Source organism: Oncorhynchus mykiss, chromosome 16 (genome assembly GCF_013265735.2).
Source record: "Oncorhynchus mykiss isolate Arlee chromosome 16, USDA_OmykA_1.1, whole genome shotgun sequence".
Lineage (NCBI taxonomy): Eukaryota > Metazoa > Chordata > Actinopteri > Salmoniformes > Salmonidae > Oncorhynchus > Oncorhynchus mykiss.
Genome location: NC_048580.1, coordinates 28388550 through 28447274, shown reverse-complemented (window position 1 = coordinate 28447274; position 58725 = coordinate 28388550). Strand labels below are relative to the sequence as shown.

At 40.7% G+C, this 58725-nt stretch overlaps 1 protein-coding gene across 2 annotated transcripts; it reads left to right on the top strand.

The window, feature by feature from the left end:
* Positions 1–603: 603 nt before the first annotated feature.
* Positions 604–58496, top strand: si:ch211-180a12.2. 2 transcript variants are annotated; one of them, XM_036946698.1, is made up of 13 exons: positions 604–716; positions 8247–8558; positions 8915–9217; positions 19739–20047; positions 20547–20657; positions 40485–40646; positions 42250–42483; positions 44018–44068; positions 44332–44586; positions 49879–50223; positions 50477–50755; positions 51179–51445; positions 58145–58496. In XM_036946698.1, the coding sequence occupies exons 1-13, from the start codon at positions 665–667 to the stop codon at positions 58174–58176; spliced, it is 2712 nt and encodes a 903-aa protein (XP_036802593.1). In that variant the 5' UTR covers positions 604–664; the 3' UTR covers positions 58177–58496. The 2 variants fall into 2 exon arrangements, with proteins under 2 accessions (XP_036802593.1, XP_036802592.1); XM_036946697.1 differs by having other exon boundaries at positions 42148–42483.
* Positions 58497–58725: the final 229 nt, after the last annotated feature.

Genomic DNA, 58725 nt, shown 5'->3' with positions numbered 1-58725 from the left:
TTCGAAACTCTCTGCATCTGGGTCTTCTCCTGAACCTTGACAGTTACAGCTAATAAAGTTAATGAATAATTGGTGAGGGAGGTAGTAAATACTTTATTGTTAAAAATTCAAGCAGTGGGTCTGGCTAATGGTTAACCACAATCAAAATGAAAGATCATTATAGGGGCTGGCCAGATAGCTGGAACAGGGACGGATCAGGAAAGAAAGGTGTGAACTGCTCTCACTGCTCTCTCCCTTTCTCCCCCATCAAATTGGCAATACAGTCCTTTCCCTTCATTCAAATCCAAGGGTAGCCTTCCTTGGGTGTTTGCCTACATAAGCTCAGTGGGGTTACCCACCAGCATTTGGCCATCGCAACGCAGCACCAATGTAAAGTAGCCCAAAAACCTTGGCCGTAGGCCCAAATGAATTTTAAGTGACTGCTATCTCATTTGTGTGTCTTTGCACATTACTCTCACTCTTCCTTTGCTTTTTCTCTCCATCTGTCAGTGTGACGGGGGGGGGCACAAACCCCCTCTTTTCTCTCCTGAGGGGCTTCGGGACAAAATGTCTTATCCCCCTGTGTCTCCTCATGGGTAAAAGCCCGCCCACTGCCCCCCACCCCCCATATAAGAGCCGGTGAGGGAGAGATGATAAGAAGTTAGTCTTGGGACAAGCTCAGACCATGCAGTGTAAAGTCCTTCTCTGCCTCTACTTCCTGACAATCATAAAGCATGGTGAGTGTTGTGCCACTGCCCTCACACTCATGATAACAAACAAGCCACATTGATTTGCATGTTTGCCCTAGTTTCACATTAAATCCAGGTGACAATCTGCGAGTGTGGCGTTGTGTGCGTTCAACTATCTCAGATAGCTGAATGATTGCTGTAATGTCGTTTTCTGATAGTGTCAATAGCAGTAGTAATAGTTAAATGAGGATTGGGTAAGTGTTAGACCATTATTCTGGTAAGCATTGGATTTACATGATGTTAGCATGCAGGTAAAACTAAAATGTTGGTAATTTTGTTCATGGAGAATTCTAAGGTTTATATGTCAGACATTGGATTGTTTTTTCAGCAACACCTAATTTTGACAGTTGTCGGACTAGGATTCAGTATAGGCCTACAGTACGGTGGTGACTGAATATGCGTAGTTGCACATTATAGGGAATACATAAATTATTGCTTTTACTATGTGAATATATAATTGATGTTTGTTGGTAACCATTTTCTTTTTCTTTAAATGTGATACATGTCCATGTAAAGAGTTGTTTTAAAACGAATTAAAGGGCACAATCTAACGTTTTTCAGCCAAAAGGCAGTCCTGCCACTTGGTTTGCTACAAAGCTAATGGATGGGGTTGGAGAAATGTAACCACTTTCTGATTAGAGCTATGATGCAAGTACTGACCACTGTCCATGAGATCAACATGTTTAAGCTAGACATTGTCAGTGGTGTGTATTCATGGTAAAAACGTAATACATTTTATTTAGTCTCTTTGTCCTCCATAATTTTCCTTCAATTTACAAGAGACTGAATATATCTCACTGAAGAAAACATCAGAGCGAACAAAATAGTGCCTCTCTGTCTCTTTATGTGTAGCCCATCTATTTGATGCTATCCGGTCAAAAAGAGTATGATATTGTTGCTCTCCATAGCATTGAATACAAAGGAAGCCAGCATTTGGCCTCCCTTGTTAAACATTTTTTATAAGAATAATAGCCCATCAGCGTTGAGCTGAACTGAGTGAGCTCAACTGTAAATGGTTCTGGCTTTGGATTCACACCAATCACATCACACCAAAAGCCAAACGGAATTTAGAGAAAAAACTTGAATTGTTGCATCTTGTTATGTTGTTGTCCTCCAGTGGCTATAGCTAGCTAGCTTAGCTAAAATGGACCCTTTCCACAATTTATCCAGGGATGGAGATAGGGATTTGAACTTATGGTTTTACTGAATTCTCCGTATTCTGATCCAACCTTAAATACGTACATTGTTCCCCTTGCCTGAGAGGATGGAAGTTTAATATGTAACTAGATTAGATTAGATTAATTAGCTGGTTCATCGTTGCACATGAAAGGAAGTTAGGCAAACAAGCATTTTAGCCAGGTAGCCTAGAACAATAAACTAAAATCATGTACTGTATGATAGTTATAGACCGTTTTGGCAACATGAAAGAGAGGAGGATGGCATTTGCACTTTTCTACAAGTAGGGCGAGTCAACATGTTACGGCCCTGGATCGCTATTGATTCACTTTGACTGAATGAGCTGCAGAAGATCCTGAAACAAACTAATTGTGTTTCCATCTATGCTCAAAAGTGCTTAGGGTTAATGACAGACTCTTGAACTTGCCGAGTACAGTGTATTTGTAATGTCTTATCATCTTATCACTTCTTACCATGGTCATTCATCTGCATAGTTTGCTTGAATGCTTCTTGGGCTGTGTATAAGGCCTCTCACTATTGTTTTACGTTGCCAGAATGAGCTGCAAAATATTCTGAAACAAACTTAATTGGATTTCCATCTTGCCTGCGGGCAACCAACATCACACTGTGTTGAATGTACACTGATATTGTTTTGAATTATCAACTGAATAAATTCAATGCACACCCAACTAACAAAACACAACTAAATGTGCATGTTGAAACTCTTGTACTTGCCTGGTATTTGCTTTTTGCAATGCCTGATCATCTTCCATCATCTTATACTTTGTCACGACTTCCGCCGAGGTCGGCTCCTCTCCTTGTTCGGGCGACGTTCGGCGGTCGACGTCACCGGCTTTCTAGCCATCGCCGCTCCATTTTTCATTTATCCATTTGTTTTGTCTTGTTCCCTGCACACCTGGTTTTCATTCCCAATCACACATCATGTATTTATTACTCTGTTCCCCCTCATGTCTTTGTGTGAAATTGTTTGTTTGTTTTTTACTTGTAGCCCGTATTAGTCTGGTTAGCACCGGGTCTGTGTTTGGCCCGTGTGTGTTAGTTATTTTGTACCATTTCGTGTACTTTGGGCGTATATTACTATTTTCATTGGATATGAATAAAGTGTGCCTATTATCACCCATGTCTGCTCTCCTGCACCTGACTTACCTTCAACCAGTAGCCCACACCGTGACACACTTCTTACCGTGATCAAACATTTGCATATCTTGTTTGAATTATTGTACTGTTTTATTGCATTGTTGTGTATTAGGCCAATATAAAGGCCAGGACATTACTGTAAATGAGCGCATTATTTCCTATTTTAAATTAATCAGAGAGCAAACAAAGAGACCAAAGATAACCCTGAAGAAGCTACAAAGCTCCACAGCGTGGATTGAAGTGTCTGTCCATAGGACCACTTTAAGCCATACACTCCACAGAGCTCGGCTTTACGGAAGAGTGGCCAGAAAAAAAGCCGTTGCTTAAAGAAAAAAACACGTTTGGTGTTCGCCAAAAGGCATGTGGGAGACTCCCCAAACATATGGAAGAAGGTACTCTAAAATGTATCTTTTTGGCCATCAAGGAAAATGCTATGTCTGGTGCAAACCCAACACCTTTCATCACCCTGAGAACACCATTCCCACAGTGAAGCATGGTGGTGGCAGCATCATGCTGTAGGGAAGTTTTCATCAGCACGAACTGAAAAACTGGTCAGAATTGAGGGAATGATGGATGGTGCTAAATACAGGGAAATTCTTGAGGGAAACCTTTTTCAGTCTTCCAGAGATTTGAGACTGGGAAGGAGATTCACCTTCCAGCAGGACAATGACCCTAAGCGTACTGTTACAGCAACACTCGAGTGATTTAAGGGGAGACATTTACATTTCTTGGAATGGCCTAGTCAAAGTACAGACCTCAATCCAGTTCAGAATCTGTGGTATGATCTAAGGATCGGTGTCCCATCAACAGGACCGTTGTAAATCATGCAGCGCGTTATGTCAAGACCGCACATTTTTGAGAAACGAAAGATGTCGGTACATATAAGTGTCTTATATCGGCTGAAAGCTTAAATTCTTCTTAACATACCAGCACCGTCCAATTTACAGTAGCTATTACGACAAAATGCCACGCTATTGTTTGAGGAGAGCTCCTAACAACAAAACACTTTTTTCACCACGATAGGTTTGATAAGTTCACCTCTGAAGGTGAAATGTGTACTTACATTCTGAAATCTTGCTCTTATCTCTCCCAGAGATAACATAAAAAGGTCCATGTAGCATGCACGATCAATTTTTTATTTCCACTCATTCAATTTGAAAAGAAAGGAATCTGTGAAAATCTCACCCTAAAAGTTATTTCAACAAGTCAAATCACGTTCGTATATATTCCTCAGAGATCCTAGAAGGTAACAAGACTTCACTATATCATTAGGGGTGTAGTATATCCTATAGGACACCATATTTGGTCAGAAAGCGACGCCTTCATGGCACGCCGATGACGCGGGCGGTCATCACTTGAACGACTGTATCTTTGTCAAACAAGCACCATTCGGGGTCAAACAAAGCTAGCTAGATAGCCAATGAGCTGGGCTATATGGGAGTTTATGACTTTATATGTCATAAAATGTAGCTATTAACCTTGTACGACAGCATGCCTTTTCAATTTGGACAAGAATTATAAGGATATTCAGAGTTATGAAGTTATGAAACTGGTTGTTTTGCAAATGTTGAACTTATAATACTTGCTAATACTTGGAAAGCCAAATCAAAGTCTGAGTATATAGATTTGACTATATTCTTGCAGAGAAATGTTATATGAATGCGAATGTCTCCTTCACGATTTGCCCAAATGTACCTGGGAACTTCACACTAAAAGTATTGCAGTTCACTCATACTTCAAGTTATCCATCTGAAACTTTGCACACACACTTCTGCCATCTTGTGGGCACTGTCGGAATTACAACCAGGGTGATGGCTTTAACTGTGACCTTTCTCTTGCATTTCAAAGATGGTGGTAGAAAAAGATTGGTTGTTTTTTTTCTTTGTATTTTCTTCTACCTGATCTATTGTGTTATATTCTCCTACATTCAATTCACATTTCCACAAACTTAAAAGTGTTTCCTTTCAAATGGTACCAATAATATGTATATCCTTGCTTCAGGGCCTGAGCTACAGGCAGTTAGATGTGGGTATGTCATTTAGGCGAACATTGAAAAAAAGGGGGCTATCGCTGAGAAGTTTTTTAAGGATTGATGTACACCAGTGGAACACATCCAACTTGAGGAGCTGGAGAAGCTTTGCCTTGAAGAATGGGCACAAATCCCAGTGACTAGATGTGCCCAGCTCATAGAGACATACCCCAAGAGACTTGCAACTGTAATTGCTGTAAAAGGTGGCTCTACAAAGTATTGACTTTGGGGGGTGAATAGTTATGCACAGTTTTCTTTTCTTTTTTGTCTTATTTCTTGTTTGTTTCACAATAAAAAATATTTTGCATCTTCAAAGTGGTAAGCATGCTGTGCAAATCAAATGATACAAACCCCCCAAAAATACATTTTCATTCCAGGTTGTAAGGCAACAAAATATGAAAAATGCCAAGGGGTGTGAATACTTTCACAAGCCACTGTACTCCAAAAGCACAACATCAACAGTCATAACACAATGTAATCTTGTTTTGCTCTATCCAACTCCCTAAAAACATTTTCTTAGAGAATAGTATTGTATTAGAATAGTTCAGAATTGTTTTCAGATCTTTCTTTAGTTTTTAGGAACATGCAGCAAATATATTTCACTCATAATTCACATTCAAACCCATGTTTATAGGGATAGTTTATGCATCATGTATTCTGTTTGTTGTCACTCATTACCTATCTTGTCGTCTCTCTTCTTACAGGTCAGACACTGATCTTAGGAGTCTTAGGGTCCACTAATCAGATCTTTCTCTTTATCAAGATTCCTACTATACATATTGCCTTTTAGCAGGCACTTTTATCCAAAGCAATTTACGGTAGTGCACACATACATTTTCGAATGGGTTGCCCCAGTGTGATTCGAATCCACAACCCTACCAACTAAGCAACACAGCTCTATGTTCTTTTTCTCTCTACCTCTCCTCTCCTTCCACTCTCCTGGTCACTCCACCCATCATCCATCCATAATTCTGAAAGTTGTGCTAATATTGGGTTTTTCATGGGTTTTTCATCATGAATCTTGTTCTGGAAGCAGCTCTGCAGAGTGGTCAGTAGCTGGCACAACTACAAAGTCATGAAATATCATTTTAAATCTAACTCTAACCTTAATCCTAACCTTAATTACACTGCTCACCCTAATGCCTAACCCTGAATTTAAAAAAAAAAGTATTATAATCTCGCCAATTTTTACTTTACAGCTGGCCTATCTCAGGGGAAATCACTCAGTTCTGCCGCCAGGACAAGATTCATGACAATAAACGTCAACCTGCTACCATTCTTACGTTGCGGTTTGAATGTCTGACTATGAAAAGCCAACTGACACTGAATCTTGAAGCATTGAAGTGTTGCACCCTCTATAGCCATCATGGATATTATTTGACACTGCTGGTAATCTACTAGGCAGCAAGTAGCCTAGTGGTTAGAGTGTTGGACTAGTAACTGAAAGTTTGCAATATCAAATCCCTGAGCTGACAAGGTTGTTGTTCTGCCCCTGAACAAGGCAGTTAGCCCACTGCTCTTAGGCTGTCATTGAAAACAAGAATTTGTTCTTAACTGACTTGCCTGGTAAAAATGTTTAATCTATGAACATTTGAATGTCTTGAAAAATGATTTGGCCACATGTAGTCTTAACTATACCTGGTACAGCCAGAAAAGGACCGGCCACCCCTTGGAGCCTGATTCTTCTTAGGTTCTTGCCTTTTAGGGAGTTTTCCCTAGCCACTGTGCTCTGCATTGATTGCTCTTTGGGGTTTTAGGCTGTGAATCTGTAAAACACTTTGTGACAACTGCTGATGTAAAAAGGGCTTTATAAAATACATCTGATTGATTTATTGATTGATTGTGGTCTGCTGGGATAAGTAAATCTGCTCTAAACTCACTGAATTAACTCATGTTTCATCAACTGAGCATTCAGTGAGTTGACCAAGATGTATATATAGCTTGATATTGATCTTACAGGTTATGTTGAACTTTACATAACTTCATAATTAAGACGTTGCTGATACTCAGAGATGGCAGTATCTCTATTTCTAGTATTTTTATTATGGTAGTATTTCTATGTATTTGACATATGTATTTCAATTACTTTTGAGTATTTGGTCATTTCTATTTGAAACGTCTAAAAAAACATGTAATTGTAGTAAGATACTTCAGGGAATGGTATTTTGCATTTTCAAATTACTAAAAATACTTTTCTACCATTGTTTATAGCACTTCAAAATGTTGTGGCCCCTGTCATGCCAAATTTGCTGCATTGGTATCAGAAGTCTGATGGCACTATCGTGTGAGGCCATGAGAGGTGTTGATGGATGAGTGGAGGTCCTTGAAATAAAGATGTATGCACAGGGATGCACTTCCAGAGTGAGGATAATGGGGTGAATTTAGACCAAAAGTGGGAAGTGAACTCAACTTTGAAAGCAAACACACACAATGTTATTGCCACACAATCACTACACTCACTCTCATTCGGGTAATGAGTGTCATGCCTCTCATTTCTTTCAAACCACTTTCTACCTGCACCTCTGATATCTCATTTCTGACACCAGTGCAGTGAATTTGGACTTAAAGGGTGCCACAAAGCTCTGAAGATTAACACGCCATGAACTGTGCCAATTAACTGGACTTTTGGTACTGCTCATAGCGTGTTAGCCAAGGGTCGCAAGTTTATTTATAACTAATTTAAAGCTGAAATCCGTCAAGTGGGAAACACCGCCACTGTTCGACCCAGCACCTTTGTTATTGTTTTAGTTTTATTGATGAAACAGAGGAGAGGAGTGTCTAGCAGCATGGTAAAAATAATTGTAGTACATATTCTGGTGTTCTATCGCGTGTGCAATGATGTCCGAGGGGGAAAAAACAGTGTTTGTTGTTTGAAGTAACTTGTTTTTTTTGTTGTAATATCCCAAAAGGGCATTTTCCCCCTTTACAGATTAGAAAATGCAAAATACATTTATTTTAATAGCAGAATTTTTTCGGTACTAGTATTTTGTATTTTACTTTGGTACGTTAGTCTTAAGCGTGTTTTGTAACTAGATACATTTTGATGTAACTTCATCCATCTCTGATCATACTTTTGTTTGTCAATAAGGACAAAACCTTTATGAACATGTGTATAGACCACTGATATTTTCAATTTCTTTCACTCTTTCTTTCAGTCTCCCCAACTGAAGTTTGGGTCCGGCCACATACGTCTGCCCTTCTCCCCTGTTCTATCTCAGTCCCTCCTGTAGGCGACTCTCTCCTGGGGATCAGTTGGACCTTCAACGGATCTCATATAGCCTCCTTCGGGACGACAGACGACAACCATGTCGACAAAGGCTTCAGTTGGGACACCAGTTTATTTGTCAATGGGACCTTCTCTCTGACTTTGCTTAATGCCACTCTTGACCAACAGGGCGTGTATGAGTGTCAAGTCAGATACAACGTCTCCGAGCTACACTCCAGCAATGTTACATTGGACATCAAAGGTAAGTCTTTCGTAGTCCTTTCAGTTTTAAATTAGGTCTAAGGCCCTGCTCAAATACCTCTCTTCCACACTTCCGTGATGTATTGAATGATCTAACATGTTTGGATAGGTAAAAACATGAGGTCCTCTTCACAGCGTTCACCAATCCAATAACATTCACTAAAGGGAGAAAGGAAAGGGTGCCATGAAGTAGTTTCTAATTTGTAGTTGTTCCCTCATATGACATTCATGTATCCAGTTCTCTCAGACAAGTAAGGGCAACAGGAAGTTAAGTAAAAAAAACATTGGACACACCTGGTCATGTGAATCTGAATGCTTCACCATGAAACAAATAAATGAATCTCTCTCATTTCTTAGTTCCACCCACTCTCTCCATTCCCACCACGATGGTGGTACTGGATGTGAAGAGTGAGCTTCACTGTATTGCAGAGGGTTTTAGCCCTCCACTCATCTACTTCTCCTGGACCAGAGCTGGGGAGGTGGTCCAGCTAGAGCAAGCGGTCACAGCAGTCGACCGCACCCCAGAAGGGACCTACTGGGCGGTCAACATCTTGAAATTTATCCCTTTGGTGGACGACCAGAATGTGATCTATGGCTGTGTGGTCACTCACGCAGCCCTGGACAAACTGCTGAGCTTAGAGTTTCAACTCAGCTTCGTCTGTAAGTGTCAACTTTTTCAATTAATTACTATCATTTGATTAATACAATACATGGTTATCAACATGATACATGTCAAGAGACCATTTTCAGATTGTTTTATATGGTATAGAAGTTCATTGAAAAATATAGGATGTTTTTGTGTGCTATTTTAATACATGAGAATTAACCAATGATATCAGGCCACACCCGGCCATGAACACAGACACCTGTGTGTGTCTTTTGACACTATATAAATGAGTTATCCTTCAGTGTTTGTCATTATACCCTGATGAAGACAACTTGTCTGTCGAAAAGTTGGACATAAATATTGTTGCATCTGAGCTCCTAGAGTGTGCGGCTCTCCTTTATTTTTTAAGTGTTCCACTCCGCTAGCCAGCACCTTGCTTGAATACTGTAGGTGTGCGTTTCTTTCGCCTCTAGATTGTAGAAGTTCATTGAACATTAACAATTTGTAATTTAGAATTCTCACTATCCATTTCCATCCGCAGTTTGTGAGTAAAGTCATACCATATATAAAAAATGTATGACAGCTATGATGGGAACAGAACATTTCTGTGCAATTTTATAAATGCCGACAGATCATTTGTTCGTTCGACATGGTGGGATCTTTTTGTGCCAGTAAAGTTAATCATACGAGAAATTTGTGAAAATGCCTTTATGTGCAAATATTGATATAACCATATTGAAGTAAGTCACGAGATGACATGGTTTGTGGTCCACCCACTACAATTTCGGAAACCATGCAATTTAAATTAGGCTACAGATAAAATACGTGATGAATTTCACAGGGTGGTGAAAGTGCATGGTATGAGCTTGATGCTGCTTTCTGATAAATATCAAGGGTCTTATTCTGCTGACAAAATAAATACTTGACTGCAGTTTTGACAAATAAAAACACCATTCCCACTTATTCATAATCCCATTATGTAGACTAGCCTAACCACAGGTGGCCTACAAGCACTGTATCTGAGAGCTGTTGCCTAGAGCGCAAGTGCCAAGACCAGAGTAGGGCCATTTGATATTTAACGCAACAGTTTGACAAAACTAATCGGTAGAGTTGAAAAGGCACTGGAAACACAATGAACATTAGATTTTAGTCGGTACTTGAAAACTTAAGTGAATTGTGTGCACTATCACCACACTGATTTTTATCTGCAACAAGTCAGTTTGATGGAAACACCACTGGTGGGAAAATGTACATATTTTCTTTATGCTTACTTGAATAGTCGCATAAAAATGTTGCCAATTAGATGGAAACCTAGCTACTAACCAGGTTTCCAGCCAACCTTTGTGACTTAAGTAAATATCAGATAAAATGGAAACAGAAAACATTTCGGTAAACTTTCCAAATGTTAAGAAACAAAATACACTACACAAGGTTAGATATTCTTGTGTCTGTAAAATTAATTATGTGAGAAAACATTTAGGTGGAAACACTTATAACCAAATATTGATATAATATTGCTAGTAGAGGGGCAGGCAAAACGACAGGTCAAGGGCAGGCAGAGGTCAGTAATCCAGATAGGGTGCAAAAGGTTCAGAATGGCAGGCAGTCTCAGGGTCAGAGCAGGCAGGGGTGAATAATCCAGTGTGGTGTGGCAAGGTACAGAACGGCAGACAGGCAAACAGAACGGGTCTAAATACACTGGGGGTAATGGGGAAGATTGGCGACACTTGGAGTGTGGAGACAAGCACCAAGACAGGTGAAACAGATCAGGGTGTGACAGTACCTCCTCCCCCAAGGGTGCCACCTGGCCTCCTCCCTGGGCACCTACCTGGTTGAGTGGGCATTGGAAATAAAGTAAGGCTTGGGTCCAGGATGTCCCTAGCGGGGACCCAGCACCTCTCCTCTGGGCCATGACCCTCCCAGTCAACTAGGTACTGGAACCCCCTGCCCTGAGGTCGAATCTTCAGGAGACCTCACCATGTACACCGGTTGGCCATCGATGAGACGGGGGAGAGGGATGGGTCTGGAAACAGGAGACAAAGGGCTGTGAGACATTCTGGAAACATGAAAAGTGAGATGTATATGGAGGGTACGAGGCAACAGAAGATGAACAGCAGAGGGGTTAATGATCTTGGAGATGTGGAAGGGTCGATAAACCGGGGGGGGGGGGGGGGGGGGGGGGTTTGCAGGATTCCACCAGGAGGGGCAGATCCCGAGTGGACAGCCATACCTTCTGCCCCTGACGATACCGGGGCACCGGAGTCAATCCGCTTGTCATCAATATCTGGAGGTGGTTTTGAGAAGGTCCAACCAGGCATTTGTCCAGGTATGACAGCAGAGGACAAACATCTGGCCCGAAGGTATGCTGACATCTTCCTCATGCTCAGGGAAGAGCAGGGGCTGATACCCCAGGGAACACTCAAAGGGCAAAGACCCGTGGCAGAGCAAGGAAGGGTGTTGTGGGCGTTTTCAACACTAGTTGCTGGCTCCAGGTGGTCGTAGAGTCGTCTCCGGGTCTTGGTTGGCTCGGGCCGACTGGCCGTTGGACTGGGAGTGAAACCCGGAAGACAGGCTGGCCGATGACCCAATGAGTGTACAGACCACCTTCCAGAACCGGGACGAGAACTGAGGACCACAGTCAGAGACCATGTCCATGGATCCGGAAGACGTCCTGGCAGAGGAATGCGGGCGGATGATGGAGCACTAGAATTCGCACTTCCCTGCTTTCTCCAGGAGGTGTAGGAGAACCTGTCGGAAGTGGAGCACGTGTTTTTTGGCGAAGCGGGAGAACACAAGGATGTCATCAAGGTAGACAAAGATTAACCGGTTCAACATGTCCCGGATAGCATCATTAACCAGAGCCTGGAACAGAGCAGAGGCGTTGGTAAGGCCAAACTGTATGACCAGATACTCGTAGTGACAGCGTTGAAGGCAGTTTTCCACTCGTCCCCTTCCCGTAGCCGCACCAGGTGGTAGGCGTTCCGTAGGTCCAGCTTGGAGAACACTGGAGCGACTCAAAGTCCGAGGAGATAAGGGTTAGGGGGTAGCGGTTCTTCACCGTTTTGTTGAGACCTTGGTAGTTGATGCATGGGCACAGGGTTTTGTCCTTCTCCACAAAGAAGAACACTGCGTTAGCAGGGGAAGGCAGAAGGACGGAGGAACACTGCAGCTAGGGAGTCCTCAATGTAGATTGTCAGATCCGGAGACCAAGGTTATGGCAGAGTACAGTAGTCCCCAAGGCGGAGTGGTGCCTGGGAGAAGGTCTATCCAGCAGTCATAGGGTCAGTGCGGCATAAGCGAAGTAGCCTGGGCCTTACTGAAGACCTCCCGGCGGTCCTGGTACACTCAGGAATGGCAACTTCCGAGCCCCCAGGAAGACGTCCTGGAGCAGGTTGTGCTGACTTCAGGCAATGGGCCCCAGCCCATGATGGCACCAGAAGACCAGTCAATGTAGGGATTGTGTCGCTGGAGCCAAGAGAATCCCAATACCACGGGAACCTGAGGAAATGTAACTTGTTATGGCTGCAATCCCGTGTTTTCTATCCAATACTAATAATAATATGCATACAGTGCCTTGCGAAAGTATTCGGCCCCCTTGAACTTTGCGACCTTTTGCCACATTTCAGGCTTCAAACATAAAGATATAAAACTGTATTTTTTTGTGAAGAATCAACAACAAGTGGGACACAATCATGAAGTGGAACGACATTTATTGGATATTTAAAACTTTTTTAACAAATCAAAAACTGAAAAATTGGGCGTGCAAAATTATTCAGCCCCTTTACTTTCAGTGCAGCAAACTCTCTCCAGAAGTTCAGTGAGGATCTCTGAATGATCCAATGTTGACCTAAATGACTAAAGATGATAAATACAATCCACCTGTGTGTAATCAAGTCTCCGTATAAATGCACCTGCACTGTGATAGTCTCAGAGGTCCGTTAAAAGCGCAGAGAGCATCATGAAGAACAAGGAACACACCAGGCAGGTCCGAGATACTGTTGTGAAGAAGTTTTGGATACAAAAAGATTTCCTAAGCTTTAAACATCCCAAGGAGCACTGTGCAAGCGATAATATTGAAATGGAAGGAGTATCAGACCACTGCAAATCTACCAAGACCTGGCCGTCCCTCTAAACTTTCAGCTCATACAAGGAGAAGACTGATCAGAGATGCAGCCAAGAGGCCCATGATCACTCTGGATGAACTGCAGAGATCTACAGCTGAGGTGGGAGACTCTGTCCATAGGACAACAATCAGTCGTATATTGCACAAATCTGGCCTTTAAGGAAGAGTGGCAAGAAGAAAGCCATTTCTTAAAGATATCCATAAAAAGTGTTGTTTAAAGTTTGCCACAAGCCACCTGGGAGACACACCAAACATGTGGAAGAAGGTGCTCTGGTCAGATGAAACCAAAATTGAACTTTTTGGCAACAATGCAAAACGTTATGTTTGGCGTAAAATTAAAACAGCTCATCACCCTGAACACACCATCCCCACTGTCAAACATGGTGGTGGCAGCATCATGGTTTGGGCCTGCTTTTCTTCAGCAGGGACAGGGAAGATGGTTAAAATTGATGGGAAGATGGATGGAGCCAAATACAGGACCATTCTGGAAGAAAACCTGATGGAGTCTGCAAAAGACCTGAGACTGGGACGGAGATTTGTCTTCCAACAAGACAAAGATCCAAAACATAAAGCAAAATCTACAATGGAATGGTTCAAAAATAAACATATCCAGGTGTTAGAATGGCCAAGTCAAAGTCCAGACCTGAATCCAATCGAGAATCTGTGGAAAGAACTGAAAACTGCTGTTCACAAATGCTCTCCATCACACCTCACTGAGCGCGAGCTGTTTTGCAAGGAGGAATGGGAAAAAATGTCAGTCTCTCGATGTGCAAAACTGATAGAGACATACCCCAAGCGACTTACAGCTGTAATTGCAGCAAAAGGTGGCGCTACAAAGTATTAACTTAAGGGGGCTGAATAATTTTGCACGCCCAATTTTTCAGTTTTTGATTTGTTAAAAATGTTTGAAATATCCAATAAATGTCGTTCCACTTCATGATTGTGTCCCACTTGTTGTTGATTCTTCACAAAAAAATACAGTTTTATATCTTTATGTTTGAAGCCTGAAATGTGGCAAAAGGTCGCAAAGTTCAAGGGGGCCGAATACTTTCGCAAGGCACTGTATATTAGCAACTGAGACTGAGGAGCTGGCCGTTTACTCTGGGCACCTTTTCATCCAAGCTTCTCAATTACTGCCCCTGCAGCCAAAGAAGTTAATATGCAGGAATTGGATCGTCTCGCTATGGTTCCCTGACACACGTAGGTTGATGGGGGTGGTATTGTGGGTGACCCGGCCTACAGAGCGGCCGTCCAGTGCTCTAACATCCATGGGAATGGAGAGGGGCTGAAGGGATGTCCAGCTTAGAAGCCAAGGTAGCGTCCATAAATCTCTCAGCCACAGAGTTAATGAGTACCTTGAGAGATTGACTGATTCCCTCATAGCAAAATTGCATGAAAAGGGGTGCGAATAAGGGGAGAGGAAAAGTTCTCCGTGTGGCCCACCAGATTTCTCGCTCCTACCAGTGAGCCAAGTGTTTTAGTGGACAGGTGGAGACGAAATGACCGGTAGTCCTGCTGGAGACAGCCTAGCGCTGTCTAGTTAAATAGGCGACTAGGCAGCCTTCGGGGACTCTCGGGGGAACTCAGGTAGCCTCGGGTTCTCTCGGCAACAGAGACTTCCGGGATGCCTTGGAGGCGAGGTGGAATCCGTGGCCGCCCATTGAAACGAATGGTCAAGGCAATGAGCGAGTCGAGAGCCGTCAGTAGTTCCCGGTTTGCAAGCTCGTCCTTTACTTCCTCCGATACTCCGTGCAGGTACATGTCAAACAGCGCTTCCGGGTTCCAGGCACACAGTTGCAAATGTGCAGAAATCCACCGCATAGTCTGCCACATTGCGGGAGTCTTGCTGAAGCTGATGTAACTTCCGGGCAGCCTCTCTCCTGGACAATGGAGCATCAAAAACTTTCACCTCTGCCACGAACTCCTCCAGACTGAATCATACGGCCGACTGTTGTACTGCTGTAGCACAGGCGTGAGCCCTCCTGGACATCCGTGTAATGAGCTATGCTATCTTAGAGCGGCCCAAGGTGAAGGAGGAGGGCTGCAGCACAATGATGAGGGAACACTGAGCGAGAAACGCCCAGCAGGCCCGACTCTCCATCAAAGCATTCTGGGGAGAGGTAAGAGGGTTCTTTGGAAACCGGGGTGACCGGGGAGGCAGTGCTGCTTACAGCCGGGTTATTGAGGGGCTGGGAGGTTACCGTCGTGGTAGATTGCCTAACAGACAACACGCAGAATTGCTCCAGCAATGTGTTCAATGCTTGGTCATGGCATTCGGCCAAGGTCTGGAAGCCATAAATCCATAAATCCATAAGACCCCGAAGCACCTCCTCGTACCTTCCAATGGTGGCTCCTTGGGAGGAGATGCGGTTGTGGAGCTGGTCCGAGTTTGCTGGGTCAGTCTTGGCCAGTTTGTTTTAGGTAAGACCCAGATGCAGACAGTGTTGAAGTAACAAAAGTGTATTACTAGGTCAAGGGCAGGCAGAGGTCGGTAATCCAGATAGGGTGCAAAAGGTCCAGAACTGCAGGCACTCTCATAGTCAGAGCAGGCAGGGGTCAATAATCCAATGTGGTGTGGCAAAGTACAGAACTGCAGGCAGACTCAGGGTAGGCAGACTGGTAAAAACTGGGATAAACTAGAAAACAGGCACTAGAACATACAGGCGGAAGTGGAATACTACTAATAGGTTTCCCGAAACAAAACGAACTGGCAACAAACAAACAGAGAACACAGGTATAAATACACTGGGGATAATGGGGAAGATTGGCGACATCTGGAAGGGGGTGGAGAAAAGCACAAAGACAGGTGAAACAGATCAGGGTGTGACACCACCATATCAATGTAAACTTGGAGTGTGGTTCTCCCATTACAACTTGTAGGGAAAGCATGCAGTTTATTAAAATCTACTAATTCCTTTAATTTGCCATGTTAAATAACACTAATAGGTGAGAACAATATATTTTGTGAACAAATGTTTCATTTTCCCGTTATAATGAGGTTGGTAGCAACATGGAAAATCGTTGTGGAAATCTGTTGCAGGTCAAGTCGACTACAAAATCCACAATGCTCTCTATGGTCTGGCTGGCGAGCTAGGTAGCAACAGTGGTCGAAAAAGTACTCAATTGTCATACTTGAGTAAAAGTAAAGATACCTTAATAGAAAATGACTCAAGTAAAAGTCACCCAGTAAAATATTACTTGAGTAAAAGTCTAAAATTATTTGGTTTTAAATATACTTAAGTATCAAAAGTAAAAGTATAAACCATTTCAAATTCCTTATATTAAGCGAACCAGACAGCATGATTATTTTTTTATTGACGATAGCCAGGGGCACACTCCAACACTCAGACACAATTTACAAATGAAGCATTTGTGTTTAGTTTGTCCTCCAGATCAGAGGCAGTAGCGTAACTAGTTAGCTGTAAAATCGCCTAAACAAACTGCATTAGCAGATTTTGGAGTCTACAATTTGCACGAAGTACAAATTTGCTAATCTTTTCCAGAGATGTGAGATAATGAACTTACTCTCTGTATTATTGTATAGCTCTGGAATCGTGGCGTTACATACATTCGAGGAAAATAAGAACTTTTCTATACATTTCCACTGACTTTGAGAAGGTACTGCGCAATGATTAGCTTAGAAACCGCGTGAAGGGGCATGACAACGTGAACGCGATTGGTCAGCAGTATGTTGGGTGTGGTGTTTTACATTAATTTATTTGATTCCTATCTCGTTTCTATAATAACTCTGTCAACGGCACCAAAAAAATGTAAAATAAAATACCGGCCAGATTGCTGCCTGTTTGAACGCCAATAACTCATGAAACGACCCAGGGAGTGTGCAAAACTGTCATCAAAGGGCAAAGGGTGGCTATTTGAAGAATCTCCAATATAAAATATATTTTTATTTGTTTAACACTTCTTATGGTTACTACGTGATTCCACATGTGTTATTTCATAGTTTTGATGTCTTCACTATTCTACAATGTAGAAAATAGTATAAATAAAGAAAAACCCTTGAATGAGTAGGTGTTCTTAGGCTTTTGACCGGTAGTGTAGATGGATAATTTCAAATATGTTATTGGACTATAAACAGATATGGCTCATTAACCTATACGGTCCAAATAATGATGATCCACGCTTTGAAAATATAATAATTTTTCAACCTTACAAGCAATACAATATATTATTATTTTATGGTGGAAGTTTATAATACGGTTTTCAATACCTCTATGGACCGTAAAGGAAATCACAATACAAACTATCACCCTCATGCACTTAAGGAAATCAGGAATGTCATGGATATGTTGGAACTAGTGGATATATGGAGGCTTAAATTTCCTGATGTCACGTCTACTCCCGCTCGACGTCGCCAGTTTACTAATCACTGGCTCTGACAACCATTACACACACCTGGCACCATCGTTATGCGCACCTGTGACTTATTATCAGACTCTCCTGGACTCCATCACTTTACTGATTACCTCACCTATATCTGTATCTATATCTATACACTTTGGTTCATTCCGCAGACAGTATTAGTTATGTTTCATGTCCAGACGCTGCTCTTGTTTTGTCTCGTTCCATGTCACCCCCTTGCTTCTTGATTCCCAGCATCTCCGTTACACCTGACCTAGGGAGATATGCATGGCGGAAGCTCAATCAAGTTAGTCACCTTGACTACCTTCTATTGTCATTCTCTCTGGCACCAAAAGTTTAAAAAGTGTTGATTGGGGACAGAATGAGGTCAGACCATCAAATAATTGGCATATATATTACTCTGACAGAATTTCCACGTGCGAGAGGATATTGGACATTTTATCAAAGCCTATTGGATGATAAGTTGTTTTTAACTAGGGCAGAAGAATTTCTAACTGACTTTTTCCGACATAATATACGTACACAGATCCCCTTAATGTATGGGACACTTTTAAATGTGCCTTTGGAGGCCATGCAATTCAGTACTCATCTCAAAAGCAAAAGTAATTTAGGTCAAGAGTCCATATTAACAAAGGAAAGGGAAGAACAAACAGTACAGATAGCAATCAAAACTGTACCATAAGAGGCTCAGAATAAGTTAGAGGAAAAGCAAAAAGAAATGGAAGAACTTATTCAAGAAGGATCAAGTGTAATATATTATAAAAATAAAGCAAACTCGATGGAATATGGGGGAAAATGCACCAAATAATTGTTTTATCTTTAACATAGACATGCTTCCAAAAATAATTTTCTGAAAGTTGTTACAAATGACGGAGTCACCCATGATTCACCAAACAATATTTTGAAAGAGGAAGTAAAGTACTTTAAGCATATGTTTACATTTGTCTCCATCTCCACGAACCGAAGCTAATTGTATGGATTTCCTTTCTATTAATAATGTAAAATTGACAGCTGTACAGAAAGACTGATGTGAAGGCCAAATTACAGAGGAAGAACTTCTTGACGCAATTAATGCCTTTAAGTCCGGGAAAACTAGGGCTGGATGGCATACCAGTGGAAGTATACCAAAGTTTTTGATATACTCAGGGGGCCGTTATTAGCATGTTTTAACCGCTCCTATAAAAATGGTACATTATTAGACACATACCAAGAAGGTTTGATTTCATTATTACTGAAACACAATCCAAGTGGTAAATATAAAGATCCAGTCCATTAAAAATCTTCAGCGTTGTGGTGCAAAAATTATAGGAAAATGCATAGAATTAAAAAGCCATTGTCTGATGTTATACAGTGTAGACAATATAAGACAAGTACTGGAAACAATAGAACACTATGAAAAATATGGGAAACCAGGCCAGGTATTCATAGCTGACTTTAAAAAGGCTTTTGATAAAGTATGACTGGAGTGTGTGTATATATATATATATATATGTAAATGCTTGGAATATTTCAATTTTGGAGAATCTCTTATAAAATGGGTTACACCTGGCTACTAGAAATGAAGACTATTACAAGATCTTCAGTTTCTTGGCAATTTCTCACCACGAATAGTCTTCATTTCTCAGAACAAGAATAGACTGACAAGTTTCAGAAGAAAGTTATTTGTTTTTGGCCATTTGAGCCTGTAATCAAACCCAGAAATGCTGATGCTCCAGATACTCAACTAGTCTAAAGAAGGCCAGTTTTATTGCTTCCCTAATCAGGACAACCGTTTTCAGCTGTGCTAACATAATTGCAAAAGGGTTTTCTAATGATCAATTAGCCTTTTAAAATGATCAACTTGGATGAGCTAACACAGCGTGCCATTGGAACACATGGTTGCTAATAATGGGCCTCTGTACGCCTATGTAGATATTCCATAGAAAAATCTTCCCTTTCCAGCTTCAATAGTCATTTACAACATTAACAATGTCTACACCGTATTTCTGATCAATTTGATGTCATTTTAAAAACATTTCTAAGTGACCCCAAACTTTTGAACGGTAGTGTATAATTACTCTTTCCTCCCCAGACCTCCCGACTGTCACCCTCTCCGCAATGCCTTTGCCCTCCCGCGACTCCCCACTCACCCTCTCCTGCGACATCGAGGGCTTCTATCCAGAGGATGTCTCCGTTTCCTGGCTACAGAATGGCACGGAGCTCCCCGCACCTCTGCTGAGCGAGTCGGGCCCGGACGGCACCTTCAGAACCAGGCGCTACTACACCCTGAGCCCCGAGCAGAGGGAGCTAGCCGGGGAGGTAGAGTGTGTCGTCCATCTGCCCAGCATCACTGAACCTGTGGTCACCTCCGCAGCCCTGGCCGACATCGACCCCATCATAGGTAAGAAAGAGAGGGGGGAGGGGATAGGGAGAGAGAAGAGGGGAAGGGGACAGAGAGAATGTTCACAAATTCAAGAAATCCCAACATTGGGTTTGATCAAATTCTTAGCTGGGTTTCCACCATAACCTGCTCTTAGAAACAGCAGAGGGTGGTAAGAGGTTGGAGAGATGGACCAGTAAACAAAAGGATTACTTAAAGCGTGGACTGAACTGGCCACTGGAGGGCTTCTGGTGTAAATCATTACTAACAATGCTGTTGTTCCCTTGAGCTAGGCACTTAACCCCAAAACTAGCTCTCCATCCAGGGCCGCTGTAAGACGGTTGACACTGTGCCTCTCAACGTGTGTGTGTGTGTGTGTGTGTCTGAGGTTGGAGAAAAGGCAGAGAACAAATGTATGTTCTTACCAAAAGGACAATAAAGTATATATTCTATTCATGGCCTGGCCTCAAACATATTCAAACATATTCTACCCTCCTCCCTTGTGTATCTCCTCTCCCAGAGACACAAACTGCGCTGACCAAGTCTGCCAAGGCATCTGTGGCTCTGATGTGCATCTCTCTGGTGCTGGTCTTTCTGCTCTGCTTTGGCTTCTCCTGGAGAAGGCGGGATGGTGAGTAAAACAGAATATTATTTCACTTTATTAATAATGTACATCATATTTAAATATTCATATATTTCCATATGTATCTGAATATAAATACAGTGTATATAATCAATGATGTGTTCATGCACTGTGTACTGTAATACCTGTTAATGCTATCTTAATGAAAGTAGTATACACAGTATATAGATTGGTTGGTGCAACATATACCGCCGTTCAAAAGTTTGTTGTCAGTTAGAAATTCTTGTTTTTTTAAAGAAATGCAAAAAATGTTGTCCATTAAAATAACATCAAATTGATCAGAAATAATATGTTATTGTTGTAAATGACTATTGAAGCTGGAAATTGAATATCTACAGAGGCCCATTATCAGCAACCATTAGTCCTGTGTTATAATGGCACGCAGTGTTAGCTAATCTAGTTAGTTAGTTTATAATTTTAAAAAGCTAATTGATAATTAGAAAACCCTTTTGCAATTATGTTAGCACAGCTGAAACTGGCCTTCTTTAAACTTGAAGAGTATCTGGAGCATCACGGTTCAATTCTTGGACCAACTCTCTTCTGTGTACATACATCAATGATGTCGCTCTTGCTGCTGGTGAGTCTCTGATCCACCTCTAAACTCTCCTTCCAGACTCACATCAAACATCTCCAATCCAAAGTTAAATCTAGAATTGGCTTCCTATTTCGCAACAAAGCCTCCTTCACTCATACTGCCAAACATACCCTTGTAAAACTGACCATCCTACCGATCCTCGACTTCGGCGATGTCATTTACAAAATAGCCTCCAATACCCTACTCAATAAATTGGATGCAGTCTATCACAGTGCCATCCGTTCTGTCACCAAAGCCCCATATACTACCCATCACTGCGACCTGTACGCTCTCATTGGCTGGCCCTCGCTTCATACTCGTCGCCAAACCAACTGGCTCCAGGTCATCTACAAGACCCTGCTAGGTAAAGTCCCCCCTTATCTCAGCTCGCTGGTCACCATAGCAGCACCCACCTGTAGCACGCGCTCCAGCAGGTATATCTCTCTGGTCACCCCCAAAACCTATTCTTCCTTTGCCTGCCTCTCCTCCCAGTTCTCTGCTGCCAATGAATGACTGGAACGAACTACAAAAATCTCTGCAACTGGAAACACTTATCTCCCTCACTAGCTTTAAGCACCAGCTGTCAGAGCAGCTCACAGATTACTGCACCTGTACATAGCCCATCTATAATTTTGCCCAAACAACTACCTCTCCCCCTACTTTCTTTATTTATTTTGCTACTTTGCACCCCTACTTTGCATATTCATCCACTGCAAATCTACCATTCCAGTGTTTTACTTGCTACAGTGGGGCAAAAAAGTATTTAGTCAGCCACCAATTATGAAAGTTCTCCCACTTAAAAAGATGAGAGGCCTGTAATTTTCAACATAGATAAACTTCAACCAAGAAAATCACATTGTAGGATTTTTTTATGAATTTATTTGCAAATGATGGTGGAAAATAAGTACATTCATTACATTTTGTGTGTTTTATTTAACTTTTGTACACCTCTGGTGGTCCCGGTCAAGAATGACCGGTCATTAGAAATGAATGGGTGAGACTACAATTTTGGGTATATAATTTAGTTCAGACACATGCCCATTCATCAGATGGACACACTTCCTCTCCCAGACCCCCACATGCATATGTGTTTGAACGCACGCACACACACACACCTCACTCCCCTTCTTGGGGTTGCCAATACACAGTTGAAGTTGGAAGTTTACATACACTTCGGTTGGAGTCATTAAAACTTGTTTTTCAACCGTTCCACAAATTTCTTGTTAACAAACTATAGTTTTGGCAAGTCGGTTAGGACATCTACTTTGTGCATGACACAAGTAATTTTTCCACAAATAATGTTTACACACATTATTTCACTTATAGTTCACTGTATCACAATTCCAGTGGGTCAGAAGGTTAGATACACTAAGTTGACTGTGCCTTTTAAACAGCTTGGAAAATTCCAGAAAACGATGTCATGGATTTAGAAGCTTCTGATAGGCTAATTGACATCCTTTGAGTCAATTGGAGGTGTACCTGTGGATGTATTTCAAGGCCTACCTTCAAACTCGGTGCCTCTTTGCTTGACATCATGGGAAAATCAAAAGAAATCAGCAAAGACTTTAGAAAAAAATGTACATGTCTGGTTTATCCTTGGGCGCAAGTTCCAAATGCCTGAAGGTACCATGTTCATCTGTTCAAACAATAGTACGCAAGTATAAACACCATGGGATCACGCAGCCGTCATACCGCTCAAGAAGGAGATGAGTTCTGTCTCCTAGAGATGAACGTACTTTGGTACGAAAGTGCAAATCAATCCCAGAACAGCAAATTACCTTGGGAAGATGCTGGAGGAAACAGGTACAAAAGTATCTGTTTCCACAGTAAAACGAGTCCTATATCACCATAACCTGAAAGGCCACTCAGCAAGGAAGAAGCCACTGCTTCAAAACCACCATAAAAAAAGCCAGACTGCGGCTTGCAACTGATCATGTGGACAAAGATTGTACTTTTTGGAGAAATGTCCTCTGGTCTGATGAAACAAAAATAAAACTGTTTGGCCATAATGACCATCGTTATGTTTGGAGGAAAAAGAGGGAGGCTTGCAAGCAGAAAATCACCATCCCAACCGTGAAGCACAGGAGTGGCCGCATCATGTTGTGGGGGTGTTTTGCTGCAGGAGGGACTGGTGCACTTCACAAAATAGATGGCTTCATGAGGAAGGAACATTATGTGGATATATTGAAGCAACATCTCAAGTCATCAGTCAGGAAGTTAAAGCTTGGTCGCAAATGGATCTTCCAATTTCACAATGACCCCAAGCATACTTCCAAAGTTGTGGCAAAATGGCTTAAGGACAACCAAGTCAAGGTATTGGAATTGCCATCACAAAGCCCTGACCTTAATCCTATAAAAATTTGTGGGCAGAACTGAAAAAGCGTGTGCAAGCAAAGAGGCTTACAAACCTGACTCAGTTACACCAGCTCTGTCAGTAGGAATGGGCCAAAATTCACCCAGCTTATTGTGGGAAGGTTGTGGAAGGCTACCTGAAACGTTTGCGCCAAGTTAAAAAATTTAACGGCAATGCTACCAAATACTAAATGAGTGTATGTAATCTTCTGACCCACTGGGAATGTGATGAAAGAAATAAAATCTGAAATAAATCATTCTCTCTACTATTATTCTGACATTTCACATTATTAAAATAAAGTGGTGATCCTACCTGACCAAAGACAGGGAATTTTTATTAGGATTAAATGTCAGGAATTGGGAAACTGAGTTTAAATCCATTTGGCTTAGGTGTATGTAAACTTCTGACTTCAACTGTAATCTTTCCCCCATTAGAACTACACCTGTTGACATTCTCACAAACAATCACAACATTGTTTCAGTAATATATAGAACTTTTCTCGCAGCTCTGGTATATAAAGCTTTTTTGAGTCCTTGCAAACAATTAATTCTGTGGCAGCACAATGACCAAATGATATACTGTATGTGAGGCTCTTGATCATATCTTTGATCACGACACTGGTGAGGATGAGAGAGGCCAGGAAACTGACAGTGAAGATGCATTAGAGGAGGAAGTGTCAGTAGTTGATGACAACAAAGAATATGATCCAGACCAAGAGACATCCGATGTGGAACAATTTAGTGATGAGAAAGAGGGCCCTGTTGAGGTTTTTGTTACATTCCGGTCAAAAATGGGAATTTGTCCTGGTCTTCATCCCCACCTGAGAGGAGAGGTCGGCTGAAATGTTATCTGGATGACCCCAGAGCCAACGAGATACGCCATATCCCGGGTTGATTACATAAAATCCTGCCACTATTTCGAAACAAATGTCCTTGTTTAACTTTGACACAAAGTAGTCTGTGATAAATAGCACAATGTGTTTAATCTGAGTATTTGTTGTAGTCAAAATAATCCATACATTAAGCAACTCAAAAACGAGTTGTATGAGCTCTGGTCAATGAGGCCTACAGGCCATAAATAGCAAATTGAAGTTCAAAACTTCTGTCATTTGAGATGGACTGGTGCTACATATAGAGCCGGTTTCCCGGAAACAGATTAAGACTAGTCCTGGACTAAAAAGCATGTTCAATGGAAATTATTGGCACCCCTGTTTTCAATACCTCACCTTGCGAGGTTAACAGCATTGAGCCTTTCTCTAAAATGTTTTATGAGATTGGAGAACACTTGGGAGGGGTCTTAGACCATTCCTCCATACAGAATATTTCCAGATCCTTGATATATTTTTTCTGTACTTATGGGCTGCCCTCTCCAATTCAAACCACAATGGGCTTTAAGTCCAGAGGCAGAGATGGCCATTGAAAAATGTTTATTTTGTGGTCAATTATGGCATTTCTTTGTGGATTTGGATGTGTGCTTGGGGTTATTGTCTTGCTAAAAGATATACTTGCGGCCAAGTTTCAGCCTCCTGCCAGAGGCAACCAGATTTTTAGCTAACATGTCCTGGTGCTGGGTAGTTCATAATGCTGTTGACCTTGAAGGATAAGTTTTACAATGAAATCTCTATTTTGGATGTAAATGGCATGTTATAGAAAGGTTCAGACACATTGTTTTGGTGACTTCACTTGATTTTGAGAAGCTTACCCCAAACTGCAAATCAACTCCTCATCCTAATTGTGTAGTATGGGTGCCCTTAAAAACATGAACAAATATGTCCTTTTAGAAAAAGCAAAGCTCTCATCATAGTGATGCAGGTCTGTAGTTGTACACATGAAATTGTGTCATTCCGAACTTTATCCGCAATGTCATATTCCCTTTTGTGCAACTAGAGCCATTTCCTCAATACAGCTGTTCCATTCTCAGTGTAGCCTGCTACTACAGGTAACTGCCAAAATAAAGGAAACACCAACATAAAGTGTCTTAATAGGGCGTTAACCCAAAATGAGCTGCCAGAACAGCATCAATGCGCCTTGGCATAGATTCTAGACGTGTCTGGAACTTAATGTGTATAAGCGCCCCATGCTTTCAATATGCTTTTCCTTTATTTTGGCAGTTACCTGTAGAATAAGGGAGAGCTATTGCTCAAGTCGCAACAAAATGGAATATAACGCTACGGATAAAGTTCGAAATTACACAATAAAAATGTAAAAATTACGATTTGATTTGATCTTTTATAAACAGTACAATACATACACATACAAATGACAACATCAACTACATCAAACCTGCTCAGACCCACTTTTATCTTTAGTATACGCTTTTTTTTAAAGATAACTTATGAGAAGAGGATCGTCCAACCCATCGGGTATCTCACTACACGCCACTGTGCCACGTCTTGAAATATGCAGACCGATGGATTAAAAGTACGTTTACATTGTAATACTTCTGACAGCCAACTTTCTTACTCCGCCCACAATTTCTGGACGTTGAAGTATTCCTTGAAACTATTGGTTAATTAGTCATTATTAGTTTTACACTTAAGACATGACTCTGCTGTTGTGCTGTATAATTTCTGAATTTTGTCTCTTGTATCATACATTCTTGGATATGATCTCTGCAAGGTGTTATATATCTTCCCTATCATATGAACATCCTATTCTGACTCAAATAGTATTCCCTCAAGGTTGCACTGATGTCTGAATGATTTCAAAATGAAATGTAGTTACAGTATATGTAACATTTAAGTTGTATGTATTTTAAACCATCTACATTGGTCAGTCCAAAATTACTTTTTAATACTGTCTTGGAAATAAAGGTATTTCCTATTACCAAGTCATTTACAGTTTCTATGCCTTTAGTTTCCATGTGCACCAATTTATTGGTGAATTCTGAAAAGTGGATTGTTTTATAAGGTGTTTTTAGGAAGACATATTGGTTTTTGTCAAATATGTTTTATTTGATTCCATATTGTTATACCGTTCTTACCTATGAAGTTGTTAATGTTCTTAGCTTAATCCTTTGAAAATAGACATGTAAAAATATTCTGGGGATGAGCATGCATGTCTAAAATTTGTAACCATTGCTCCTCTTTAGTGCATTTTATATACGTCGCAAGTAAAAGCCTTGGGTAGCGAGTTGATCCAATTCCAAGGTTAAAACCACCCTCAGACTTAGGGAGATGTAAAATGTTCCTTTTTATTCTTCAAATTTTATTTGCCCACACGAACTCTGTTATGACGGAGTATACTTTTTTGGAGTATACTTTTTCGGTGGGGTAATTGGTATTACTGAAAATAAATACAAAAACTGGTTGCCATGCTGTTCTAAAATAAGTTTATTATACCTGTTAGATTTATTGGAAGATGTATTCTATTTAATTAGATCTGCTTTCATATTGTTGACTAATGGAGTACAATCATATTTATATATTTTGTTTGTTGTCACTGATTAAGATCCTAAGTAGTTATTTAGTTTTTTCCACCTACATTTTATATCCAGATTTTTTGGGGTATTCAGATGTATTTATTTTTAGCAAAGGGGGTATTGAGTTTTCAATATTGGTCAGGTATATCAAGACCATCATCATCATCATCATCATCATCATCATCATCATCATCATCAAACAGTTTTAGTTTATAGGGGCCTCTCGAGTGGCACAGTGGTCTAGCTGTGCCATTAGAGATCCTGGTTCGAGTCCAGGCTCTGTTGCAGCCGGCCGCGACTGGGAGACCCATGGGGCGGCGCACAATTGGCCCAGCGTCATCCAAGTTAGGGGAGGGTTTGGCCGGCAGGGATGCTCCTGTACCATTGCGCACTAGCGACTCCTGTGGCGGGCCGGGTGCAATGCATGCTGACATGGTTGGCAGGTGTACGGTGTTTCCTTTGACACATTGGTGCGGCAGGCTTCTGGGTTAAGCGGGCTTTGTGTCAAGAAGTTGTGTTTCGGAGGACTCTCCTGAGTCCGTTCGGGAGTTGCAGCGATGGGACAAGACTACCAATTTGGATATCACGAAAAAGGGGTAAAAAAAAGGTTTATTTTAATTCATGTTTACCAATACTGTCACGTTTGGATCCTGTCTAATTCTTTCTGCAAGTGATTCAATGAGGGGGGATAGGGGACATTCCAGCCTTGTGCCCCTTTCTAAAGCATTTTTTTTCTTTAGGGCATTTATACAAGAAGGCACTCTCCAGTTATACAGTAAGGCACTCTCCAGATTTTCTTGTTTTAAATATAACTGAAATTACTGTTTCATACATGGAACTGGGAATTAGTCAATTGAGTGACGTGTTGTCATTTGTGTAAATAGGGGGTCTATTTTGTCCCAAAATGTTGAATAGAATTATATGGGAAAGCCATCCATTCCTGGTGCTTTTCTCCGTGTGAATGTTTTAACAGTATCTAATATTACTTATTGGGTAAAGATTTTTTATGGACTTTATTTAAGATAGTGATTTATTTTTCTTTCATTTTAATTTCTAAATCAGATTAAATTTTTGCAGAGCATGAGATTGTAATCCCCCTAATATATGCCTTAGCTTCCCAAATTATATCGGGGGTCTGCTTTTCTCTGTTCTCCATGTCTACATTTGTAATGGTAAAAGTGTAGATTTTTTTTAAATGTATTTAATACATTTCGGGTCCAGAAGATGCGTTCTGTTCATTCTCCAAACTCAGTCGCTAAGTGTATGTTCTATTGCTGTAATTAAATATGATACTGGAGAATGATCCGATCACTATATGATACATTTTTTTATCTAGTAAATTGTTTAGTGCATTTTTGGAAATATAAATGTAGTCAGTTCTTCAATAGCTTTTCTTACTTTGAGAAATAAAGGAATAGTATTTTGTAATTAAGTGATAATGTCTGAGAAGACAATTTTTTGAGGATTTATTGGCATGGGTGTTGTTAGGCCTGAGGCGAACTTGAGGGCTGGCAAACCGTGCCAATATATCCTCCAAACATCAGCTTCATCACTTTTATACAACGGGTCACCTAAATATTCAAATAATGATTGACATTTTCAATAAAAACTTTATTTTAAATTTATTAAAACTATTTAATCATTCCACAAGATATAGTCCCGATACAAATCTAAGGTTGCTACCCAAGCCGGCTGGTCGTTCGTTCTATCGGTTCGGTTGCTGGAGAAGCGACCCAGTCGTTCAGTCTTTTTGTTCTGTATCTATGAACCCGACCCAGTTGTTCATTCTAAATGTTCCATTGCCATTCTGGCTGACAACATTCTTATCCCTTGCTTGTTAGCTAGACAGCTACGGCTAATTTACAGTCACATCAAATATTGCAGCCAGAATAACAACAAAGTAACTGCATTTGCATTTGTTTAAGTAGTTATCTAGTGACATTTAATTGGATATATCCATAACAATGAGCTAATGAGGCATGACATCGCCTGGCATAGAAAATGTGCTCGCTCGTCAGGACACTGTTGTTCAGAGTAGCTATCCAACAACACAGCTAACACAATCACTTCAAACTGAAGCTGAAAGACGGCAAACTAGCTGCACTTTGTTTCGTAATAAAAAAAATTCAATTGACATTTCTTTGTAAATATCCATAAAAATTATGCCAGCTGATTCATGATTTCGACTGGTTAAGAAACGCTGGCTGCCTGTCTGTTTCGTCCCGACTCCCGACATGTTCATTACCACAGTATGGGACAGCTGGAGAACGAATTTGAATATTGAAACAATTTTGCAAACGTCAGCGAGACAGACAGCAAGGTTTATACAAATCTATGCTTTTAAAAGCAAAATGTTAGTCTAAAAGAAATGAGATCATGTCTAGATGCTTTTAATAGTGGAGATCAAGTTAATAAATTGCTTGGCTAGGCTGAGACAGTGGATTGCACAGTCAGATGGAACAAAGTAAATAGGAATTTTAACGTCATAGATTTATCCGGTGGTGACTTGTGTAATAGACCGGCTGGAATGCGGTTTTAACCAATCAGCATTCAGGATTAGACCCACCCATTGTATATTTGGAAATTAATGCCCTAAAGTTGGTATATCCACACCTCGTGGAAATCTAATTAGCGTAATACACAATTCCTTGTAAAAATCTGTCAGTTTAAGCTAGAGACATCTGCGTCTCAATCCACTGCATCCGCCGATGTCGCACTTCTGCATCTGCCATGAAAGGTGACAGAGCTAGAGCGATATTTGTCAGACCATGAGACATCCCAAATTCGGTCTTCTCAGTCTGACCGAACACAATGATGCTCTCCATTTTGCTCTACGACCCCCACAAAGTCTTGGGACTGTCTGAAGTTGGTACAGCCGATCTGCCAACTTCTGGCTGTATCATTCAAACCGTTTGGGTGACACACTAATATATTAGTGGAAAGGTGAGGCTCTCACAAACACGTCAGTTGTTTTGGTCTAAGATGCCCACAGGCCTCAGGCCTCAGGATTCGTCTGAAGGTTCCTAGGTAGCAGTTGAAAAAAAGCATGGAAGTAAAGACCGTTTAGTGCCAAAAATAAGGGGTTAAATACATTAAGGGGTGTTTAGGGGTTAAATACATCTTTCTTATATCTCTCAGATATCTCTCAGATATAGGACAGACTCATCAGAACAAACTTCCTTTAGGGGGGGGGACTATCTGATCTTCCATGTAGTGAATCTGTTATTCAATGCGTTTGTATAGGATAATAGCAGTAAAGCAAAATTATCCTTGGTATGACCTTCTTAAAACAGTTTCATATAGCTTAGTACGACCAGGTTTAAACAGGGCTTTGACTGTTATGGGATAATAACTTCCAGGGGTCCTGTAAATTATTTGTAGAAATGACATTTTTCAGCCTCTTTGGAGGCTCCCACAATGTGCCTTTTTTATTATTACGTCTGTCAATCTAATCGAATGTATAATTTAGGTCACCTGCTAAAATAATATTTCCTATCTGGATTTGATCTAATATAGCTTAGATTTGCAATGAGAACAATGTCTATTTTCACCATTTTAAGGTAAAATTCAACATTCAAAAACGTCCTTCTTGGTCAATGTGCTGGGATATAAGGGAATTGTATAGTCTTCTTTTTCAGGATGCCTACACCTCTGCTGATACAACAGTAGGTGGCATCATAGGTCTCTCCAACCCAGCTCCTCTTTGAATGTTCATTTTCTGCGTTTTAAAAATGTAATTCTTGCAAGAAAACCACATCTACTGAGAATATCTTTAAGTGTTTGAGACCCATATGCTTTATTTTTTCATCGTGGAGCCCGTGCACATTCCCTGTGATAAATTGGATTTTGTTGGTCTTGTATCAAATCAAAGTTAACCTTATCTGTTCCGTCTATCATTGAAAAACCAAGTACAACATTTTAGCAGACATGACATATGAGCGTGGTCGGCATTCCATAAAATGGGAGGATAATAGAATAAAAACATAGTTATTGTAAACATTACATAAATAGAGCATGTGGGCTGAGAAGACATATTTTATGTCTTTGTACTTGAGGCGCCATGCCTTTTTTTAGGGCTTTTTAGCTTGGACTGACCACCTCGATTTGGTCTTATGTAGCAACATTTGAAATTGTGTTTTTTTTGCATTGGATAAAAGTAGAGACTCAGAGCTAGAAAATGGTATTTCATACACTGCAGTTGAGGAACAATTGGAAAGAAATTCTGCTTTGAAAGTTGATAAACGTGTAACCCAACTTTTGAGAAAATGGCCCTTGAATGTTTCAATACACCTACTGGAGAGCTCTTCTTTGTCTACACCCACTCAGCATCGCTCACACCCATCTCGTTAAGGATTCACATGTGAGGCCATGTGGTAAACACTAGCTATATACAGTGCCTTGCGAAAGTATTCGGCCCCCTTGAACTTTGCGACCTTTTGCCACATTTCAGGCTTCAAACATAAAGATATAAAACTGTATTTTTTTGTGAAGAATCAACAACAAGTGGGACACAATCATGAAGTAGAACAACATTTATTGGATATTTCAAACTTTTTTAACAAATCAAAAACTGAAAAATTGGGCGTGCAAAATTATTCAGCCCCTTTACTTTCAGTGCAGCAAACTCTCTCCAGAAGTTCAGTGAGGATCTCTGAATGATCCAATGTTGACCTAAATGACTAATGATGATAAATATAATCCACCTGTGTGTAATCAAGTCTCCGTATCAATGCACCTGCACTGTGATAGTCTCAGAGGTCCGTTAAAAGCGCAGAGAGCATCATGAAGAACAAGGAACACACCAGGCAGGTCCGAGATACTGTTGTGAAGAAGTTTAAAGCCGGATTTGGATACAAAAAGATTTCACAAGCTTTAAACATCCCAAGGAGCACTGTGCAAGCGATAATATTGAAATGGAAGGAGTATCAGACCATTGCAAATCTACCAAGACCTGGCCGTCCCTCTAAACTTTCAGCTCATACAAGGAGAAGACTGATCAGAGATGCAGCCAAGAGGCCCATGATCACTCTGGATGAACTGCAGAGATCTACAGCTGAGGTGGGAGACTCTGTCCATAGGACAACAATCAGTCGTATATTGCACAAATCTGGCCTTTATGGAAGAGTGGCAAGAAGAAAGCCATTTCTTAAAGATATCCATAAAAAGTGTCGTTTAAAGTTTGCCACAAGCCACCTGGGAGACACACCAAACATGTGGAAGAAGGTGCTCTGGTCAGATGAAACCAAAATTGAACATTTTGGCAACAATGCAAAACGTTATGTTTGGCGTAAAAGCAACACAGCTGAACACACCATCCCCACTGTCAAACATGGTGGTGGCAGCATCATGGTTTGGGCCTGCTTTTCTTCAGCAGGGACAGGGAAGATGGTTAAAATTGATGGGTAGATGGATGGAGCCAAATACAGGACCATTCTGGAAGAAAACCTGATGGAGTCTGCAAAAGACCTGAGACTGGGACGGAGATTTGTCTTCCAACAAGACAATGATCCAAAACATAAAGCAAAATCTACAATGGAATGGGTCAAAAATAAACATATCCAGGTGTTAGAATGGCCAAGTCAAAGTCCAGACTTGAATCCAATCGAGAATCTGTGGAAAGAACTGAAAACTGCTGTTCACAAATGCTCTCCATCACACCTCACTGAGCGTGAGCTGTTTTGCAAGGAGGAATGGGAAAAAATGTCAGTCTCTCGATGTGCAAAACTGATAGAGACATACCCCAAGCGACTTACAGCTGTAATCGCAGCAAAAGGTGGCGCTACAAAGTATTAACTTAAGGGGGCTGAATAATTTTGCACGCCCAATTTTTCAGTTTTTGATTTGTTAAAGTTTGAAATATCCAATAAATGTCGTTCCACTTCATGATTGTGTCCCACTTGTTGTTGATTCTTCACAAAAAAATACAGTTTTATATATTTATGTTTGAAGCCTGAAATGTGGCAAAAGGTCGCAAAGTTCAAGGGGGCCGAATACTTTTGCAAGGCACAGTACACCTTTGCCAAATACATTTAAACTCCATTTTTCATAAATCCTGACATATAATCCAAGTAAAAATTCCCTGTTTTAGGTCAGTTAGGATCACCACTTTATTTTAAGAATGTGAAATGTCAGATTAATACTAGAGATTTTTTTTTATTTCAGCATTTATTTTTCATCACATTCCCAGTGGGTCAGAAGATTACATACACTCAATTACTATTTGGAAGCATTGCCTTTAAATTTAACTTGGGTCAAATGTTTTGGGTAGCCTTCCACAAGCTTCCCACAATAAGTTGGGTGTCACAACTTCCGCCGAAGTCCGGTCCTCCTTGTTCGGGCGGCGGTTGGCGTCGCCGGTCTTCTAGCCATCATCGATCCACTTTTCATTTTTCATGTGTTTTGTCTTGTTTTTCCTCACACCTGGTCTCAATTCCCTCAATTACTTGTATATTTAACCCTCTGTTCCCCCCATGTCTTTGTGTGGGATTGTTTATTGTAAGTGCACGTTTTCTCTGGTGCGCGACGGGTTTAGTACCCATTTGTTTGTTTTTCTGGATTCCGGTGGTTTTCTGAATAAAACTGCTCCGTTCATTACCCTGTTTTGCTTTCCTGCGCCTGACTTCCCTGCCGCCAGTTACACACTCCCTTACATTGGGTGAATTTTGGCCCATTCCTCCTGGCAGAGCTGGTATAATTGAGTCGGATTTGTAGGCCTCCTTGCTTTTTCACGCTTTTTCAGTTCTGCCCAAACAATTTCTATAGGATTGAGATCAGGGCTTTGTGATGGCCACTCCAAAACCTTGACTTTGTTGTCCTTTAGCCATTTTGCCACAACTTTGGAAGTATGCTTGGGGTCATTGGCCATTTGGAAGAACAATTTGCAACCAAGCTTTAACTTCCTGACTGATGTCTTGAGACCTTTCAATATATCCACATAATGTTCCTACCTCATGATGCCATCTATTTTGAGAAGTGCACCAGGCCCTCCTGCAGCAAAGCACCCCCACAACATGATGCTGCCACTCCCGTGCTTCACGGTTGGGATGGTGTTCTTCGGCTTGCAAGCATCCCCCCTTTTTCCTCCAAACATAACAATGGTCATTATGGCCAAACAGTTCTATTTTTGTTTCATCAGACCAGAGGACATTTCTCCAAAAAGTACGATCTTTGTCCCCATGAGCAGTTGCAAACCGTAGTCTGGCTTTTTTATGCCGGTTTTGGAGCCGTGGCTTCTTCCTTGCTGAGCGGCCTTTCAGGTTATATTGATATAGGACTCATTTTACTGTGGATATAGATACTTTTGTACCTTTTCCTCCAGCATCTTCACAAGGTCCTTTGCTGTTGTTCTGGCATGGATTTGCACTTTTCGCACCAAAGTACGTTCATTTCTAGGAGACAGAACGTGTCTCCTTCCTGAGCGGTATGACGGCTGCGTGGTCCCATGGTGTTTATTCTTGCGTACTATTGTTTGTACCGATGAACGTGGTGCCTTCAGGCATTTGGAAATTGCTCCCAAGGATGAACCAGACTTGCGGAGGTCTACAATTATTTTTCTGAGGTCTTGGCTGGTTTCTTTTGATTTTCCCATGATGTCAAGCAAGTTTGAAGGTAGGGCTTGAAATACATCTACAGGTACACCTCCAATTGACTCAAAGGATGTCATTTAGCTTATCAGAAGTATCTAAAGCCATGACATCTTTTTCTGGAATTTTCCAAGCTGTTTAAAGGCACAGTCAACTTAGTGTATGTAAACTTCTGACCCACTGGAATTGTGACAGTGAATACAAAGTGAAATAATCTGTCTGTAGATGTCCTAACCGACTTGCCAAAACTATAGTTTGTTAACAAGAAATTTGTGGAGTGGTTGAAACACGAGTTTTAATGACTCTAACCTAAGTGTATGTAAACTTCTGACTTCAACTGTACATCAATCAATTATTGACAATGAATGACTTACATGCTATATTTCCTCTTTTATACTGTATTTTCAGTGTCTGTGTATATCTCATTGGCATTGGCTAATTCTATCGTTACATCCTAGAGAAGAACAGTTACTTGGGGACAATATAGTTTAGATTGTATTAGGGGGATAGGGAAGGAATATGGTCTCAATTAACGATAAGCTGGTTTTGGGCATCACTGTATGCAGCCTAGTGTTCTTATCAGTTTTTTTTTCCAGTTTTACCTCTCCTCAGGGCACTAGGCTCTCTCTCAACTTGCAAGGTTTCCTGCAGCCTGTTCTGGGCTTCATCGGTGCTTGTGTACTCCATTCTCTGTTTCTTCGCCTTCGGGTATGCACAATATTTTCATATTATTTTGTCTTGATCAGTTCATCTTCTAAAGTTTGTTTGTTTGTACCTTTTGTTTCCAGAAGGCCAATTTGTGTTATCTTGTTCGTCCACACGCCCACCCTGTATATGCATATCTGACACAATAGACTACTTTCTTTTCGAGCAAATCGTATTTTTTAACAACAGATTGTAACAATTTGTTTGTTTTGGTGAGCATTGACGGCATTTTAGCTATGCTTTCCTGGATATCCTTTATCTGTGTGTTGCTTTCATTTGCATCTGCAAGTTGTTCTTTGTCTTTTCCTCTAAGGGAAGCCATGGCTCATTGGGTTCGAGGCTCAGCGTCACTTTAATTAAAGATTGGTTCGCTATTGTGTATAACTGACCGCTCACTCTATCCTGTTGCACTCTGAACATGTTTTAGCAGTACTCAACTCGTTAATGATTATCAGGTCACTAATAGACTGGTACTCTGGGCTCTATTGTCCCTCTAAGCACTCTGATATCTATGCAAATGAAATTGAAAATCACGTCAAACACTTATCATCAAAACACTATGTGCTTTTAAAACTGACCTCACTGTGATTGATACATTTGAAGTAAGAAGTTCAACAACAGGTTGAAACGGAGTGGAAAAAGTAGGCTTTGAAACAACATCCACAAGGACTAACACAACAAAATGGACAGTGCTTTCTAAGGTGATGATTAATGCAAAAGACCCATATGCATTTTAGAGCGTAGGCATACACAGGCCTATAATTATTGTGCATTTGTATTTGATTTTGAATAGCCTAGTAATGGGGCATTTTTCTAAATATTTTCATGATTAATAGGCTGACAGTTAACTTTAGCAACAGAATATCTCACCACTGTGCATTTCCATCCCCTCCCCTCTCTCCTTAATTTCTTTCTCCAGCGAGAGACAGTTAACAGTTTAATTAAATATGTTTCGTTGTTACTAGCGATGTTCCCAAACAGATTTCACTTGGATTCCCTAATTAAGCAATGGGTAGCTGCAGGAATAGGTTTGAGAGACCATGGAATAGCCTACAGAGTTTGGGCAAAATATGACCTGTCGCTTAGCGAAATAACCAGAGTAGCCTACCTGACATGAGTGAAAAGCATGGGCGGGAAAGTGGCCTCCATTCTGTATTCAAGTGCATATGGATTACATACCTTTTTTCTCTTGCATCTGTTCCAGCCCATTTAATAATGGGCTATTCTAAATCTAAACTAATTTGACATATTAGTAAAGACGAGATATGATCTCTTGAAGAGAGAACAGCTGTGCAGCCTAAGGCAAGGAACAGAGCATAAGCTTTTTTTGCGACTTCTCAAATCATCAATAGCCTATAGTCGCATCATGCAGCCCATATACTGTATATTTTGATTTCTAAGGCATTCTATGGTTTAAATCCTTCACAACTAAAGTAGCCAAATAACTCAATCTAACATCTAGAACCTGTTTCAAATGATCACTTTTACGCTCAACATAGGCACTTCATATGTGCACTACCATACAGTGGGGCAAAAAAGTATTTAGTCAGCCACCAATTGTGACTAAATACTTTTTTGCCCCACTGTATGGTAGGCCAAGTCATGTTCTGTTCTTCTGAAATACATTTTCTTCATGTCATAATGTTTCTTTAGAGCTGCCTAAAATAAATAATGGATTTATTGTGATGGTGTATATTATCAAATAGATTTATTCAAATATTTTAATGTAGATGTCCCAAAGGCGCCAATCAGCAGTTTCTATGCGTGGAGGCTAAATGTGTTCATGTTAATTAACGGTCAATTACCTTGAAACGGGCAGACCTTTGCATGACAGCCACAGCCGTAATCCCGGTTGCTCTGGGATATATTGTTCTATCGATTTTAAAGACTTAAACTATGTTGTCTGGTTTCTGCATATAATCATACTTTTGATGGTACAAAACGGAGATACTATCTCCCATGTGTCCTATCGGTACAACATCTTAAGACCTGCATCATTATACTGAGAACTTTGCAGTTTCTTAAAGGACATATTTCACTGTTTTTGGAGACTTTATTCATGTTTTTCCATACCACACAATGAGGATGAGTAAGGGATTTCCTGTTTGGTAAGTTTCTCCAAAAGTGAAATCACTAAAAGTTATCTGGACCCTTCTATAACATTCAAAAAATATTTTGTTGTAAAAAAAAAAGGGAACTTCTCCTTTAACAGTGGAACCGCCATAGGCCAACCCCCACTGAAGTTTTTTTTTTTTTTTTTTTTTTTTGACTTTTCCAAAATGTTTATTTTAAATTGATTTTTTTTCAGAAGGACATTGGTACCCTAATTAGCATTGGTACCCTAATGTTAATGCATCTTTCTCACTTCACTGAATGAATGAAAAAAAATGGATGAATGGGCGATAATTATGCACATTACTTCACAATTGAATTTAAATTAGCCTAAATGAATGATAAGGAGGGTGAAGAGGTTGATTTTAATTTAGAAAGTGTAATGATGAGTTTGTTATGCCTATTTATCATTGGCGCTCATGTTAATAATTTGACTGCGCGTCTTGCAGGTTGATACCATTCTTTGTTGTACTTTGTAAAAAAAAAAAAGAGGCTGTTACCGGACTGCTTTATTAACTATAAAGCCATTACAAATCACATTTATTGTAAAAAAAAACTATAACATGCTACGTGTTTTTTCGGATTTTGGCTACATGCTACATTGTTTTTTGGTTTTCTAATGTTACCTAAGACCTTTATAAAAACAACCAAATTATTATTCTTCCGATAGCATAAATTACATTTATTTATTAGACTGTTAGAATGTTGATGCGTCATTGGCTAGAAGAATTAGCTTTTTTCACTAGGACTTTGTAGAATTATACAAATATATCAAATGTATTTATATAGCCCTTATTACATCAGCTCATATATCAAAGTGCTGTACAGAAACCCAGCCTAAAACCCCAAACAATAAGCAATGCAGGTGTAGAAGCACGGTGGCTAGGAAAAACTCCCTAGAAAGGCCAAAACCTAGGAAGAAAACAGGCTATGAGGGGTGGCCAGTCCTCTTCTGGCTGTGCCGGGTGGAGATTGTAACAGAACATGGCCAAGATGTTCAAATGTTCATAAATGACCAGCATGGTCAAATAATAAAAATAATAATAATCACAGTAGTTGTCGACGGTGCAACAAGTCAGCACCTCAGGAGTAAATGTCAGTTAGCTTTTCATAGCCGATCATTCAGAGTGTCACGTTCGTTGTATGGATGAGACCAAGGTGCAGCGTGACATGAATACATATTCTTATTTAATGAAACGAAGAACACTTAAACAAACCTACAAAACAACAAAACTAACGTGAAGCTATATATGATAAGTGCAGACACAGGCAACTAACACATAGACGTAGATAATCACCCACTAAATACTCAAGGACTATGGCTGTCCAAATATGGTTCCCAATCAGAGACAACGATAAACAGCTGCGAGAGAGAGAGAGAGAGAGAGAGAGAGAGAGAGAGAGAGAGAGAGAGAGAGAGAGAGAGAGAGAGAGAGAGAGAGAGAGAGAGAGAGAGAGAGAGAGAGAGAGAGAGAGAGAGAGAGAGAGAGAGAGAGAGAGAGAGAGAGAGAGAGAGAGAGAGAGAGAGAGAGAGAGAGAGAGAGAGAGAGAGAGAGAGAGAGAGAGAGAGAGAGAGAGAGAGAGAGAGAGAGAGAGAGAGAGAGAGAGAGAGAGAGAGAGAGAGAGAGAGAGAGAGAGAGAGAGAGAGAGAGAGAGAGAGAGAGAGAGAGAGAGAGAGAGAGAGAGAGAGAGAGAGAGAGAGAGAGAGAGAGAGAGAGAGAGAGAGAGAGAGAGAGAGAGAGAGAGAGAGAGAGATTAAATTCACACAGGACACCGGATAAGACAGGAGAAATGCTCCAGATATAAGACTGACCCTAGCCCCCCGACACACCAACTACTGCAGCATAAATACTGGACACTGTGGCCCCATCCGATGATACCCCCGCACAGGGCCAAACAGGCAGGATATAACCCCACTCACTTGGCCAAAGCACAGCCCCCACACCACTAGAGGGATATCTTCCACCACCAACTTACCATCCTGAGACGAGGCCGAGTATAGCCCAGAAAGATCTCCTCCATGGCACAACCCAAGGAGGGACCCCCCCAATATCCTTGACTCTATTTAGGGAAATAACCATTCTTGTTATATTTTTACACTAATATATTTCCACAAATATTTCTTGATGCAATTCATGGTTTACAATTGCTTATCTGCAATTTATTGAGCCTTGGTGCTTATGTTTGCTCACCTTGTGTGTTGATATGCATCTGATCAGTATGCTAAATAGGACGCCCGGCAATGTTGTCTAGTGGATACTTAAAGGCTGAAAGGCCAGGTGGTTCTAGTGTTAACAAGGGCCCCAGGACCACTGGAAGCAAGATGGCCCCATAACATTAAAGATACACCACCTGATTTTACAGTAGGTATGGGCTACTTTTCTGCATATGCATCTTTCTTTTGAAGCAAAACCCAGCACTGGTGTGAGTGGCCAAAGGGCTATATTTTCATGGTGCTATGGTCAGATTACATGAAAATAGAGCTCTTTGGTCATGCACACCAGTGGTGGATTTTGTGTCGAAGGAAAGATGTATATGCATAAAAAGTACCCCATACTTACTGTAACATCATGTGGTGGATCTCTGATGTTATGGTGCTATTTTGTGCTACCGGTCTTGGGGCCCTTGTTAATGTCAACAGCATCATGAATCTTACCCAGTACCAGGACATTTAGCCAAATACCTGGTTGCCTCTGCCAGGAAGCTAAAGCTTGGCCTCAAGTGAATCTTCCAGCAAGACGATAACTCCAAGCACACGTCAAAATCCACAAATAAATTGTTAATTAACCACAAAATCAACATTTTGCAATGGTCATTTCAATCTCTGGACTTGTAGTTTGAACCTGTAGTTTGAGTTGAAGAGAGCAATCCATAAACGCAGACGCAGGATAGTATTTTTTTTCCCTCATCTTTATCAAGGGTGCCATAATTTCAGACCCCACTGTATGTATATAATTGCACTTTTATTATGAAGTTTTGTAACATGACTAGTCTCAGAAAATTGTGTTCATATCACCACTGATATATATCTCCCTCTCCTCTCTCTCTGTCCCTCGTTCCCTCCCCAGAGAAGCAGAAGTTTCTAAATGTATCGGGGATCATTCTGCCTCCCCGGGTCATTGTGGGTCAGAAGGGCAGGGTGACCATCAGTGTGGAGGGGAGGAGGGTGGACAGGGTCCAGACCACCTGGTTTCTCAATGACACCCCCATTTCAGACACCTCACACACAGGTAGAGCCAAACCACAATATGTTACATAACATATTGTAAGCTTTATTCTAAGACATTTTAGAGGCCCATTCATGATTATAATATGTTATAAAGCATTATACTATTATAAAGCATCATAGCATTATATACACTCTATAACATGTATTTGGACAGTGAAGTTACATGTTTTAATGGGGCTTTAATGTGGCTATGTATATTAAGTAGTCAAAAGTTTAGCATTTGGTCCCATATTCCTTGCACACAATGGCTACATCAAGCTTGTTGGATGCATTTGCAGTTTGTTTTGGTTGTGTTTCAGATTATGTCTTGTGTCATTTTGGAGCCACTTTTATTGTTAGAGTAAGAATAAGAAATGTTTCTGAACACTTACATTCATGTGGATGCTACTATGATTATGGAATAATGATGAGTGAGAAAGTTAGAGTCACAAATATCATACTGCACCCCCCCCCCCGAAAAAATTGCGAACCTCCCCTGTTGTTAGTAATAGTGAGAGGTTAGCATGTTTTGTTGTAGCCTCTTTAACATTATCCCTCATCGTTATTCATGATTCATTCATGAGTTTTCCTAATTATGGCATAAGAGGAATTCATTTAGATATGTTCATAAACATTTGATCTACTCACTTAGAAAGAATATTACTGCTTATTCACCCTTCAGTTACGATTGGGCAAAACGTAAACCAAACCAAAACACAACCAAAACAAACTGCAAATGCATCCAACTAGTTTGTAAAGTCACAAGCCTGATGCAGTTATTTGCTTACAAGGAATATGGTACCAACTACAAAACATTGGACTATTTTAATGCACTTTAAGTGAATTTGTCCAAATACTTATGACTTCTTCAAGTGGGGGGGGGGGGGGGGGGGGGTAGATGCATAAAATAAATGCTTTCAATTTAAAATGGTAAACGGATATGTATGAAAATATCTTCAAATTAATGGTGACACTCTGTACTGTTGCCTCATATGAAACATTTGATTTCAAATCCAAAATGCTGGAGTATAGAGACAAATTGAAAATGCTTCACTGTCCAAATGCATATTGTGTTGAGTGTATATACACATAGAGCCAGACCACAATGTCTCTTTCAGTAACACTTTAATTACAGCCTACAGGTATAAAACATTATTATACAGTTAGAATGTTTTGTAAGACATGTCATATGCATGTATTATGTCTTATTATCATCTCATAATGATCCTGACGGAATAACTGACAGAATTTGTATATAATTGTATAATTGTATATAATTTTCAGCCAGTTTAAAATGTCCTACATAGAGAGACAACAGTAGGCACCATAAAGGCACATAGAAGTTATAAAGTATTATACAAGTAATTATACAAGGACTTTTAATTAAGTGAAGTATTACTTTATTTTGTCATTTATTTAGCATTTTGCCTTTGTTCAGTACATTATCTTAAGTAACTCGTTGCCTTTTGTTTTTTTCATGACATAATTCTACTAACAAATATTGTCCAACATCAAATGACCAGAATCCCGTCCCACATTCAAAGCGTGCGCTAACAACACTAACTTTCTCCGTAACCAACTAAGCACCATGCTTCTACCCTACGGTCTCACTTTCACCTCCCCAGTCTCGGAGAAGGGTCCTCTGCTGCCCTCTGGTGGCGACGTGGGCTATTACAAACTGCACACCCAGGGCCCGCTGCACTCGACGGGGGACAGCAGCAAGCAGCGACTGCTGTCCTCGCTCTCCTTCATCCCCCTGATCTCCATCCACAAGGGTGCGGTGTTCAAGTGCCAGGTGTCTTATGTGGGGAAAGACCAGGTTGTGGTGGAGAGGGTGTCAGATAAGTTCACCATATTAGGTAAGGGACAGCTCTCGCAACAGGGTTTGTGTCAATTTTCTTCAATTCAGGAAATTTTATTGAATTAAAATGGAATTGAATACATCCCTGTCTCTTTTACAGAAACACTGTATTTTACTTTTTCTCTTCCTTCTGTCTCAGTCTACAGTGCCTTCAGAAAGTATTCATACCCCTGGACTTATTCCACATTATAGCCTGAATTCAAAATGGATTAAATAAAATAAAAATGGCACTCATATACACACACAATACCCCATAATGAGAAAGTGAAAACATGTTTTTATATATTTTTGCAAATTGATTGATCGAGAAATACCTCATTTACATATTAAAATCACCTTTGGCAGTGATTACAGCTGTGAGTCTTTCTGGTTAAGTCTCTAAGAGCTTTCCACTCCGGGATTGTACAATATTAGCATATTATTATTTTTTAAATTCTTCAGGCTCTCTCAAGTTGGTTGTTGATCATTGCTAGAAAGCCATTTTCAAATCTTGCCATAGATTTTCAAGTAGATTTAAGTAACAACTGTAACTAAGCCACTTAGGAACATTCAATGTTGTCTTTCTTGGTAAGCAACCCCAGTGTATATTTGACTTTGTGTTTTAGGTTATTGTCCTGCTGAAATAATAATTTGTCTCACAGTGTCTGTTGGAAAGCACACTGAACCAGGCTTTCCTCTAGGATTTCGCCTGTGCTTAGCTCTATTCGATTTATTTTTTATCCCCCCCAAAAACCCTAGTCCTTGTCGATGATAAGCATACCCATAACATGATGCAGCCACCACAATGCTTGAAAATATGATGTTGTGTTGGATTTGCCCCAAATTAATGTTATGTATTCAGGACAAAGTTAATTTCTTTGGCACATTTTTTTGCAGTTCTACTTTAGTGTCTTATTGCAAATAGGATGCATGTTTTGGAATATTTTTATTCTGTACAGGCTTCATTCTTTTCACTCAGTCATTTAGGTTGCTATTGTGGAGTAACTACAATGATCCATCCTCAGGTTTCTCCTATCACAGCCATTAAACTGTAACTGTTTTAAAGTCACCATTGGCCTCTTGGTGAAATCCCTAAGCGGTTTCCTTACTCTCCGGCAGCTGAGGTAGGAAGGATGCCTGTATCTTTGCAGTGACTGTGTGTATTGATATACCATCCAAAGTGTAATTAATAACTTCACCATGCTCATGTGTCTTTGAATCTGTCTTTGAAATTCACTGCTCGCCTGTGGGACCTTAAAATGATCTGTATGTGTGGGGTACAGAGATGAGGTAGCCATTCAAAAATCATGTTAAACACTATTATTGTCGAGAGTGAGTCCATGCAACTTACTATGTTACTTGTTAAGCACATTTTTACTCCTGAACTTTTTTTTCTCTAAGAAACATAATTCCACTTTGACATTATGGGGTATTGTGTGTAGGTCAGAGATGACAAATCTCAATTTCATCCATTTTAATTTCAGATTGTAACAACAAAATGTGGAAAAAATACTTTCAAATTACTTGTCCTGTCCTCTCTTACTTTTCTTCAGCTCCCCCCAAGGTCTCAGAGATTCAGCTCACAGAGGCAGGTGATGACTCCAGTAAGATGAACTTAAGTTCATTTTAAATACAAATTAAAGTACATTGCATATCAGGATTGGAGTCAATTCCATTTCAACTTGACCAATTACGTTTTTAACAGTTTTAACAATATAGCAGACATTTTTATCCAAAACAACTTGTTGTGTGTGTATGATCCCTGTGGTAATTGAACACACAACCTTGGCTTTGCCAGTGCTGCACTGTTACCAACTGAACCACACAAGTCTATACGCTTCATGTCTCTTTCCACTCTCTCCTCCAGGTGTGGTCACCCTGACCACCCAGGCCTTGTGCTTCCATCCAGACATCATCACCTTCCGTTGGTTCTGCCAGGGGGGCGAACTGAGCCCCGTGGCTTCTCAGGCCCTATCTGCCCCACGGCCCGACACCCAGGGCTTCTTCTCGGCCATGAGCCAGTGCAAGCTGCCCCGCGCCGAGCTGGAGCATGGCGGCACCAAGGTGTGGGTGAGCGTCCATCACATCGCTCTCAAGCACCCCGTCACCCGCGAGACCCGAGGTGAGAGGAAGGTGGTGTTTGTGAGGGTTAAAGGTGTATTATTTGTTATCTTAAATATAGTTTATGGAAAAGGAGAGACTGCAATCCAAGCTTTGGTTTTATTTACCTAAGCTTTTAGGCTAAGGAAACAAATACATAACTTCATAATTTGTGGTCAACTACCCCTTTAAGGGAGGAGGGGCAGGAGTAATGACATATTTTGTGTCTTTTTCCACAGAAGTTTCATAAATGTAACATAAATAGGTGTGAGAAATGACCAATGTTCCCTCTAAACTGCCAACATGCTCGCATACAGTAGTCTTAAGATTGTTGCACAGCTCCTTTGGACTGCCACCCAGAAATAGACCTATCAGCCCAAAGATTGTAATTCACTCAACTTTCTGGAGCTGTGGTCACCAACCGGTCGATCTCCAAGGCATTCCTAGTCAATCTGCAAACATTCCTGTAAAAAAAAACTACGATAAAGCCTTCTGTTCCTATTTTCTTTTTTCTCTCTCGGGCTGTTGGTAGTAGGTGCACCCGATTCAGCTGCACTGCAGTGCTGGTCTAGGTGAACTGTTGCCATTTTGAACCATATCATTTGTCTGAAGGTACAAACTCTACCTTTCCTGCAGGCCCAGAGAGCAAATCAACTGCACTACATGCCTACCGCTGACCAATCAGATGGCTCAGATGACCTGTCTGCAGTAATGTAGCAGGCACAAAAGAAAGCTACAAAACGTTTACAACCATGACTAGAGAGAGACTGTCAACGAATACAGCAAAGAGATGCTGTTTTTAGTTTGAATTCAACACTTTTATAAGCCATAAAATCGCTTTCTTCCTATTTCCTCTCAGCGCTACAACAAGTACTGCAGCAGTAACATGCTGAAGATTTTACAATATAGAATTATCTTTGAAAGACAGGGTCCTGAAAAAGGAACGTTTCTTTTTTAGTTTATATTAATTTGGGGACAGGTCGAAACGTGTCACGTGTAACTGACCACAACGCTCGCGTTCTGTGTGCGAGCATTGAAAAATAAATGTACACATACATGTTATTCAATCATTTCATCCAAACTGCTAGCGGCATTTTGATTTAGTCCATTCACACCAGACGCGATCAGGACATGCAGGTTGAAATATCAAAACGAACTCTGAACCAAATATATTAATTTGTCGACAGGTCTAAACGCATGAAACATACATGGCAATTTAGCTAGCAAGCTTGCTGTTGCTAGCTAATTTGTCCTAAAGACCCCTCAGAGACACCAATACTCCTTAGCCGGCCCACAAGAATGGAATAGTCTACCGCAGGTATTCCCAAACTGGGGAATGCCGTCGGGGTACGCCAAATAAAAATATATTATATTTTCCAATGGGGCTATACATTTGGGTGAGGTTTCTTTCTCGCCTGAGTAGCCTCGTTTCACTGCCAAAAATAAAATTAAACCACCTAGTGTTCAGCGAAATAAAAACACAATGTCAAATACAGGTAGCCTAGTCAAATAAATAACATCCAATCACATTAACCGTTACTCTCTCGCGGGAATTCCACTAACGGTCCGTATATAGCCAAACGTAGCTTCTGCTCATTCCGTTTGCTCGAAAATGGATAAATGGTTAAAAAAAAGTAAGGCCCGCGTCCATAGAGACACATACCAGCTCTACTGGTAGTACTGCTACTACCAGCAGTACTACACCTGCACCTGTTGACGGCACAAGTTGTTCTGCTTCTACGAGCACATCTAATGCTAGCATCAGTAATTCTACATTTGTTGTTAGCCTGTTAGCATGGACACTGACAGTTGATAAAAAATGACAGACCTCTACATGCTGTGTAAGTAGGAAAACCTGCAACATCGGCAGTGTATCAAATACTTGTTCTCCCCACTGTCTGTGAGAGTAGATTCTCGGCCCTCACTAGCATGAAAACTAAATACAGGCACATACTGTGTGTGGAAAATGATTTTAAGACTAAGATTCCCTCCAATACCGCCCAACATTGCAGTTACATGCATCCTTTCATGCACACCCTTCTCATTAACCTGTGGTGAGTTATTCACAGTTTTCAACAAATAAGGTTTAATATGTAAGATGGTTAAAATAAAGAGCAAGATTATTGATTATTATTATATTATTATTTGTGCCCTGGTCCTATAAGAACTATTTGTCACTTCCCATAAGCCAGGTTGTGACAAACTCACACTCATTCTTACGTTTAATAACTGTGTCGTATAGTGTGTGTGTGTGTGTGGCAGGCTTACAATGAAGGCAAAAAAACAACATTTGACGGTGTGCTGACCCTGGTTGAATGTTTGAAGGGGTACGGGACTATAAAATGTTTGGGAACCACTGTTCTACCGTATCAAAAGCTTTGACCAAGTAAATTAAAATTACACCACATTGCTTAGAATCCAGGGCAATGGTGACCTCATTGAGGACATTTTAAGGTTGCAGTGACACGGAGCGGTAACCAGATTGCATACCAGAGAGAATACTATAGACATCAAGAAAGCCAGTCAGTTGATTATTGACAAGCTTTTCAAACACTTTTGATGAACATGGCAAAATAGGCCTATAACAGCTAGGATCAGCCCCTTATAATAAAAGACGAACCGTGGCTGCCTTCCAAGCAATGGGAACTTCCCCAGAGAAAAGAGACAGGCTTGGCGATTATAGGGGCAGCAGAAAGGGTCTAAACCATCTGACCCAGAAGTTTTTTGGGGGTCAAGATTAAGGAGCTCCTTTAGCACCTCGGACTCAGTGACTGCCTGCATGGTGAAACTTTGTAGTGTGACAGAGGGTGGATCATCAGGGCTAGTCGCATTAGAAGGGGTGGGAGATGAGGAAATGGATGGGCAAGGAGGCGTGGCTGAGTCTAATAGGAATGCTGACTTAATGAAGTGGTGATTTAAAAGCTCAGCCATGTGCTTGTCAGTAACAACCACATCATCAACTTTAAGGGATATGTGCAGCTGTGAGGAGGAGGGTTTATTCTCCAGGTCTTTAACCATTTTCCAGAACTTCTTGGGGTTAGGGCCCACAGAGAGAGAACTGCAAGATCACCGTCGAACCAGGGGCTGAACCTGTTTTTCATTCTCATTTTCTTTATGGGGATGTGTTTGTTAACAATATCAGTGAACATATTTTTTTAAAGGTCCAAGCCTCTTCGAAAGACGGGATCAAGCTGATTCCAATTTAAAGAGGCCAGGTCATGAAGGATGGCTTGCTCATTAAAGTTTTTTAGAAAGCATCTACGACAAATCAGGACATGTTGTTTCACTGAGCAGCCATTATGAACACAGGCTGTAAAATAGTGATCACTAAGGTCATTACAGAAAACACTAGACTAATACCTATCAGGATTATTTGTGAGGATAACATCGAGGAGAAAGTCAAAATTGGGGCTAGTAACAGTAAATGGGCCAGGGTGTAAATGCACATTTCCAGATATCATGAACACTAATACAATCAATGCACAGCAGAGGACAGGGAGAGCTCTGCAGTGCTGATTTATGACATTTGAATGTGCATTAGATGAAAACGATCATATTATACAGCAATTTCATCAGGTAACATGAATGCAAAGCCGGAGAGACATGGTTCGAATAGGATGGGAGGCCAAGAGTCCATGTAACCAATAGAGAGTCAGAGTACCGAGTGTGGGAACAAACAATCTGTCCCACAGTTGGGTAAACAAGAAAGTTCATAGTCAACAAAGCATGCAGGAGTCATGAGGCAAATAGCAAAATATACAAGAAAAAATATATAACGACTTGGGGCTAGCCATTGTAAGTTCAGAGTCACTCGCCCCAACAGTGCCTGTGTGCTGGAGGTGAGCGAAAGCTCGGGAAAGAAGGGGGAGTGTGGTGGGGGTAACTGTACCAGACGGGGGGAGACAACCAGGGCAGACGGAGAACAGATCGCCAGGTGGAATCCAAGCAGCAGTGCAGCAGGCAACGGGAGTAGGTGTCACACCCACTTGGGAGAAGCTTTTTTCTGGAGGCAGATTTCTTGTAGAAAATTTGCTGAGTAGAGTGTTGGCGGCTATTTTGCAAATGACATCGCCGAAGTCAAGGATCGGTAGGATGGTCAGTTTTACGAGGGTATGTTTGGCAGCATGAGTGAAAGATGCTTTGTTGCGAAATAGGAAGCCGATTATAGATTTAATTTTGTATTGGAGATTCTTAATGTGAGTCTGGAAGGAGAGTTTACAGTCTAACCAGACACCTAGGTATTTGTAGTTGTCCACATATTCTAAGTCAGAACCGTCCAGAGTAGTGATGCTGGACGGGCAGGCAGGTGCGGGCAAGGATCGGTTGAAGAGCATGCATTTAGCTTTACTTGCATTTAAGAGCCGTTGGAGACCACGGAAGAGTTATATGGCATTGAAACTCGTCTGGAGGTTAGTTAACAGTGTCCATTGAAGGGCCAGAAGTATACAGAATGGTGTTGTCTGCGTAGAAGTGGATCAGAGAATCACCAGCAGTAAGAGCGACAACATTGATGTATACAAAGAAAAGAGTCGGCCCAAGAATAGAACCCTGTGGCACCCCCATAGAGACTGCCAGAGGTCCGGACAACAGGCCCTCCGATTTGACACACTGAACTCTATCTGAGAAGTAGTTGGTGAACCAGATAATTTGTAGTCAGCAGTAGGGGAGTGATTGCTTCCTGCAAGAGCACAAAACACATACATTTCTAGACATCTTTGAAAAGCTTTGTCTTAATGGGGTACTGTTGTATTTTGAGGCGGTCTTGAATTAGCTAAGTAGCCAATAGGTAGAGGGTAGCATCATTTGTCTGATTCTCTGTAATAATGGTATCAGAATAATAATGTATTTTATTTGGTAAAGTGGTTTCTTCCAAAAAAACAACACAACATTTTCAGTCGCCTCCTTGTCTGAAGGATAAGTGGATAAACAGGTTAATGTCAACCCCTGCATGTTTTTTTTTCAAAAGTTTCATTGAATGTCAGCCTAAATTGAACACCACACATTGGCTGCTACTGTAGGCTGAATGATAGAACAGCTATTTCCATGTTAAAATGTTATGGGAAGCATTTATTCCATTGTTTTTGATGGTAGGCCACACTGGTTAGACGTACATTATGATCAAATAGCCACAGTAGCCTACATGGCTGTTAAAACTGTAATTTAAAGCGGGTACAGCCTCAGTGGTCACAGTAAACGTGCGCTGGAAGTTGCACAGAATGTTCAATTTTGCACTCAACAGACCTGAAATTTGCTCAGTGTAGAATTTTTTTGAACATTGGTCCACTCATCTTCAATTACATCTTGTTCCTTGCAGGTTTCATAAAGAGGCCCAATGTGTCCGAGATCATCAGCTCTGCCTCCTTCCCTGGTCAACATTTGACATTGGGCTGTGACATGACTGGGTTCTACCCTCCAGGCATCTCAGTCACCTGGCTCCATCTGAGAGAAGGAGAGGTGGATGACCGAGAGGAAGAGGTGATAGAAGGAGGAGAAGTCTGGGGGCCCCTGCTGAGCGGTCCCAGTACCTACCGTGCCAACGCCACTCTGAGGAAGAGGGGAACAAATGAAGAGAAGGAGAGCGCAGGAGGGGTGGTGTGCCGAGTGGAGCACTGTTCGCTGGAGGAGCCCATCGAGAGACGGTGGAGAAATATTCTTATCGGTACCTGTCTCTCTTTAGTCTACATTCATGTAATGTGAACATTGTTAGTATAGACTTCATTTAAATGTTGTTTAGCAGTACACCAACTGTTTTAAGACTAACTGGTCGTATGCACTTTCTTTTATAAACTATCAAACAGTATATATATTTTTTAAAGTATACTGTATGTTATATTCAAGGAATTCTATCTGCTATACATTTTGAAAATACTTTGACCTTTAATCCTCCCTCTTTCTCTCTCTCTTTTTCCCAGCTGCTCCCTCCATCCCCTCCTCTCTTACTGTCCATTGGACCAGCGAGGGTGTTGGGGTTTTCAATCTCCTATTGACGGGAGGCCACCCAAAAGCTAAAGTGCTCTGGGCAGCAGGGGGCACCACCCTCATACCCCTGGTGTCCAACGAGACAGGCGGGAAAGGAGTGGACGGACAGAGAGAGATTAGGAGCGTGTGCGCTTTGGAGAGATCCACTTGCTGGATCAGTCAGACAGACGGAAATGGTCAGATGGACAGTCGGAAAAACGGACACACACTTAGTGGGTTTATATTAACACTAGTGAAATAGTACCTGTCCATGTTAGAACTGGATTGTGTTCATTAAGCATCAAATGGAAGAAAACGGACTGAAAAGGGAGGGACTACAAGCATTTGTCTAATAAGAAACGCTCATTTAGTTTTCAGTTTCAAAACTATTTGCAATGATTTGCCTTATTGAACATCTCCCTGTTTCGACCCAAGCTAATGCTATTGTAGCTAATTAAGTCAATGTTATGTGTGCTTATGCAAACTCATTGCGCCTATGATTTAAGTTTAAACATTAGCTGGAAGTGTGCAACATTTCATAAGCATATTTATTAGTAATACAAATCCTATGCAGTACTTGTACATGCATTCACATGCATTCACATTTTATCCAGTAAAGTGACTAAATATCTCTTTATATCTATTAATGTCTGTAGAAACAAAAGCCGCAGTCGCTGACCCCGAAACGGAAGGAATAGAGTACATTGACGAAAGAGACGGAGAGAACAACAACGTGGAAAGGAAGGTGACGCAGATGGAGATGGAGGATGAGAGTAGGGAAGAGGAAGAAGGAGTGGAAACGTTGCACATAAACAGGGTGAACGTGAGAAAGGGGCCCAGAGGGGAGGAGAGAGCACGACTGAGAGTGAGCGTGGAGATCACCCACCCAGCCCTTAAGCTGCCTGTGCACCGAACATGGACAGGTACTGTATTACACTGCTTATCCTATAAAATCATTCAAATGTAATATTTCTATACCATATCACATACAGGCCTATCCAATGAAACTTATACTATAACATTGCTATATGCTGTCAAAGTAACAGCATATATGAACTAGATGGTAACTTTAAAAGTAAAGTTGTTGGGCTTGCTTTAGCTCTTTACAAGTATTTTTGTGGTTATGGAAGAAGTTTAAAAAGTTTTACTTTACTATTTAAAGCAAATCATACATATAGACAAAGTCAAATATTTGGTCTAATTATTTTTGATAGACTACTATATCAACCTTTATTTCTTTCAATTGTGTGGCAGTTAGATCGCAAAAATGGCTAAACTACAGTTGATGCGTGTGAAAACTGATACAAGAAAGATACAGAACAAAGCGATCTTCTGTCAGCAGATGGGAATAAAAGGCTGGATCATGTGGACAACACTCTTAGGAAAGCAAAGCAACTCAATCATTCATGCTGTGGGTTTCAGATAAATAGATGCGCAATTTACTTTTGTGAAACGTTTAGTGTAAATTAAATTAGATTTTAGTTGAATGATGATGTAATGAAAATAGAGTGTTACGCTATTTGTGGAAAGAAATATGATAGTGATGGCAGCTCTTTAGAAGTATTTTTGTGGTAGTTGAATAACTATGTAGAATAGGTTTGTACATTGCATTCGGAAAGTATTCAGACCCCTTGACTTTTTCCACATTTTGTTACATTACAGCCTTGTTGGTTTTTTTCGTCATCAATCTACACACAATACCCCATAATGACAAAGCAAAATCATTAAAATAAAAACTGAAATATCACATTTACATAATGTAATTTACACCCTTTACTCAGTACTTTGTTGAAGCACCTTTGGCAGTGATAACAGCCTTGATTCTTCTTGGGTATGACGCTACAAGGTGGCACGCCTGTATTTGGGGAGTTTCTCCCAGTCTTTCCTGCAGATCCTCTCAAGCTCTGTCAGGTTGGATGGAGAGCGTCACAGCACAGCGATTTTCAGTTCTCTCTAGAGATGTAAGATAGGATTCAAGTCCGGGCTCTGGCTGGGCCACTCAATGACATTCAGAGACTTGTCCCGAAGCCAGTCCTGCGTTGTCTTGACTGTGCTTAGGGTCGTTGTCCTGTTGGAAGTTGAACCTTCTGGAGCTCTGTCAGAGTGACCATCGGGTTCTTGATCACCCCCCTGACCAAGACCCTTCTCCCCTGATTGCTCTGTTTGGCCTGGCAGCCAGCCCTAGGAAGAGTCTTGGTGGTTCCCAAGTTCTTCCATTTCAGAATGATGGAGGGCACTGTGTTCATGGGGACCTTTAATACTTCAAGATACCCTTCCCCAGATCTGTGCCTCGACACAATACTGTCTCAGAGCTCTACGGACAAATCCTTTGACATCATGGCTTGGTTTTTGCTCTGACATGCAAGCTGTGGGACCTTATATAGACAGTTGTAGGTGCGTGCCTTTCCAAATCATGTCCAATCAATTAAATTTACCACAGGCGGACACCAAGCAATTTGTAGAAACATCTTAAGGATGATCGATGGAAACATGCTGCACCTGAGCTCAATTTTGAGACTCATAGCAAAGGATCTGAATCAAATCAAATCAAAGTGTATTTGTCACGTGCGCCGAATACAACAGGTGTAGACCTTGCAGTGAAATGATTACTTACAGGCTCTAACCAATAGTGCAAAAAAGGTATTAGGTGAACAATAAGTAAGTAAAGAAATAAAAACAACAGTAGAAAGACAGTGAAAAACAGTAGCGAGGCTATATACAGTAGCGAAGATATAAAAGTAGCGAGGCTACATACAGACACCGGTTAGGCTGATTGAGGTAGTATGTACATGTAGATATGGTTAAAGTGTCTATGCATATATGATGAACAGAGAGTATCAGTAGCGTTAGAGGGGTTGGCGGGTGGCAGGACACAATGAAGATAGCCCGGTTAGCCAATGTGCGGGAGCACTGGTTGGTCGGGCCAATTGAGGTAGTATGTACATATGTACATGAATGTATAGTTAAAGTGACTATGCATACAGTGCCTTGCGAAAGTATTCGGCCCCCTTGAACTTTGCGACCTTTTGCCACATTTCAGGCTTCAAATATAAAGATATAAAACTGTATTTTTTTGTGAAGAATCAACAACAAGTGGGACACAATCATGAAGTGGAACGACATTTATTGGATATTTCAAACTTTTTTAACAAATCAAAAACTGAAAAATTGGGCGTGCAAAATTATTCAGCCCCCTTAAGTTAATACTTTGTAGCGCCACCTTTTGCTGCGATTACAGCTGTAAGTCGCTTGGGGTATGTCTATATCAGTTTTGCACATCGAGAGACTGAAATTTTTTCCCATTCCTCCTTGCAAAACAGCTCGAGCTCAGTGAGGTTGGATGGAGAGCATTTGTGAACAGCAGTTTTCAGTTCTTTCCACAGATTCTCGATTGGATTCAGGTCTGGACTTTGACTTGGCCATTCTAACACCTGGATATGTTTATTATTGAACCATTCCATTGTAGATTTTGCTTTATGTTTTGGATCATTGTCTTGTTGGAAGACAAATCTCCGTCCCAGTCTCAGGTCTTTTGCAGACTCCATCAGGTTTTCTTCCAGAATGGTCCTGTATTTGGCTCCATCCATCTTCCCATCAATTTTAACCATCTTCCCTGTCCCTGCTGAAGAAAAGCAGGCCCAAACCATGATGCTGCCACCACCATGTTTGACAGTGGGGATGGTGTGTTCAGCTGTGTTGCTTTTACGCCAAACATAACGTTTTGCATTGTTGCCAAAAAGTTCAATTTTGGTTTCATCTGACCAGAGCACCTTCTTCCACATGTTTGGTGTGTCTCCCAGGTGGCTTGTGGCAAACTTTAAACAACACTTTTTATGGATATCTTTAAGAAATGGCTTTCTTCTTGCCACTCTTCCATAAAGGCCAGATTTGTGCAATATACGACTGATTGTTGTCCTATGGACAGAGTCTCCCACCTCAGCTGTAGATCTCTGCAGTTCATCCAGAGTGATCATGGGCCTCTTGGCTGCACCTCTGATCAGTCTTCTCCTTGTATGAGCTGAAAGTTTAGAGGGACGGCCAGGTCTTGGTAGATTTGCAGTGGTCTGATACTCCTTCCATTTCAATATTATCGCTTGCACAGTGCTCCTTGGAATGTTTAAAGCTTGGGAAATCTTTTTGTATCCAAATCCGGCTTTAAACTTCTTCACAACAGTATCTCGGACCTGCCTGGTGTGTTCCTTGTTCTTCATGATGCTCTCTGCGCTTTTGACGGACCTCTGAGACTATCACAGTGCAGGTGCATTTATACGGAGACTTGATTACACACAGGTGGATTGTATTTATCATCATTCGTCATTTAGGTCAACATTGGATCATTCAGAGATCCTCACTGAACTTCTGGAGAGAGTTTGCTGCACTGAACGTAAAGGGGCTGAATAATTTCTCAGTTTTTGATTTGTTAAAAAAGTTTGAAATATCCAATAAATGTCGTTCCACTTCATGATTGTGTCCCACTTGTTGTTGATTCTTCACAAAAAAATACAGTTTTATATCTTTATGTTTGAAGCCTGAAATGTGGCAAAAGGTCGCAAAGTTCAAGGGGGCCGAATACTTTCGCAAGGCACTGTATATAAACAGAGAGTAGCAGCAGCGTAAAAGAGGGGTTGGGGGGGCACACAATGCAAATAGTCCATTAAGCCATTTAATTACCTGTTCAGGAGTCTATGGCTTGGTGGTAAAAACTGTTGAGAATCCTTTTTGTCCTAGACTTGGCACTCCGGTACCGCTTGCCATGCGGTAGTAGAGAGAACAGTCTATGACTGGGGTGGCTGGGGTCTTTGACAATTTTTAGAGCCTTCCTCTGACACCCCCTGGTGTAGAGGTCCTGGATGGCAGGCAGCTTAGCCCCAGTGATGTACTGGGCCGTATGCACTACCCTATGTAGTGCCTTGCGGTCAGAGGCCGAGCAATTGCCGTACCAGGCAGTGATGCAACCATGCTCTCGATGTTGCAGCTGTAGAACCTTTTGAGGATCTCAGGACCCATGCCAAATCTTTTTGTTTCCTGAGGGGGAATAGGCTTTCTTGGTGTGTTTGGACCATTCTAGTTTGTTGGTGATGTGGACAGATGGATCATGGCTAATTTTGTGATAATTTCTTGTAATCTGAGGGGTTCTACTGAGCCAAATAAGCAAATGTCTTGACGTATTACATAGGAATAAAGTTGACATTGCTCTATTGCAAGAGACATCTTTTAGAGGGTGATGTCCATTGACTTCAAAACAAATACGACAAACGGGCAGCTGTTTCCTTCCTTTAAATCTAAAGGGGTATTATTCTACATAATAATACCCCTTTAGATTTATGCAATCTACCCCTTACAATTGAAAAAAGTGGAAATAATAAACAGGGCTGATTTACTAACATATGTTCCACTCTGTATGTGTTTAAATAGCATTTGTATCTATTTATGCTCCTATAACAAAGATTTTCTCCCTTCAGATTATACGCATATTATTGGAGCTGACATGAATGCTATTATTGATTCTTAGCTAGATAGATCTGGACCTTCTCATAGCTCATCACAAGTGATTGCTTCCAATGAACTTAAACCATTTCTTAAAGATCTTAGTTTTAGTAACTGTTGGAAATGTCATAATCCCAAAACTAAGGACTATACATGCTTTTCTGCTAGATTTAAGACTTTCTCGAAAATGTACTGTTTTGTACTGTTTTAACATCTACTGATATTACAGGTAACATGGAATTTATAAAAACATTACTGGCCATTCTATCTGATCATAATCCCATTCTTTGTCAATTAAAATATTACCAATGAATATGTGTGCACTGAGATGGAGGTTTATTAATAATACTTTACTACACAACTCTGATTTCATCTTCAAGTTTAGATCTTAAAAAAAAAAAAGTTACCACTCAGTGGAGGACTCAACTATGGTATGGTTAGCTGTAAAAGGTTTCATACGAGGAAACACTACACATCTTCCCTCTAATTTACAGAAATTAAGACTTTAGAAGATCAGTGAATTGGAAAATCATTGGGAAATGCTGGAAGACTCTTAAAAACAACCATTCAACAGAGAGAGAAATGTATCTAAAAAAAAAACAAGTAGACTGGAACTTAATGACTTGTTGTGACGTAGAGCAGAATTCCTTATGCAGAGGGTGCGACAAAAATATTATTTTCAAGGGAGTAGGCCTAGCCACTTACTGGCGCTGCAGCTTAAACATGCTTTAACAAGACCATCAATACAGCTGATCAGATCTCCTACTAAGGGACTGTTATCTTATCCTACAGAAATAAATACAACTTTTACAGCATATTATTCAGATTTATACAGTTCCTCACGTAGCTTTGATACTTCTGCTTGTTCGGCAGTTCCTGGAGAACCTTACATTGCCCAAACTTTCTCAAGAAGAAACAGTTTTATTAGAGGAATCTGTCACTATCTCAACTGAAAGCTGCTCTTTTAAATATGAAGAAAGATAAAGTGCCTGGTATTGATGGAATTCCTCCTGAACTCATTCTCATTTTTGGGATGACCTAGGACCAGTTATTCTTGAATTGCTTAACATTGCTATTGAAAAAGGACAACTCCACAACGACATCAATACAGCTATTATATCCCTAATCCCTAAGAAAGGAGAAGACCTCACAAATTGTGCAAATTTTCGGCCAATCAGTTTAATCGGAACAGAAATGAAGATGGATGCCAAAGTTCTAGCCATGCGTCTAGACAAAGTAGAGGAACATTTGGGAAACAATGTGCCAATGCAGTTACTAAAACAGCTGTATTGTTGGATTGGTAACAGATATTTTTTTTGTTACGACGACAGATTTGAATAACAGAAGTAGACGAAGATGTTCTGACCTCTACATTTTTGTTTAACTTGTTGGGAAAGTGGCCAAAATGCCAGTTGTTTATAAAAAGTTAGATGAAAATGTCTTTGACATTACTTCTGAGTTCAGATTTGAAAAGCAGATAAGTAGAGGAAGATTTTACATGTTCTAACCTTTTGTCTAAGAAGTAGTTGGCAAAGTGGTCAAAGTAGCTGATTTTGTGTTAAGAGTTGCATCATAGCATTTACATTGAATGGAATGTTGAAAGTGATGATGTCACAATGGGGCCTTTAGAATGCTGAGGAAATCCTAGGAAAAGTAAAAAGATATCTATCTTCTACAAGCACACTATTCCAGACCGATCTGCATGTCTTGACGTTTGAATGACGTTTCTAGCTTAAACAGTGTAGGAGGAATCACGTTCCAAAGAAAAATAAGAAGTGTGTCAAAGATTTCAAATGGGGGTTGTGCGTCACAAACCCCACTAATAATACAGTGTAACTACAGTATAATAAGTCAGAAGTTTGTCAAAGATTTAAAGTTGGCGCTTTCGCAAGCCCCATTAATTAATTAATTAATTAATTAATTAATTAATTAATATAATGCATCACAAGAAATACACTTAACTTATATGCAACATATAGTTTGTCAAAGATTAAAGTTGGTGCTTTCGCAAGCCCCATTAATTAATTAATTAATTAATTAATATAATGCATCACAAGAAATAGACTTAACTTATATGCAACATATAGTATATCACAGGACATAACTCTAACTCCTGTCTTTTTTTGTTGTTGCAGAGCCCAAGGAAGAGGTTTCATCTTCACTGTGAAGGGGGCCTACAAAATGTGTTTATTTTTTATAACATAGATATAAAATACTTATGGTATACGACTCCTCAGGGTGTCACACTTTATCCTATAAGTAAGCATTTCACTGTTAGTCTACACCTATTATTTACAAAGCTTATGACAAATACATTTGATTTGATGCTTGTTCCTGCATAATGTCATTTGTAATTGTATGATTCATACATTTCATATTCAAGTCATATTTCGTTTCAGGTTCCGCACAACGTGTGTCGCATAATCTTCTAAAAACACATACATTTTTGAAAATGTAATTTTGTCAATAAAATCTTGGTTCACTTTTTGTGCAGAATCTCATTTAAGTTGGGGGGACAAAACAGTTCTATCTTCCTTTACACTGACATTGTACTGTGTTGTTCTTTGTTTTTACATGGGGACAAAATGTGTGAGCCTGATGCGTTTCAAAAATAGACGTGGTTCTCTGTCTCTTGCTTTCACCTCAACCACAATTGAAACAAGGGGAGTGCATTTCACATGCCTTCACATTGCACATTTCACACACTTCTGCCTTG

Bases quoted from the DNA above. Each gene is read 5' to 3' on its own strand.
- si:ch211-180a12.2 (XM_036946697.1), top strand. From the start codon at position 665: ATGCAGTGTAAAGTCCTTCTCTGCCTCTACTTCCTGACAATCATAAAG. The intron at 9,218-19,738 runs GTAAGTGTCAAC...TTTCCTCCCCAG, and splicing joins GTTTCAACTCAGCTTCGTCT to ACCTCCCGACTGTCACCCTC. The intron at 20,048-20,546 runs GTAAGAAAGAGA...CTCCTCTCCCAG, and splicing joins CGACATCGACCCCATCATAG to AGACACAAACTGCGCTGACC.